This window comes from Prunus avium, chromosome 8, assembly GCF_965620075.1.
Source record: "Prunus avium chromosome 8, drPruAviu1.hap1.1, whole genome shotgun sequence".
NCBI lineage: Eukaryota > Viridiplantae > Streptophyta > Magnoliopsida > Rosales > Rosaceae > Prunus > Prunus avium.
In genome coordinates, this window is record NC_142291.1 from 8,247,657 (window position 1) to 8,319,745 (window position 72,089).

Here is a 72,089-nt window from a genome sequence, read left to right on the forward strand (position 1 = left end):
ACATTCTGAACTTCAATTTCGAGTGCTTAAAGTCCTAATTTGATTAAGAGAAGCCCAAGTTGTAAGCCCTTGAAGTTGCTGGTCATGCTGACCTCAGCATGTGCTGGTTGGATGCTTGGTCATGGTGAGCTAGGTATGAGCTATCATTTCTGGTTGGAAGCTTGGTCATGGTGACATGAAGATGAGCTAGGGCTGCTGGTGGGATCTATTGGTGAAGTGCATCAACCAATTCAAGATTTTCTAATACAAGTGCATCACCCAAATTAGATTTTCTAATACAAGTGCATCAACCATTTCAGATTTTATAAAACAAGTGTTGTATGCATTAGCCATATTGAATTCAGATTTTCACTTCCCCTAGGCCTATAAATAGGGAAGTTCTCTAAGCTTGTAAACACACCCCAAGGGGGGGAGCTCTCAAACACTTCTCTAGAGCTCCCTTCCCTTCTCTCCCTCAAATTCTCTTAGTTTTGCTTTCTAGTTCTCAATTCTAGCTTTCTTTAATGTTTTCTTAGTTGTAATTTATTTTTCTTTGTTATGTAAATTCTTTTCTTAAGTTTTCAAGTTGAATTAGTTTCCAAGTTTCAATTATGGTTTTTGTTCTTATTCATTATGCTTATAAGTTAATATGCTAGTTTGAATGATTGATCACCATTTAGGCTTGCATGTTAGCTATCTTGGTTTGAATTAAGAGTATACACCATGCTTTAATTCGAATTGAACTATGAATAGGAAGAGTATGTATGGACATTCGACAACAGGGATTAGATACATACTTGGTTGTTTAAAATGTTCTTCTATGCTTAATGGGTTCCTAATGCTTAATTTTAGGTTAGACAACAAATGATCAAATTAGGGAATTAGGAACACAAGGTTATGACCACACACCATGGCTTAATCATACTTTAGCTAGAATCAATCCATTAATCTAATTGAACTTGGGAACTTATCTACTTGAGTTAGTTATTTTCTTTCTTCCTTGTTTTATTTATTTCCTTTCTTTTTCATTTCTGTTTTGTGTAGGAGAAATGAATTGGATCATTCAATCACCAATCCTCGTGGGATCGACCTCGCACTTACATACGCTATACTACCGAACGGCTCGTGCACTTGCGAGTATCACAAGTTGAGGATGCAACTGAATCCATTTTGGTACAGCTGTATCTACGCAACAAGTTTTTGGCGCCGTTGCCGGGGATCGGTAACATTGTTTGATTCTATTTGGCTTTCCTACTTTTTTTTTTTTTCTTAACTAGACAATTTCAAGTTTTAAAGTTAATGACGTTAATGGACATGTTGTGTTTGTAGTCCAACAGAAAAGGACAATTGCCCAACAAGCAAGAGAACTGGGTTTAAGTCCCAGCTTACACAACCCATTGGTGCTTGTTGCTTTGAAGCATGGAATTGGACTTGTGTTGATTTTTCCTTTTCATTTTTAGTTTTTTTTTTAAATATTTTGTAATCCTTTAATTCCGTTTCAAGTTTTTGTGTGTGTTTGTTTTAGCAATGTAAATAGCTCAATAAAAATGGAGAGAGATGGCAACTTCAAAGATAGGAAGTGTGGAGTAATGGGAGAAGTCGCGACCTCCAAATGCATCACGCTCGACCTAATTGCTTCAAGGGGGAGCATTTCAATCCTTTCTCTTTATTTGTTATTATTTTAAATTTCTATTTCTTTTTTTAAAAAAAAAATTTTAAAAATTTAAAATTTAAAAATTTAAAAAGATTTTTCATATAAGCTGACTTATGGTAACTCCAGTGAGCACTTCCGTCAATACAGTGTCTAGGAGTTCTTTAGGCGACACCTTCGGTGTCTAAGAAGTTTGGGTTTTAAGCGGGACCATTGTGACCCCTCCAACCTTCCCGGATCCCCTGGCTGTGTTTTCTGAGGCCCTTAACTGGTCATCCGTGAGTTGCTTATATATTCTTTTTTTTTTTTCTTTCTAAACCTTCTTCTTAACTTTTCCCCTTATCATTTACATGTTCTCAATCATCTTTACTTTGCTTTAACATTGAGGACAATGCTTCATTTAAGTTTGGGGGTGCTGGAAAGTTTTTTAGTTTGTGTGTTTGTGTTTGAAAACGTAGGCTTCTTCATTGCTACAAATTTTTTTCTGCTACTGTTTTGAAAGTTTGGTCCGCGCTGTGTTCTTCATTTTTTCATGCTGAATCCAACGACATAAAGAACGTTAAATTTGACCAAGTGGTTTGAAAGTTACATGTCAAAACAGATTATATGTTGAAATTGAGCAAAACAGCAATTTGAAACCTCACGTTTTTCTTTTCTGTTTCTTTTCTTTGAGTCATTTTCAGTTTTCCTTCCCACACCAATGATAAATCATGAGTCTAACTTCTAATATGGCTCTTAGGAATTTGATAAGCATTGTGTTAGGTCTGAATCTTATTCTTTTGCTAGCTAAGTCTCACATAATTATGCTTGAGCTTTCTATGCACTTTAGCCATGATTATACAACTCTTGCATGTCTTACCCAATTGTATGCATTTTTGCTTGTGTGATTCACTGGAATGTTAAGTTATAACTAAGATATGATTTAGGCCATCTTTGTTAAGCCTATTTCTTTTTCCTCCATCAACCCATACAATACATATTCCATTGTAAACCCTTTTGTGCCCAAACACTTAGCCATTTCTTTCTATCACCTTATCATCCATTAAACATCCTACCATCTAGGGGACATGTAGAGTATGATTGTATTTCAGATTGTAATGTATTCAAGGCAATAAATGAGCTATCATTTCTGGTTGGAAGCTTGGTCATGGTGACATGAAGATGAGCTAGGGCTGCTGGTGGGATCTATTGGTGAAGTGCATCAACCAATTCATCTTTTATAATGCAAGTGTTGTATGCATTAGCCATATTGAATTCAGATTTGTCACTCCCCTCTCCCTATAAATACCACATCCATTCCACATTCAAGACACAACAAATCCTGAGATTCACAACCCCCACAATTCACTCCAACCATCCTCAAACACTCTCAAAATCCCAAACACTCCAACAATCACCAAAACAACTCCAGCAAACCTCTCTTCCATTTCCCTACGAATTTCATCTTCCTTAGCCATCACCACTCACTCAAACTCATCCCAAATCACCTCCATATCCTTCATACATCTTTCTAGAAGTGGGGAAGCTCTTGGAGAAGCATTAGAAGTGGAGAAGCACTTGGAGAAGCCTTGGACACCACAAGAACTTCAGAAAAAGGGTTTTTCTACTCTTATTGTATTCATTATGTTTTCTCATTTCTGTTCAAGTCTCTTTTCCATTATGAGTAGCTAAATCCATAACTAGGGCTTCGATGTAACCTAACATGAATATTCTGGGTTTATAAGTTTGGAGTTTCAAGTTTGATTCATGATTCATGTTCTTATTCATTATGCTTATAAGTTAACATGCTTGTTTGAATGATTGATCACCATTAGAACTTGTTTGTTAACTATCTTGGTTTGAATTAAGAGTATACACCATGCTTTAATTCGAATTGAACTATGAATAGGAAGAGTATGTATGGACATTCGACAACAGGGATTAGATACATACTTGGTTGTTTAAAATGTTCTTCTATGCTTAATGGGTTCCTAATGCTTAATTTTAGGTTAGACAACAAATGATCAAATTAGGGAATTAGGAACACAAGGTTAGGACCAAACACCATGGCCTAATCATACTTTAGCTAGAATCAATCTTTGAATCTGAATTAGACTTGTTACTTGAATCTTTATAACCCAGAATTGAATTGTTATGGTGATTCGAATGCCCTAGTCTCAAAATCTGTTTTCCAACTCTTAAAACCACTCTTTGTTACATTTGTTTACTTGTTTTTGTTTGCAATTTCATTTTGCTTCTTTTGTTCAACAATCACAACCACTCTTGTTTTAAATTCTGTTTTAGACATAACCTCCTACTTTCTTGAATTTGGTAATCTAAGTACATAACTAGTTTTAACTTCTCAGTCTTCGTGGGTACGACCTCGTACTTGTCTTGCTATACTACTAATTGCCCCGCACAATTGCGAGTTAACATAATATTAACAACAAATTTTGGCGCCGTTGCCGGGGATGATGAAGAAAATGATGATGATGTTGTTTTTTTTTTTTTTTTATTATTATTTTTTATTATTTTATTTTCTTTGTTTTCTTTTCTGTTGAGTCTTTGTTTTTGTTTTGTTTCTGTTTTTTTTGTTATGTTAGTTTATTTATTTATTTACGTGGTATGGTTAGTTAGTTTATTTCTGAGTGTTAAAACACATTTTTATTTCAAACATTGCATAAAAACAAAAAAAAAAAAAACAAAAAAACAAAACAAAAAAAAAAAAAAAAAAAAATATAAAAAAAAAAAAAAAAAAAAAAAACAACATCATCATCATTTTCTTCATCTTCTTCTTCATCTTCTTCATCTCCATCATCATCATGGCTTGCCTCTATTTTCTCGCACTTGTAGAATCTGCAGCAGCTCCACATGGTCCTCATTTTTTCTCTGCAGTGCTTCCACGTGCTGATTGGCACAGTAGAGCCGCTTCTGCAAGTCCGCCACCATAGCCTTCAAGGAAGCTATTTCCTCGCTCATCGCGGCACACTCCCTTGTCCTCGCCAGTAATCGCATGCCCAAATTGGTAGCGGAGACCGCGTGGAGCACAGTTAAATTGTGGGACTCCTCTACCGCTGCCTTATCAGACCTCTGTGCCACATGCAGATGATCTGTCGGAGTGAGCTTGCTGCTAATCATGCCTCCTAGCAGCACTGCTCTATTCGACAGTGCCTCAGAAAAGTTCGGTATTGCCTCAGCAAAGTTTGAGGCCGTGCCGTGATGATATGTGGAGTTTGGGAAGACAGGAGTTGGAGGAGCCCTTGTCTGGGCATTCGGTGGTGCAAGTGAGAGCTCAAGGTTGAGATCATCAAGGTGAGTGCATGAGGATGCCATTTTTTTTTCTGTTTCTGGATTTTTTGATGTTTTTCCTTGAGTTCCAGGAAGAAATGCTGGGTATCATCCGCTTGCAGAGGTGTGGTTTAAATAGACATATGCTGATGAGAGAGAGCCAACACCATTTCGGATTTCCCGGGCATGCTCGACCTAATCGCTTCAAGGGGGAGCACCTTTACTTTTACTTTACTTTTCTTTTTTCCGTGTTTTCTGGTGTTTAATGTTTTTGCCCGTTACTTTCATTTTCTAGAGCTTTGTGTTTTTGCTTTTCCCTTTCGGCTATCATCTTTATCTTATTTTAGTTAGGGAAATGTGTTTTCTTTTCCGTTTGTCGTCTTTGTTTTCTTTTTCTTTTTCTTTTTCTTTCTGCAACCTTACTCTTTTATTTCCGAAATAAAATAACGAAAATACAAAAACAACAAAATAAAATAAAAACAACAATAATGCAGTAGGAAATCATTTCTTCTCGGTGCTTGGTGTCTCGACCATTGGAGCTTTGAGTTTGGCCCTCTGGCTGTCCTCTTCCGGGGCTTCACGCACAGCTTCTTGGGGCTCATCACTTGAGCTCCCAAAGATCGCAATCTTAGCTTGAGCGTAACTACTCTCGCGATCTGCTTGTTTGCGTTTACCCGGTCGGTCTAGGTCTTCCAGCTGTTTTCGCATGTCGCGAGAGTACAACTCTACCATCTTTGATAGGTTTCTATTCTCGTCCCGCAATACTTCTAGCTGGTGTCGATTCACCTCCACTATCCTTGACCTCTCCCTTTTCAAGCTTTTTATAGCAGTCTGACACTCCTCAACCATACTTCGTTCCGCCGCCAACTGACCTTTCAGCACCTCTACCTCATGGGACTTCGCAAGTAGGCGATGACCCAAACTTGCGACTGTTGCCGTACTCTGCACGCTCAGTGCTAGGGCATCGCTCACGACCCGGTTGTCATCCCTTGTCCCCAGAACACGTATATCTTTAGGGGTCACTAAATTTCTAGCCACTCCAATGGCAACATCGTTGTCCAGGAGTATTGAGTCAGTTACTGTCACAGGCCCCCGTGCGGAAGCAAAGTAGGGCATCCATACTGGTGCCGCTGCTTGGCCTCGTGTCTGAGTCGGTGGAGCTAGGTTGAGATCCAACGAAAATGGGTAGTTAGAGGCCATTTGATTTCTCACTCTCTTTTCTTCTTTCTTTCTTTTCTCTTTTGTGTGTTTCTGAGTTTGTGTTTTTTTTACCCTTTCTTTTTACCTTTTATAGACTTAGTTTGCTAAACCCTAGCCGTTGCGGTTCTGAGTTCTGTGCGGCCCTTACGGCTTATCTCTATATGTCGCCGCACCCGTTTCCCAACCCCCCTTAATTGCATTTTCACCTTTCACCACCTTCTAGTGAAAAAGTCGTCCCGCTTCACCCAAGAAGCCAATAATTCTGGCTTGGGGGATGTGACAGCTGCTTCTGCGCGGCGACACGTCCCTCACCCCTTTCACCCGTGACTTCCCAGGAACCAAGGCATCAGGGACCACACACTTTCTTTTCAGAAATCCCGCCTTTGCGCTCCCAATTCAAGTTTCATTTTATTTTAAAAAAATAATAATAATAATAATAACAAACGTGTGGGCTTCAGATTTCATTGTGGGTCGGGTTTTTACCATTGTTTTGGTTTCAAAGTGGGTTAAATTCACCGTGGTTTGTGTTTCGAAATTGTGGGCTTTGGGCTTCAAAATTTTTTTGGGTTTCGGAATTGTGTGATTAGGGTTTACTGTTTCATTTTTTTGTTTGTTTGTTTGTTTGTGTTGTAATTTTTATTTTATAATTATTTTGTTTTTGTTTTCTTTTGTGATTTTGTGATTTTTTTTTATTTGCTTTAATACCTTTCATTTGTTGTTATGACATTGTTTGTGGCTAATTTTTAAACATTGAGGACAATGTTCATTTCTAGGTTTGGGGGTATTGGAGTTTAGCATGTAAAATTGGTTTTTCCTTAATTTAATTAAATTTTTTTTTTATTTGCTTGTTTTTATTTTTTTATTTTGTTAAGTCTTGCTTTTATTTTGATTTTGATTTTGATTTTATTCACTTTCCGAACACATTTGATGAGATTGTGATAAATGTTTGCATGACTTAAATGAAAATTGAATTTTATTTAATTTTTTTTTTTCTTCCTTGTAAATTTTTATTGTAAAAAAAAAAATTAATTAATTGATTAATTTGGCATCGTTCTAACATGATATGTTCGAAACCTTCTTTGCACTTGCCATTTGTTTCATAATTCTCCAATTAAAGGATTTGTATGACCCAAAGAATTGTATCAAGCATAAATTAGACTTATATAACCATAAATGTGAGCTTTTGAGCCTTGTGCTTCATTTCATGAGTGTTATACACATACTCTTATTTTCTTGTCATCAAAGTTGTTGTTTGATCTCATTATTCATTGATTTGGTTGAATACTTAAAAGTCATTCATTCTTTTGCAATTCGATTTCATGACATTTAAGAAATGATATTAAGGCCCTCTTTGGATCGTTTGTGCCTTTCAAGCTAACCTTATGCATGCTTAAGCATGATTTTCCATTGTTAACCATTTTGAGCCTACATGTAAACCTTTTCTTTCATTTACCAATTTTATTTCCTCGCCTTAGCCCGAAAAACAAATATTTACCTTTCTAAGGAACTCATAGGGAATGGGTGTTACATTTCGAAAAAGAAAAAAAAAAAAAAATCACACAATTGGTGAAAGAAAAGAGAAAAGTTGTAATTAAGTGGTGGTTGAATGAAATTTCATTTTTGGGTTTCATTTTTGGGCCTTCAAAATAAATTGGTGGTTGTTCAGGAAAGGAGTGAATCAATGTAAATGAAGGTATAAGGAGTTTTGATCATGTAAAAGAAAAATAAATTCTCATTGTGATGATTCGAAGTCTTGTAAACAATTGTTTTATGCTCTTATATTTTGAGTTCCTTGGACTTTGTTTTATCCATACCTTTCATTTCTTACTCACCTTACACCCTTGGCCCCATTACAACCTATGTTAAAGACCTAAATTGATCTTAAATGTCATGTGGTTGAATTGCATTCATTTTTCTACTTTTAAGTGTTTGGCATCCTTCTTGAGATCATATTAATGCAAGTTCTTCATCTTTCTATTTCGAGTTAAGTCTTTATGGTTTAACTCTAATCTTATGTTTATAACTGAGTGTTGCATTATAGCCCTCTTCCGAGTGATTCATTTGTGAGAGGACAACTTTGGTGAGATTTGAAGTTGAACTTGTGCTTTGTATGATTTTTGAAATTGTGTGAAAACTAAGATTGGGGAATTTGTTGCATTTGGCTATCACACTACCACACTTTGAGCATATTATGTTTTGAACTTTGCCGCTTTGTGAATAATGTTTAAAATTGAGCTTTTATTGTTAAAACTTTTGAGTCATGTGCATGAGTCATTTCTCTTCAGAAAATGTTCGGAAAGATTGTTTTGAGTTCTTTTTATTTTTGTAATTTTTTTGTTTTGTTTTGTTTTTGTTAATGTAATTATTATTATTATTTTTTTGTTTTTTTTGTTTTTCTTAAGAACTAACAAATCTTTTAAGTTTTCTAATTACTTTGTTTTACAGAGTCAGTAAAACGTTTGTGGGTATCGTATCTGTTAAACCCTCAGGAGACACAACTCCTCCTACTAGGGATGCCTAGAGGTTTAAAGGCTTGTTGCATACGCTCAATGCAATCGAGTTACCTACGAAAGTGGTCTAGTTAACTTCTTATTTTGTTTTATTTTTCTTCGTTTTCCTTTTGTTTTGCTTGAGGACTAGCAAAATCTAGGTTTGGGGGTATTTGATCGGTTCATAATTGTATATCATTTTGTACCCTTCTAGCTTATGATTTGGTTATGTTTTTGAGTTAAACTTGTGCTTTTAATCCTTTTTGTGTTTATCTTTCAGTTCATTGAGCTTTAGGTAATAATGATGGCTTTAGAGAGCATAATTCATGCAATTCAAGCATGTTAAGGCCTAATTTGGATGAATGGATGAAGAGCTTAAAGACAAACTCATTTTGGCTACAGCCCCCTGCCAGTCCAGTTCCGTAGGTCATATTGCAAGCTTTGTTTCAACAACCTACATAGCTCGAATGAGGCCACATTCTTCATGAAAGTTGTTCCAATTGGTGTGTACTATAACATATCCAAAATTCAGCCCTATTGGATAAATCTGGAGTCCGTTACCTAGCAAACACAGAACCATGCTCAGGATGGATCTTATCAGCGCGGAAAATGAGTTAGCAATTTGTTTTGGCCTTAACTTCCTCCTCCGACCTTGGATTGGCCCAAATAACATATGGCTGGAAAGAAGACATTCTGAACTTCAATTTCGAGTGCTTAAAGTCCTAATTTGATTAAGAGAAGCCCAAGTTGTAAGCCCTTGAAGTTGCTGGTCATGCTGACCTCAGCATGTGCTGGTTGGATGCTTGGTCATGGTGAGCTAGGTATGAGCTATCATTTCTGGTTGGAAGCTTGGTCATGGTGACATGAAGATGAGCTAGGGCTGCTGGTGGGATCTATTGGTGAAGTGCATCAACCAATTCAAGATTTTCTAATACAAGTGCATCACCCAATTTAGATTTTCTAATACAAGTGCATCAACCATTTCAGATTTTATAAAACAAGTGTTGTATGCATTAGCCATATTGAATTCAGATTTTCACTTCCCCTAGGCCTATAAATAGGGAAGTTCTCTAAGCTTGTAAACACACCCCAAGGGGGGGAGCTCTCAAACACTTCTCTAGAGCTCCCTTCCCTTCTCTCCCTCAAATTCTCTTAGTTTTGCTTTCTAGTTCTCAATTCTAGCTTTCTTTAATGTTTTCTTAGTTGTAATTTATTTTTCTTTGTTATGTAAATTCTTTTCTTAAGTTTTCAAGTTGAATTAGTTTCCAAGTTTCAATTATGGTTTTTGTTCTTATTCATTATGCTTATAAGTTAATATGCTAGTTTGAATGATTGATCACCATTTAGGCTTGCATGTTAGCTATCTTGGTTTGAATTAAGAGTATACACCATGCTTTAATTCGAATTGAACTATGAATAGGAAGAGTATGTATGGACATTCGACAACAGGGATTAGATACATACTTGGTTGTTTAAAATGTTCTTCTATGCTTAATGGGTTCCTAATGCTTAATTTTAGGTTAGACAACAAATGATCAAATTAGGGAATTAGGAACACAAGGTTATGACCACACACCATGGCTTAATCATACTTTAGCTAGAATCAATCCATTAATCTAATTGAACTTGGGAACTTATCTACTTGAGTTAGTTATTTTCTTTCTTCCTTGTTTTATTTATTTCCTTTCTTTTTCATTTCTGTTTTGTGTAGGAGAAATGAATTGGATCATTCAATCACCAATCCTCGTGGGATCGACCTCGCACTTACATACGCTATACTACCGAACGGCTCGTGCACTTGCGAGTATCACAAGTTGAGGATGCAACTGAATCCATTTTGGTACAGCTGTATCTACGCAACACCCCACAGTCAACGAAGACTTTGGACACGGGTATCCCCTCCACATGAGCCGAGATGTACAATGGCTTCAGGTGTCGGTATTTATTCGGCTCATCTCTGGGTATTACTTCGTTAAAGGCCACGGCCAACAGTTCCTCCTTTGTCTTCGGTCTTTGATTGAGCTGCCCTTCAACCACGTCATCGTCTAGGCCGTTGCTCTGTTCGCCTGGGGCCGAAAACTCAGACGGTAACACCAAGACCATGCTCATGCTTACCTCTTTCGGCCCGTGCTGGTTTCCTTTGTCAGCCCCCTCTTTGGCCGCGTAGTCGTCCTCGGCGAGGGCTCTCTCCTCAACCATCCCGAGGATCCCCTCGTATTCCTCATCGGAGATCCCTAACGTTGGGTCGTCTTCGACCTCATGCCCAAAGAAAGGATCATCGGGGTCGTCTTCGGCCTCATGCCCAAAGAAAGGATCAATGAGACAAGTAAAAGAGGTATAATAAATAGGTAAAATATCAATATATCAAATACCCCCAAACCTACTCGTGTCATGGTGGAATCCAACTCTCTAATCGCCATCCAGATGGTGAACAGAGAAAGACTAGTGGATGCGGAGGTCGACGGTTTGATTTTCAACATCCAGGCTATGACTAGAGAACTCCAAGAAGTGATTTTTATTCATGCCCATCACAACTATAATAAAGCTGCTCATGAGGTTGCATCTTTTGTACGTAAGAACGATGGTATCCACCACTGGGATTTTGTTCCTCCTGAATGGCTGTTTAATACCTTGGTTGTTGATGCCAAGGTCAGCGTTCAGTTATAATAATATTAGCTCTTTTCCTGGAAAAAAAAAAAAAAAAAAAAAAAAAAACCTCCAAACTTATCTTTTGCTAGTCCTCTAGAAAAATGGAAAATAAAAAAGAATAAAAACAAACAAACTAAAGTAAACCACTTTCGCAGGTAATAGCCTTTAAACCTCTAGGTATCTCTTGTAGGAGGATTTATGTCTCCTGAGGGTTACTAGTTACGATACCCACAAACATTTGACTATAAAACAAAGGTGTTAAATGCATCACTTTAAACAAACTAATAGAAACCAATGTATGCCATTCATGCATTCTAAACTAAAGCTCTACCAATACAAGTAAATGCATCAGAGTGTTAAGTGTTGATGCCAATACTGAAGTGCATAATTACACTTCATTTTGTACTATCCAAGCTTATATTTTGCTATTGGTTTTGGATAAAACTTGTGCTTTTAACCCTCTTTTATTTGGTTTCAGTGTATTAAGTTTTAGAACTGATTTAATGCATGTTGGAGTCAAGATAGCTCAAAACTGTGTTTGCAGATCAGTCAACTTCACGGATCGGACTGTATGTGCTTAGAAAGAACCAGCTAATGAGCCACACACGATTGGAAATTTGTGGAATTCTAGTTTCTGGATTGTTTTACGGTTCATGATTCTGAATCTTCTAGAGGAAGTTATGGAAGTTTTGGCAACATATGGCATCTTAAGGTGAAATTCATAAGCATCTGCGTTACTGTTCCAAAAATGATGTCTGAAGGCCTTTTCGCTTTTTTTCTTAGCAAGGCTATATATGTTTGGAAATTTAAGACAAAGATCTTCAAGATCCATATTTTTTTAGAATTGTATTAAAGGAGAAACGAGCCCAAAATGTGCCTACAAGCAGACTGCAGGGTATTCACTGTCAAACTAGGCCAGCAGCTGTGCAGTCAATGAGTATCAACCTTTTCAATGGCTTACATGAAGAATTGGCACTAGAGCCTTAGTCCATTGAAAAGCTCATTTTCTAGGCTTCAATTTAGTGTGGTCAAAGTCTTCATTTGGAATTAAGAAGCCCAAGTTGTGATGCTCACAAGGTTGCTAGGTCATGCATGACCTAAGTATGCATTGTTGTTGTTAATGGAAAAGTTAGGATGCCTGCATTGTTATCATGATATGGCATTTGCAACCTTATCATTTGAAGATAAGAACAAGTGGATGAAAAAGAAGATATAAACAATCCAAAGAATATGAAAGTGCCATACCACCAAAGCAAAAAGAGAAGAGAAAAACATATAAAATGGAATTGTGGGGTAGGTAAAGGAATCAAGTGATGATTGTGTGTATATTCAATCAAATTTGTTCCTTCACTTATGCCTATAAATAGTGAGGTTCTCCAAGATTTAAAACATACCCCGCGCAGGGGGGGGTGGGTGAGGTAGAGCTCTCAAACATCTCTCTAAAGCTCCTCTCCCTTCTCTCCCTCAAATTCTCTTAGTTTTCCTTTTAAGTTCTCAATTGTTGTAATAAAACTCTTTTGCTAGATTTTCCTTTATGTTTTTCTTAGTTGTACTTTATTTTTCATTGTCATGTAATTTATTATTCTTAAGTTTTCAAGTTTGATTTGTTTCCATAACAGGACCCGCCCTGAATTCCTCGGAACCCGAGACGAATCCTGTGGAATTTTCGATGATGTCGGGCCCACTTACTTAAAATCGAGACTGTCTGCCGAAATCCCTTGAAAATATGACTTTTTCTCAAATTTTTCAACCTGTTAAAGACTCATTTTTAAAACACCAACTGGCAGCATGCACAAGATAAATTCATGCAGTTTACAAAGATGGCCTCTGGCCTTCAAATAATTCATCCAAAGATTAAAATAACTTTAGTTCATGGCTGCACCTAGGTAAAACCCCAGGCTACCTACATACCCCATTGCAAGGGATCAAGCCACACGTAGTTCTTAACTCAACAATTCATGATTTCAGATGATATGCGATTATTTAAAGCAGAACCAACAATACATTTCAGACTCATCTACAACTTCAAATCCGACAAAACACATTGAACACATTATCAATTTCTTCCCTTATATCAGTTCAACCCCGCAACCATACCCTATCCAAGGCGTATACTGCCGAATAACACTTTCCAATCCACGACTTAAACATTCATACATGTACAGGGTACTTACAAAGCACAATCTCACGAATCTCAACCCAGAATCGAATCCACAGATATAGGTATGTCTATAAATGAATAAATATATATAAATACACCCACCTTTCACCATCATCATGTACTAGGGGACAACAATCCAATCTGGGGATTGTTTAACTAGACCACATGGAGGAATCCTCAACACCAATGTGGCCCGGTAACGAGCCGTCCAACCGGGGGACTAACTCTCAGCTAGCACTTATAGCCGAATCCTCAAGACTCGTATGCCTGTGACCAGTCCTACGCGCGCAGACTACCCAATCAAGGGTCTACAACGACACCCCGTTAAGGATGCCCCGGGTTCTGTCATATCCACGTATCCATATCCACTGATTCCAAGTATCAGTATCCAAAGGGGAGGTACATATGATGAGACACATCATGTACTGGGGAAAACAATCCAACTGGGGATTGTTTGACCATGTGGCTAGGGAACGTGCCGTCTAACCAAGGGACTAACTCTCAGCCAGCACATACGGATGCATCCTCAAGAACCGTACGCCTGTGACCAGTCCTACGCGCGCAGACTACCAAATCAAGGGTCTACAACGACACCCCGTTAAGGATGCCCCGGGTTCCGACATTTCCAAATATCTCAAGTTCCCATATCCAAACCACATCCACAATTTCTCAGTATCCATCAATTCCCGAATCCGTAACCAAGGAAGCCCACACGCCGGAAAATCCAATACCACGTGTGGGTATAATGACCAGGGAAGGTACATATGATGGTGGAGTTCGTGACCCTTATATAAATATTATATTATCTTCCTAATTCAATTTTCCCAAATTCCTTTTCATAGTATAGACAATAAACTCTCAAGCATATGTTCCATATCCGGGGAGGTACATAAGGTAGTGCTAATAGCACTTCAAACTGACATTCTAATCTCACATCTTTCCACATCACAACAACATCCCAAGTTCCCCACACATAATCAATAAAGCTAGCACTTTCTCAAATATTATATATATACAGCTCAAGATACTCGAACATGTCAAAACCCAAATATTCACCTCACCATCACAAGGCATCTTAACTCATATAAATCTTTTGCCCAAATATTTCATCAAAGAATGAATATCAATTTCTAAACATATATAATCAGTATTCCGAATAATTTTAATCTCAAATATCAAAATAATAGAAATTCTCACAATTTAGCGACCTACTTATATATATATATTCATTCCATGATCATATAGATCCATAGTAGATTTCATGGAAATTTAATCAATGAGAATAATATTATTTTAAACCAACGATTATTCACATGATCATAAATTTCATAAAAATCCTAAAACAATTTAAATAAAAAAATTAAACACTTGTTTTCACATAAATTCCTTATTAAAAGAACTAAACACTCTTAAAGGCAAACGTCCACTTAAATACTAATACTCAAAGCCGAGACCCTAGACTCGCTTTCAAAACCCATTGATCAGGTAACTTGAAATCATATATTCCAAAGTTTCAAATATTGCACAAACTTCAAATGACAAATGACATCCAATGACCTCACAATTTAAAACCATAAAAATAATCTCATAGCCCCACATAATCAACATAAATCAAATAACGGTCAAGACTCGTCAAAACGGGTCGTTCTAGTACTCCTCGAAGAGTGAAACTACCTCAGAAGACTCGCGGTCAACCGAGGGTCAACTGCCCAAATTTGGTGAACCGGGCCCGCGGGGCCCACGACCTTCGTTCTACGATCCAAACGTTCCTATGGGTTCCACAAGGTTTAGGAAATACGTCCTTCAAGTTTGGTTCAGATCAAACGGTCGGATCGCTCGCGATCGCACGATCGGACGGTTATCGTAAAACGCAAACTTTAAGTTATTGAATCGGAACATCCGGGGCTCCGATTCACGATCCGTGAAATCCTAGGAATGTCTAGATCAACATATAATAAATTGGAGTCGATCCAATGATTCTAATGTATCGAACTGGGATAACGCACAATATGCGATATCCGATCGATGATCAAACGACATCCAAATTGAACTCCGAGCACACCTACACGCTCGTGAGAACTAGGAGAACATTTTAGGATAGAAAGTGGCCCCACCACACTGCCCACACGCCTCCACATGCGCTGGCAGCGCGTGGGTGGCTTGATAAATTTCTGACGGCCGGAAAAAACTCCAAACTGCCGGCCAAGCTTCCTACCCTAGGTAAAACACCTAATTTGGAACCACCTTTATTCTTCGACCTATCCCAAAAAGTGGCTGGAAGTGGCCGGAATTTCAATTGGAAAACCGGCAAAATTTAAATTCAAAAATTGATTGCCTACGCTAGAAATTGATGCAATCCTACCCAACCATCAGCTAGAACACGTCGAGAGGATGAGAAAGCATACTTGGATTGCAAAATTTGGCCATTGGAAATACCTGAACGAGCTTTCGAAAAATCTATCCAAAACTGTCCAAAACAGCCCGTGTTTCTTCAATTTCCGGAAAGAACCGGTGGTTCCAGCGGCTGAGGTGGGTCGGGATGGGAATAGGGAAGTGGCCCGGTCATTTTGGGACCAGTCCCGGCGTGAGTGGCGGTCAGTGGCGGCGGCGGCGGCGAAGGAGAGAAGTCGCTGTCGTTGCAAAGGGGGGGGTTTCTGTTTCGCAGAGAGAGAGGGAGAGATCGTGAGTAGGGAGAGATCGTGAGTGAGGAGAGAGAGAAGAAAAATCAGATTTTATCAAACCAACTTTGAGAAAATTACGGTTATGCCACCGAGGGTATTTTGATCGTAACTTTTTCGTTACAACTCTTAGGCCCCGTTTGGGATTGCTTTTTTTGGCCAAAAACCTGCTTCACTTTAAAGTTAAGCAGTTTAAGGTGTTTGGTAAAAATAAAATATCCCGATTATTTTAAAAGTAGTGGCCTTTTGACGGCAGCTTTTAAAAGCAAACTCTGGGTTGCTTTTCAAAGCTGCTTTCAAAAGAAGCAAAGATGAACCTTTAATGAATTTTTTTAATTCCCAAAATACCATCGTTCATTTTAAAAAATGGCACCACCTCCACTTCCACATTCCACTCCACCACTTGCACCACCACATTCACTACCTCCACAACCATCGCCACTGCCACCACCACAACCACCACCTCCTCCACCTCCACCTCCACCACCACCACCACCACCACCACAACCACCTCCTCCTCCAAAACCTCCACATCCACCACCACCACCACCACCATGCTGCCACTACTACCACCACCACCACCTCCACAACTGCCATCCCCACCACCACCACTACTATAACCACCAACTCCACCTTCATAACCACCACAACCTCCACTCCATCACTACCACTACCACCACATGATTAGTACATAACACTTTTAACATCATGTTTATTTTAGTCATTATTAATAGTTACAACAATTTTACATTAAAATTTACCAAACGGTTTTGACATTACTTTTTGTACTAACAGCATTTTAAAAATGTTGTTTACCAAACATGGAGCTGCTTTACTTTACAGCTAATTATTTTCAAAGCACAGCAGAAGCAACTTTTTAAAAAAGTGACAGTAATCCCAAACTAGGCCTTATTCTAGCCCACTACATGTCTACGGACTCATCTCGGTACGATCTACGTTAAAATACCACTCGCTGTCTCCAAAATCTTTCTGGATTAAAAATGACCAAATTACCCCTACTCCCGAGGGCAAAATTGGAAATTCAAATGTTATGAAATTAATTAAATTTAAGAATATCTACATTTTTGGGTCGGGATGTTACATTCCAATTTTCAATTACGGTTCATATTCTTATTCATTATGCTTATAAGTTAATATGCTATGAATGATTGATTACCATTAAAACTTGTATGTTAGCAATCTTGGTTGGAATTAAGAGTAGACACCGTATGCCTTAATTCGAATTGAACTATGAATAGGAAGACTATGTATGGATATTCGACAATAGGGATTAGATACATGCTTGGTCGCTTAAAACATTCTTCTATGCTTAATGGATTTCTAATGCTTAATTTAGGTTCGACAACAAAGGATCTAACTAGGGAATTAGGAATACAATGTTAGGACTAAACACTATGGCTTAATCATACTTTAGCTAGAATCAATTTGTGAATCTGAATTGAACTTGTTAACTTAATTACTTGAGTCTTAGAATTGGATTGTTCCCCAGTGTCCTAAAATTGTTTTTAACCCCAAAACCAGTTCTAGTGTCTTTTTTCATTGTTTGTTTAAACTTTATGTCTTCAATTCTTGTACTCTTCGCAATCAATCTTGTTTCCATTTTTGTTTTATGGAGGGAATCAAATTGAATCAATCTATCATCAATCCTTGTGGGATCGACCTCGTACTTACATATGCTATACTACCGAACGGCTTGTGCACTTGCGAGTATTGCAAGTTGAGGATGTAGCTGAATCGATTTTGATGCAGCTGAATCTACCCAACAAATACCCATAATATCAAAGCTTAAAAGAAACTATACTCAAACGTCATCGAATCGAATACTAAGAACGTCAGTACTTACCTCCACCTCCAAGCAAGATTTCCCAAAAGATTAGTTAGGTCTTTTACTTTGGTTGTAATGGAAGACTAGGCTCGGGTTAAGAAAGAAAGGAAAAAGCCTTAAGTGAACAACATCATTGGTAGCTCCATTGCACTTAAATGTCTCACATATCTCCAAGAAGGTAGATATATGGCTATTAGGATCTTCTTGAGGTAAACCACAAAAGATGGATGATTGTTGAATCATTGAAATTACAGCTGGTATGATTTCAAAATTATTGGCATCAATGGTTGGACGACGAATGCTCGATGGTGATGCTTCCACAGATGGGACAACATAGTCCCTCAATGGTTTCAGTTCCTCAGCCACAGGTGATGGCTTTTCCAAAATTTCGTCATTCCTCTTCACCCGGTTGAATATGTTAAGCTTGTGAACACTACTACAAAAATAGAAATAGACGACGGTAATCCACTGTCGTGTATTCGGTTTTTCAACCGTCGTGAAATCGACCGACATCTTTTGATGCATAAAACCACGACGGTAAATCCCCGTCGTCTATTATTTGTAAAGACGACGCTTTTACTCAAAACCGTCGTCTATTATATGTAAATAGACGACGGTTTTTTTAAGAACTTTCGTCTATTTGATGTAAAAACGACGATTTTTGTTAAAGAACTATGTTTTATTATATCCAAAGACGTCGGTTTTGTTAAAAAGCCATCATCTATTAAATGTGAAGATGATGATTTCTTGAAATATTGTCGTCTATTAACTCTAAGACAACGATTTTTTAGTAAAACTGTCGTTGATTGTATATAAAAAAGACGTTATGGTGTTAAAAGAGGTCATTGATAATATATACAAATGACGGTTTTTCCAATAAAACCATCGTTTTATTATATTTAGTTTTTTGAAGAGTCAATAGTTATTACATAGTCAACCAATCTTTATTCTATTACATACATACTTCCTACCTATAATTAGAAATAACGGAGCTCACAAATTCTACTAATTTGATTTTAACTTCATCAATTTGTTCTTGGGTTGACTTAGCTCTGCCTTCTTGCACATTTTCCAAGTTGTTGGTGTCGAAAAAGGAAAGACCTGCATGAAAGAGACCCCAATACTCTTAAACATAAACTTGTTTAGCAGTAACCTAACCTTAGCAAAAAGATCTATGCAGCTCTAGAATGACAGCAGAACACAATTGGCATAATTGGCAAAGTACCTGTTCTTGTGGTGGCACCATAATAAACGAAAAATCAGAGATTCAGAAAATTAAGATTTCAAGGAGGGAGAGATAAGATTTTCATAGAAGGGGGAAAACTCTGAAAATTTGTCGAGCGCAAATTCAATTAAGTAGCCTTTTTTTAGCGTGTTTTAAAAGACGACACTTGTTAATGAGAGATAAGGTTTTCAAAGACGGGTGAAAATTTGAAAATTTGTCGAGCGCGAATTCACTTAAGCGGCCATTTTTTAGCGTGTTTTAAAAGACGACGCTTTTAAAAAAAACCGTCATCTTAACATATAATAGACGACCATTTTTATAAAAAAACCATCGTCTTTACATATAATAGACGACTCTTTTTATATGAAAAGGGTTGTCTTTACTTCATAATAGACGACCCTTTTTTTATTTATACTTTCGTTAAATACAACATAAGATTTTGTGATATCCACTAGTGTAAATATTTTAAATTGAAGATCAAATTGAGTCATTGTATTCATATAGGGTCAAGGAGTGTAGCTGTAAAAAATCATCAAAATCGGAGTTAAAATAACCGTTAAATCTTGATTTTCGTTTATAACCGTCGAAATGTTTTGTCCCGTTACTTGATCTCTGTTTTTTTTTTCCAATTTTTGGCGTATATGATCTCGATGTGTAAACAAACAAGTTTGATGGTTGGATCGTTGAAACTAGTTTCGTAGAATGCGTATGCCATCAAAACAATATATTCACTAACAATTAAGAGTTTATTTATACTTTTATTAAATATAACATAAGATTTTGTGGTATCCACTAGTGTAAATATTTTAAATTGACGATCGAATTGGTTCATTGTATTCATATAGGGTCAAGGAGTGTAGCTGTAAAAAATCATCAAAATCATAGTTGAAATAACCGTTAAATCGTGATTTTTCGTTTATAACCGTCGAAAAGTTTTGTCCTATTACTTAATCTCTGAATGTTTATTTTTTCCGATTTTTGGCGTATATGATCTCGAAGTGTAAACAAACAAATTTGACGGTTGGATCGTTGAAACTAGTTTCGTAGAATGCGTATTCCATCAAAACAATATATTCACTAACAATTAAGAGTTTATTTATACTTTTATTAAATATAACATAAGATTTTGTGGTATCCACTAGTGTAAATATTTTAAATTGACGATCGAATGCAGTCATTGTATTCATATAGGGTCAAGGAGTGTAGCTGTAAAAAATCATCAAAATCAGAGTTGAAACAACCGTTAAATCGTGATTTTTCGTTTATAACTGTCGAAAAGTTTTGACCTATTACTTAATCTCTGAATGTTTATTTTTTCCGATTTTTGGCGTATATGATCTCGAAGTGTAAACAAACAAATTTGACGGTTGGATCGTTGAAACTAGTTTCGTAGAATGCATATGCCATCAAAACAATATATTCACTAACAATTAAGAGTTTATTTATACTTTTATTAAATATAACATAAGATTTTGTGGTATCCACTAGTGTAAATATTTTAAATTGACGATAGGATGCAGTCATTGTATTCATATAGGGTCAAGGAGTGTAGCTGTAAAAAATCATCAAAATCAGAGTTGAAATAACCATTAAATCTTGATTTTTCGTTTATAACCGTCGAAATGTTTTGTCCCGTTACTTGATCTCTGATTTTTTTTTTTCCGATTTTTGGCGTATATGATCTCGATGTGTAAACAAACAAATTTGACGGTTGGATCGTTGAAACTAGTTTCGTAGAATACGTATGCCATCAAAACAATATATTCACTAACAATTAAGAGTTTATTTATACTTTCATTAAATATAACATAAGATTTTGTGGGCTAGTGTAAATATTTTAAATTGACGATCGAATGCAATCATTGTATTCATATAGGGTCAAGAAGTGTAGCTGTAAAAAATCATCAAAATCAGAGTAGAAATAACCGTTAAATCTTGTTTTTAAAAAACCGTCATCTTTACTTCACAATAGACGATCCTTTTTAAAAACAAACCATCATCTTTACTTCATAATAGACGACCATTTAAAAAACAAAACCGTCATCTTTACTTCATAATAGACAACTCTTTTATAAAAAAAAAACTGTCATCTTTACTTCATAATAGACGACCCTTTTAAAAAAAAACCATCATCTTTACATATAATAGACGACCATTTTCTAAAAAAACCGTCATCTATACTTCATAATAGACGACCCTTTTAAAAAAACCGTCATCTTTACTTCATAATAGATGACCCTTTTTAAAAAAAACCGTCATCTTTACTTCATAATAGACGTCCCTTTTTTAAAAAAAAAATCCTCATCTTTACTTCATAATACACGACCCTTTTCATATAAAAAGGGTCGTCTTTACTTAATAATAGACGACCCTTTTCATATAAAAAGGGTCTTCTTTCCTTCATAATAGACGACCCTTTTTTATAAAAAAAAACCGTCGTCTTTACTTAATAATAGACGACCCTTTTTATAAAAAAAACCGTCATCTTTACATATAATAGACGACAGTTCTTTCAAAACAACCATGTCTTTACCAAAAAAAGGACACTTGATTTTTAAGAGACGACGCTTGTCATACCTGCTGTCGTTGTTTTTTGGTCAGATTTTAACTCAGAAGAAAAGCTTTTTAATAAGACGATGCTTTTTTATTTGTGTGCGTCGTTATAAAAAAATTCTCAACAGTATCTCCATTTTTTAGTTGTTTAAGTCACTTATCCACGACGGTTTTTTGTTACCGTCGTCTTTTTAAAAACAACGACGGTTTTTTGTTCTGCCATCGTCTTTTTCTGGTCGTCTTTTCCACTTTTTGTAGTAGTGGAAGCGTTTGTTCGATCTCTGGATCTAGTGGTATAAGCTCAAGACTGTGAACGTCTCCCAAAACTCATGCACTAGGTGAAGTACCTGAAAACCAAATTTTTTTTTTATAAAAAAAATAAAATGAAATTCAAATTAAAATCCGAATCAATCTATATCGATATTAATAAAAAATTAAAACACTCCTTGGCAACATCTCTAAAACTCGTTGGGCAATTTTGCTAGCGTACGAATCACACAAGTAGTTTAGAGCTTTCCCACAAAGAGTGATTTAATTCAGGGCTAACATCATTTTACCCTCAGAAGTTTTGAGGTCATTCTTGAAATGGGCTACGGGTTTTAATTTTGTCAATTTACGCCCTAACGTTTTAAAATTGACCAATTTACACGTTCCGTCAGTTTGACCATTTGGTCTTCTGTTAAGTGATGATGTGGTAAACATAAGGTCCACTTTTTTAGCTTAGGTGTAATTATGATCTAGGAGGATCTTAAAATAAATATAATATAATATAATTGATATAAATCAATTATATTATTTAATCCACGAATAATTTGTGGCTTAAAAGAGAATTGATTTTAAGCCACCACCTTTTCATGGCTTAAGTACGTAAGAGCCTTCAAACCACATAGCTTTTATGTTTTAATTTCATTTGCTATTTTAGTTCAGTTATTTTTAGAAACCAAAACTTGTATAAATACGTAAGTTATTGAACGTAATAGATAAGCAGAACTCAAAGCAGTTCCTTAGCTTCTTCCTTTTGTTTCTCTAATTGTCTTAAAATTCCTCTCATTCCTTTATTCCTATAAACTAGGAATTCATAGTTCTATCAACTAGAAGTTTTGGATCAAGTGGTATCAGAGCACCAGATCCGAGAGGGTGACGGTGGTTTATGGTCTCAACTCGCGACCAATGCAAAGCTTCTGGAGAAGAACTTTTAGGTCCTTTGCTTGTACACCGAAAGCCAAGGTCCAAGAGAGACATTATGACTGGAGACAACACACAAGCTAATCCAGAGAAAAAGGAAGCTGAATCAGGTGCCAACAAAAGTTCTATTGATACTTTAAAAATTGATTTTAAGGTTGATATCCCTATATATAAGGGAGATGTTGATCCTGAAAAGCTAGATAACTGGATAGATACATTAGAAACTTATTTCACAGTTTATAAGTATTCTCAGGTGCAAAAGATTAAATTTGCAAGTTTGAAACTTTCAAGCCATGCCTTTACATGGTGGAAGTCCTATCGGAGACGGTATGATGTCTCATAATTGACTTGGAAGAACTTCAAGATGCTTTTAAGAAAACAATTCTATCCAGTTGGCTATGAAGATGAAAGATGGTATAAGTGGCAACACTTCAGACAAAGATTTGGGCAGCCTGTACAAGAGTATACAACAGAGTTCCATAACCAAGCTATGGTTTTGGACATTGACGTCAACGACTATGACGTTTTCATGAAGTATACCGGAGGTCTTGCCGACTACGTACGGAAAGAACTAAAATTGTTCACTGTAGATACTATTGAAGAAGATACTGTGAAGGCCATCGCTATTGAGGCGAAAAATAAAAAAACTGACAAGAAGGATGACAGATCAAAACCCGTCAACAAAACTGACTGGCGGAAAAAAGGGAAGCAAAGCAAGGAAGGTCAGACACAGAAGGTCTACTGTGATCACTTTCAAGCCAGCAGACATGCCAAAGACAAGTGCTGGATACTCCATCCTGAGTTGCGACCAAAGGGCGAGAAAAACAACCAGGGGAGAAATGACAGAAAAGCCACCTTAACTGCACAACAGGCAGAAGAGCTTCCAGAGTTGAAGCAACCTGATGTTACACTTACCCTTATGACAAGACCAGCAGATATTGAAGACACGTACAATCGTGACGAGTTGTTTCATGTGAATATTCAGGTGAAGCAAAGTGTTGTACAAGCTATCATTGACCTTGGAAGTCAGAAAAACCTGATTTCAGAGGCTTTAGTAAGAAAAGTGGGTTTAGACACCACACCACATCCTAAGCCGTACCCGGTAGGATGGATTCAGAAGGACGTTGACTTACAGATTACGAAGCAATGTACCTTCAAATTTGCTATCACCAATCGATATATCGATGAGGTGGCATGTGAGGTGGTTCCTTTGGATGTTTGCCAAGTCATATTAGGCAGTCCATATTTATGGGACCGAGATGCCATCCACTATCGGAGGCTTCGCAAGTATCGACTTGTGAAGGATGGGAAGGAGTTCCACATCAACGCTTGCAAGCCTCAAGCTACGAATAATTTGCTTACAGATAATTTGCTGACACCTAACCAAGCCAAAAGGTTAGTCAATTCATGTGGGCGATTCGTTTTGTTGATGATTCGACTGCAAGATCAGAGTTCTGGAGCTGTGACATTGTCTACATTGTCTTTATCTCCTACACAATGCTAAGACATAGGGAAATTACAGGAGAAGTTCAAGGACTTATTTCATGATGTGCAGGGTTTGCCACCACGGAGAGCTGTGGAACATGAGATCCAGTTGGTAGGAGATTCACCTCTACCAAACTGGGGTTTGTATCATACTTCTTTGATAGAATCTGACGAGATCAAGAAGCAAATTCAGGGACTTCTTGAACAAGGAGTCATTAAACCTAGCTGCTCACCATGTGGTTCACCAATGTTACTTGTGCCTAAGAAAGACGGAGGCTGGCGTATGTGTGTTGATTATAGGGCACTCAACAAAATAACCATCAAGAATCGGTATCCATTGCCGAGGATTGATGACCTGCTAGATCAACTACATGGTGCACGCTACTTCACTAAGCTTGATCTCAAATCTGACTATCATCAAGTCCGCATCCATGAAGAAGATACTTGGAAGACTGCATTCAAAACAAAGCAGGGACTATTTGAGTGGTTAGTCATGCCATTCGGATTATGCAATGCTCCAGCTACCTTCATGCGATTGATGAATGAGGTACTCCGCCCTTTCATTGACGACTTCGTCATTGTATACTTAGATGACATTCTCATATTTAGTGTCACATGGGAGGACCATCTTCATCATATTGCTCAAGTTTTGGAGGTTCTACGAACAAATCAGTTACAGTTAAATGGTAAGAAGTGTGAATTTGGGAAACAACACCTTGTATACCTGGGATTCATTGTTGGTGCAGGAGAACTGAAAATGGACCTAGAGAAAGTACAAGTGATTTCTCAATGGCCTACGCCCCGTTCAGTAACTGAAGTTCGAAGCTTTATAGGTGCATGTCAATATTTGCGAAAGTTTATTCGGCACTTTTCACAAATTGCAGCACCATTACATTCTCTTACAAAGGCCAATCAAAAGTTTGAATGGTCGATAAACCATGAAGAATCTTTCCAATTGTTGAAACGAAAGATTACAGAGGCCCCAGTACTAGCATTACCGAATCTACAGAAACCATTTGAAGTAGAAGCAGATGCATCGAACTATGCCATGGGAGCCGTAGTATTTCTGGATGGGAAACCAGTTGCATACCATTCTGAGATGTTTAGTGGACTGGTATTGAATTATCCGACTTATGACAAGGAGCTGTATGCAATGCATCAAGCAGTGAAGCATTGGAGAGCTTACTTGTTGGGAAAAGAAGTTGTAGTTCACTCAGATCATAAACCTCTTCAGTTTTTAACAACACAGTCTAAGTTGCAGCAAGCTCGCCATATGAAATGGATGTCTTGCCTACAACAATTCAATATTGTGATAAAGTACAAGAAAGGAGCAACTAACAAGTTGGCAGATATGTTATCTAGACCACCTACACCAGTTACTTCCGCATTGCTGGTGACTATGCAAATCCAACCCATTGTTCCTTCTGAATATGCCAAAGGGTATGACACAGATACTGATTTCCACTCAGCCTATGCCAAGCTACAACAAGGAAAGACTAGTGAGTTCCAATTGAAGGATGGACTAATGTACAAGGGAACACAATTGTGTATTCCAGAAGATGGTGACAGATTGCAGTGGATTCGTGAGGCTCATACTTCCAAAGTAGCAGGACATTTTGGAGTTGAGAAGACTTTATTCAATCTTCGTCGCTATGTGTATTGGCCAAAGATGCATCTGGATGTTTCACGATACATTCGAGGTTGTGTTCTATGCAACACATCGAAGCCTTCCAATAGAAAGTTAGGACTGTATCTTCCATTACCAGTACCTAGCCGACCTTGGGAGAGTATCTCAATGGATTTCTTAGTTGGATTGCCTAAAACCAAGTCTGGAAATGACTACTTGTTTGTGGTGGTAGAACGTTTCAGTAAGATGGTGATTCTCATTTCGTGCAAGAAGACCGTTACTGGAGAAGGAGCTGCTACGTTATTTTTCCAACATGTTTGGAAGCATTTTGGCTTACCTACATCGATTATTTCTGACAGAGAAAGTTGATTCTTAGGCCATTTTTGGAAGTCGTTATGGGGAATGATGGATACCAGATTGAAAAGAAGCACTGCATTTCATCCACAGAAAGATGGGCAAACGGAGGTCGTAAACCAGACTATGGTACACTTGTTGAGGGGTTACAATTCCAAGCATCCGAAGACTTGGGATGAAAGTCTCCCTTACTTACAGTTTGCTTTTAACCGAGCAATTCATGGCTCCACACTCAAATCTCCATTTGAGGTTTGTTTGGGTTATTTACCCCAGAGTCCTTTTGATTTAGCATTCACTATGAGTGCCCAGCCATTAAGTGGGAAAGAAAAAGAACAACAAATTCGAGCACATAAATTTCTTGAACGAGTCAGAAAGATTCATACTGAAGTGGAGGCACAATTGAAATGTTCTCAGCAACGATATAAAGCTCGCCATGACAAGCATCGTGTGCCATGTAACTTCAAAGAAGGTGACCTAGTATGGTTACACCTTGGAAAGGAGCGGCTAACCGGTGAAGGCAAGAAACTGAAGCCTATTCGTTATGGACCATTTAAGATCATCAAACAAATTGGTGATAATGCCTTTCAACTTGAATTACCACCATACATGCATATGTACTCGGTCATCAATGCCGAGAATCTTAAGCTTTTTGAGCCATCTCTACTTGATGATGATCTTGATGAAGACACACGTCTTCCATCAGTTGATGACTTAAAGATTGAACGAGAAGATCCTTTGTAGGAGGATTGTATCTTAGAACAAAAGGTTCATGAGACTCGACATGGAAAGTATGATTATTTCCTTATTGGCAGAAAAGGTCAACTTCCTAGCAAGTCGAAGTGGTATATTCGAGAAAAGGCAATAACAGAGTTTCCTCATCTCACAATTTAGCTTGACTAGGAGCTCAAGCATCTTAAATGGGAGAGCCATGATCCAGGAGGATCTTAAAATAAATCTAATATAATATAATTGATATAAATCAATTATATTATTTAATCCACGAATAATTTATGGCTTAAAAGAGAATTGATTTTAAGCCATCACTTTTCATGGCTTAAGTACGTAAGAGCCTTCAAACCACATAGCTTTTATGGTTTAATTTCATTTGCTATTTTAGTTCAGTTATTTTTAGAAACCAAAACTTGTATAAATACGTAAGTTATTGAATGTAATAGATAAGCAGAACTCAAAGCAGTTCCTTAGCTTCTTCCTTTTGTTTCTCTAATTGTCTTAAAATTCCTCTCATTCCTTTATTCCTATAAACTAGGAATTCATAGTTCTATCAACTAGAAGTTTTGGATCAAATTAAACATTAAGAAATAATATTTAAAAATTAAAATTTTGATAGATATTAAAATAAAAATAAAACCTATATCTCATTTCTCTCTCTCTCCTGCCTCATTTCGTCGGAATCTGGTACCTCTCTCTCTCTCTCTCTCTCTCTCTCTCTAGGTAGTCCCATCCTTTGTATCCACCCTCACACCATCTTGCCCAACACAACACATAAAACCCAGCCGCCACACCCCATTCTCAGCCTTCAAAATCATCCTCGCCCCTTCTCGCAATCACCTCCTTTACAGTTCGGTTGATTGTGCCAAAGTAGAGGAGGCTCGAGGGTGGGATTCTCAAGTCCAATTGTTTACATATCTCTGGAACTGGGTCCTTCGCCATTGACGAGTTTCTCAGACCCACACAGGTGCCTGATTCAGTGGCGGTAGAGGAAGAAGGCGAAGTTAGGGAGCATGTCGAGAATGACAATTCCGAAGTAAGCTGTGATGCTTGTGGGGTCAAAATAGTGGCGTTTGACAGTGGCAGAGGGGATTGGGACAGATCTGGGGTAGACCCAAATGACAATTCATGGAAGAAGGGCTAGTGGGTTGGAACACTTGAGATGATCAGCGATGAGGGAGGTGGAATCGACGGTGACTCGGTCTCAATTTCATGGTGAAGAAGAGGGTTGACTGATGGTAATGATGTGATGATGAGGAGCTCTCAATTTCATGGTCAATTTTAATGCGCGAGTGTTGGTTTTTTCTTTTGCTTTTGTTTCATAAAAGCCCATTCATCTTCTTCTTCTTCTTTTACTGCTAGGTTTTGTTGTTGGGTTTGAGAATTTGTTTTTGTTTTGTGTTGGTTGGATTGGAAAGACAAAAATTGGAAGAGGAGATAGGAGAAAGGGTGGCTGGGCTTGGGGTTAATGGTGTAGAGAGAGAGAAAATGGTGGGTGTGTTGAGAAGTTTTTGGTGGGAGAGGTGGCTAGGCAAGATGATGTAAGGGTGGGTATGGAGGATGGGACTACCGAGGGAAAGGGAGAAAAAAAAAAAGGAACTAATGGGGAGGAGGAAAGGGCTGCCAAATTCCCATGAAGTAAGGGAGGAGAGACAGAGAATTAAGTAATTTTTAAATAATATGTCTTAATATTTAGGGATAGCACCTAAGCTAAAAAAGTGGACCCCACATTTGGCACATCATCACTTAACAGAAGATCAAACGGTCAAACCGACGGAATGTGTAAATTGGTCGAATGTTAAAACGTTAGGGCGTAAATTGACAAAGATGAAACTGTTGTGTTCGCATTTAGCTGCACCAAAATTGATTCAGCTGCATCCTCAACTTGTGATACTCGCAAGTGCACGAGCCATTGGGTTGTATAGCATGTGTAAGTGCGAGGTCAATCCCACGAGGATTGATGATAGATTGATTCAATTTGATTCCCTGCACAAAACAGAAATATAAACAAGATTTAAAGGTGATTGAGAAGAGTACATGAAATGAAAAGAGAAAGTTACAAACAAAGAAGAAAGACACTAAAATTGGTTTTGGGTTCAAAAACAGTTTTAGAACACTAGGGAACAATCCAATTCTAAGCCTCAAGCAATCAAATTAACAAGTTGAATTCAAGTGAAAAGATTAATTCTCTCTAATGTATAATTTAGCCATAGTGTCTGGTCTAAGCCTCGTATTCCTAATTCCCTAATCAGATCCTTTGTTGTCGAACCTAAATCAAGCATTAGAAATCCATTAAGAATAGGAGAACATTTTAAACAACCAAGCATGTATCTAATCATGTTGTCGAATGTCCATACATACTCTTCCTATTCATAGTTCAATTCAAAGTAAGGCATATGATGTCTACTCTTAATCCCAACCAAGATAGCTAACATACAAGTTCAAATGGTGATCAAGCATTCAAAGAAGCATATCAATTGATAAGCATAATGAATAAGAACAAGAACCGAAATTGAAACTTGGAAACCAATCAAACTTCAAAAACCTAAAATCATCATGTTCAAAACAATAACAGAAAATTACAAGGTCTTTATTAAATAGAAAGACAAAGTAAAGCTAAGGAAATACAAGAAGAAAATAAAAGGCAAATGAGGGAGAAGAAGATAGGGACATCATGCCAAAGATGGCAAAGCTTCATCTCCATGGCTGCTAGGAGGCCAGTCTCCAGCTGCTGCCTTCTCTCTTCTCTCCCTTTGTGACTCTCAACTCTCCCTCTCTTTGTGTATAATGTGATGGAATATGATTGAATGATGAATCCTCCCAGCTCCTTGAAGACTCTCTATTTATAGGGTTAAGGGGAGTAGGAATTCTAATTGGGATACTGAGTTCACCAACCACACCCACTTCACCTACCATACAATTGCATTGGAAAACAAGTTATCTTCTCCTTAGGCTTAGTGCTGTAGTTCAACTTTATCTTCTTTTATTTCTTTTGGTTGCGGCAAAACCCGACTTGAATAAGCTCACCAAACTTCCCCACCATCAGAAATCACCTCATGCTTAGGTCAGAATGACCAAGCAACACTTAGCTCATGCTTTTGTCCGCATGACCAGCAACTTCATGGGCTCACAGATTGGGTTTCCCTTAAGCAAATGATGACTTTGAGGCTTCCATCTTAAGGTTCCGAATGCCATCTTTCTAACCATATGTCATTTGGGCCAATCCAAGGTCGGAGGAAGAAGTTAAGGCCGAAACAAATTGCTGACTCATTTGGCAGCGCAGACAAAATTCCTCCTGAGCATGGTTTAGTATTTGATGGGCTAAGGACTCCATCTAATTTCAATTAGGCTCCATTTTAGATATGTTGTAATAGAGACCCATTGGACCAACTTTACTCAAGAATGTCTCCTCATTTGAGTTGTGTAGATCGCTAAAATGAGGCATGCAATGTGACCTACAAAATTGGACTGACAAGGGAGTGTAGCCCAAATTGGGTTTTTCTTTAAGCTCTTCTTCCATTGATCCAAATCAAGCCTTAACATGTTTGAATTGCATGAATTATGCTCTCTTGATCTATTGACCTACAAAACACACAAAGAGAGGTAAATAACTCATAATTCTAAGAAACTAAGGAAAATGACTAAGTAAATAGGACATGTGTATGTATGAAATTATGAGCTTAACAGAAACCTCATTGCCCATTTCAAGAATGAATCCAAACCTTTAGGGTGTAAAATGATGTTGGCCCTTTAATTTACTAAGTATCGATTGTGATTAACCCTAGACTTTATTTGAACGATCAAATGATGAGATTTGATTGATTATGTAATAACCTCAAAATTGGGATTTTGTTGTTATTACTATTCCGAAAAATTATAAAAGGTTATTTAAAATGTGTGAGCATTTTATGAAGTTGGTTTGATGTGGAAATAATGGATTTAAGAATGTTTAAACTCAATTTGTACTAAAATGCCCTTACGTTTAATTTAATGACTTTTCAATGGACGTATAAGGAATTGAAGTGAGAAAATTATGATTCCTAGATGGAAGAATAGTTTAAGTTGGTACAAGCATGTGGTAATTTTGGGAGATTTTTTCGGAACTCGGAGGAATTTTTAAGGAATTATTGAAGTTGGACCAATGAGGAGGTGACATGTGACAGGACGAAAAATAAAATAAAAAGTTACTGTGCTATACTGTTCACACGTGGGTTGCTTTTCTCCTTTTCTTCCTCTTCTTCCGCTCCGCGCGTCTTCATCGTCTTCCTCTCTCATTTCTGTTTATGCAACGAAGAACAAAAAAAGAAATTGAAGTTTTTGTTAAAAAAAATTTGGAAATTCATTTCTTTCGTTTTAGAGTTCAGATTGTTGAACCGTTTTCGCCGACGTGATCGTGAGAACGAGCTCTACAATCTAAGGTAAATTTCGATGCCTCTCTTGCAAATTTCGAAATTGCTCAAATAGTAGATTTTTTATGGTTTAAATTGTAATTTCATATTCTGAGGTTAGGTTAATGTCCTCGACGTCCTGAGCACGGTTGTGTGCTCGAAATTGCGAGATTTTGTCGTTGGACCGACTATCGAGCTTTGCAAATTCTGGACCGTTGGATCGTGTCCGATTTTGTATATGTTGTAGCTGGTATTGTTGTGGGTTAGGTTCAGACTAATCATAGATCGTATATCACTATATGAAGTTATTGTGTTTTGAAGTTAAGGTGAGCTATCGCAGTTTGATCGTGTGTGATCGTGCAATTAAGAATGATCCGACCATTGAATTAGGCCCAAATTGATGCAGGGTGATGTCAGAACTATTTAGATTCTATTGGTGCGATCGGATTGGAAATCTGAGGTCATGGGTTGAGGAGGCTTTTAGGAGTGTCGGCTTTTTGGTTCGAAATTTCCTCAGCGTATATCTTCACGTCCAATCCAAGATTATAGAGGATTCCTCCTCCAACCCTTAAATCAACATGAATATGCAAGAGCACAGGCCACAAAAATCATTTGTTTTCTTCCACTGGAGACCAAGTCAATAGAGAATTTATCAAAAATAGCCAAAACTTGATCCTTAATTTCAAAAATGACATTTTTTGTAAAATATTTCAAATATAGCAAAAAACTTACCTAAATAGACACAAATGCCCTCAAATTTAAAACATGTATAAACCTAAAAAATAAACCTTATTAAATAAAAATTTGGAATATTTTTAACCCACGTTTGTATAGAAGAACATAAGTTGAAATATATCATCCTATTTATTGATATTAGTCAATTTAAACTTAGTCCCAATCCAAGCATCACCAAACATCGGATGAGTGTTATTCAACTTCAGCCAATTCAAGCCAAGACAATTTCTGAGCATAGTTCATGCCAAGACAATCTTCCGAAACAAACGAGGTTGAAGGGACCAACTTGGCAAATGACTGAAAGACTCGTTGCCAGATCAATTGCGCAAGTCTGTCCGAATGACACCATTATTTTGTCTTCTCTGATGGACCAATCCGCCGAGTGTTCCCCATACATATAAATGCTGCACTGGCTTCTCAAAGAAGCTAAGAGCATCTCCAACCGATGTGTCAAAGCTGATGTGGAATGAAGGCTGGAGGTTGAGATGTTATTTTTGACATCCCAAAAGCAAGATGTCAAATGAATATTTTATTATTTTTTCTTTTCTTTTTTTTTTAATTAAAAATAAATCAACACTAAAATGTAATAAAATAATAATTTAATTTGACATATCGGGTAAATTTAAATTTGATGTTTGGTATTTGACATCTTCCTTGGAGATGCTCTAATAAGTTTCAAAATTGGCAGCCCATCCCACACGTCACGTTGCCTTTTAAAAGCCACACAAACATATTTGTTCAATTTGAGTGACAAAGTCAAAAGAATTTTCCACATAAAAAAATTGATTTGTCTTTTATGTGGAAAATTCTTTTGACTTTGTCACTCAAATTGAACAAATATGTTTGTGTGGCTTTTAAAAGGCAACGTGACGTGTGGGATGGGCTGCCAATTTTGAAACTTATTAGCTTCTTTGAGAAGCCAGTGCAGCGTTTATACGTGTGGGGAACACTCGGCGGATTGGTCCATCAGAGAAGACAAAATAATGGTGTCATTCGGACAGACTTGCGCAATTGATCCAGCAACGAGTCTTTTAGTCATTTGCCAAGTTGGTCCCTTCAGCCTCGTTTGTTTCGGAAGATTGTCTTGGCATGAACTATGTTCAAAAATTGTCTTGGCTTGAATTGGCTTAAGTTGAATAACACTTATCCGGTGTTTGGTGATGCTTGGATTGGGACTAAGTTTAAATTGACTAATATCAATAAAAAGGATGATATATTTCAACTTCTGTTCTTCTATACAAACGTGGGTTAAAAATATTCCAAATTTTTATTTAATAAGGTTTATTTTTTAGGTTTATACGGGTTTTAAATTTGAGGGCATTTGTGTCTATTTAGGTTAGTTTTTTGTTATATTTGAAATATTTTACAAAAAATGACATTTTTGAAATTAAGGATCAAGTTTTGGCTATTTTTGATAAATTCTCAAGTCAATACTTGTTTTTTTTTTTTTTTTCCCGAAATGGACCAAGTCAATACTCACCACAAAATCCAAGTCGGAAACCAACATGTAGAGTGTAGCCAAGCCCACTTGACAGATAGGGCAAGACTTCAAAGTCAACAACTCAATACATAAGGCACGGCAATGAAATCATGGTTACAACAACCGAGTTGGCAACAGATACAACTCTGTAAAATATTATGACAAGCATTAGAATACAGATTGTTAGCACTCACTACTACAATTTTCCCCTGTCCTGGCAACCCTCTATGGTCAGTAGAAACCCTATTACTGAGGGAATTTCGTCACTATTGGCTTCCTGACAAGTGCAGTGGCGAAAATCAGGATTGTCAGTAAAACTCTTGTCAGTACTACTATTACTGACCAACTTTTGCAACTTATTCGCCAGAAAAAGTCTCTCTCTGACACAAGTCATAAAAGACTCCAAATGATTACTGACAACTCCAAATTATTATTGACAAAACAAGTTGCCAGTATTAAACAAGCTTTTGTTAAGATTATTGTCAATGCGCCATTAAATATGTTTTTCTTTCAAATGCCTTTTGTTTTGTAATATTATCTATACATTTTTCTTTCTATAAAAATTTAATTGATATACTAAAATTGTAATAATAATTATAAGTACACTATTATAAATAGTCAAAGATTGAAACATACAACAACCATCCTTATAAATAGGATATAAAGTCGATAGAGTTCAAAAACTTTAGTTGCCTAACCTATACAAAACTATGAAATATTCTACTAGTACTACAAAAGACCCATTGCCTTCGTCTGAATCCAAGGCACCTGATGGGGTTTCACCCCAAGTCCACCACGAACTCTATTATTTGTCTCAAGACCCATTGACTCGACATAAGCCCTTCTTCGTATCTCTAAATTATCAGGACATTCATCTTCAATCAATCCCTTCAACTTTTCCTGCATTTCAGCCTAACAAAAAAAAATTATATATATTCAGTTTATCTTTCTCCATCCAATTATGGTCATCATAGAATAAGCAGCCCAATAAACTCTACAATGATGAATTGCATTATGTATTAAAAACATAGGAAAATAATCTTCTGGATCTCTACATTTCTATTTTTCATATACTTGAACAAATAAAAGAACATAAAGAATAATGAGCAAGAAAACATAAATGAATAAAACTACCTTTAAAAAACTTTCTGGATGCTTAAACAAATAACAAGGCAACCAAAACAAATTAACAGAACAACTCAAACATATATAAAAGCCCAATACTCTCAATACTATGAACAATTTTATTCAACAATAATCAAAGAACAACCATATAATAGAAAAGGGTAAAAGGGAAACAGACTTGGATTTTAAGTTTCCAAAAAACATTCAACAATCCTGCAATAGATAAACACATACCCACAAATTAGACTCATCAAACAAACAAAAGAAATAGGAACACAAGTCTCACCTGAACATGGGCCTTCTTTCAAGAAGAAGGACCAAATCACCCACAACTGAAAAGAGCAAAGAAAACCCCCAAATTTAATCCCCCTATCAATTTGAACCAGCATATACTTAAATCACTACCACACCATTCCTCCAACTCCAATAGCTCGAAGGAAGAAAATGATTTCTTCAATGGAAAAACAAAAGAGAGGAAGGAAGGAGGGGAGACTGAGTGACACAGAGAGCAAAACCCAAAAAACAAAAGAAAAAAACAGAGAGAAGATATGGTTCGTTTGGAGTAGAGAGAGTTTTTAGAGTTACTTTTTTGTAATCAAAAAGTTAAAAAAATTATATTTAAGTCCAGTAGTGGCAAAGCAACTTGTCAGTGATAAAATTTGGCTTCCCGCTATCTAAAAATTTGGGCGCCTGATGTTTTCGCTTCCCACCCTTGAAGCTGCTGGCACTGTGGCTCGCTAGCAAAATTAGTAATGACGAAAGACTTCGCCAGTATCATTTAGTAGTGGCAAATCACTTTACTTAGTCAGTAATGGGTTCTAGTACTGGCTGAAATGCTCCTTCGCCAGTATTAGGTTGTCAGTACAAGCTAAAATTGTAGTAGTGACTGGCTCTCAATGACGTGGAGTTTAGTATAAATCTATAGGTGAAATTACTTCCATATTAAAAAGCATAGTTAGTAAAATAGGGGACATAAAAAATACGAATAAAATGTTTACACATATTATCTAACTAAAAAAAAAGGAATATAGAGTATTTCAATATTAATTAGGGAAATAGCGGTATATACCCCCAAGTTTATAATCTTAACTAAAAATATCACCCCCCCCCCCCCCCCAGTATTTGTACAACTATCACCTATAAATATAAAATTATTGTCCACTTATTGCTGAATTTTCACAACTTCAGAAATTTTGTTCTCTCTTAGGTCACTCAGCTCTCTCTCTCTCTCTGGCACAACTCTCTTTCTGTTTGGTTTCTGTCTAAAGCAGCTCGCTGTGTCTCTCTTGGCTCTCTCTGTGTCTAGCGCAACTCTGTGTCTCTCTCTTTGCTCTCTTTCTCATAGCGCAGCTCTTTCTCTCTCTAGGTTCGTTATGTATCTTTCTCCCTCTATTCGGTCTCTTGCTCTCTGTTTGGAATCGCGAACCCCTCCCTTTAGGTATGTCTTCTGAATAGCTGCTTGCAACCTTGAAGCTTTAGTGGATTGCCGACCTCGAAAAGGTAGTGTTGATGGTTATTTTCTTAAAATTAGTGGGATTATGTGAAATGGGTTATATTTTGATTGTTTGTGTTTGTGATAAATTCGTTTTGGCTTTAATTGCTTTGGGTTAGGTTTTGTTGAATATTCATGCTCAGTCATCTGGGTTTGTACCAATTGCACTTAGATTGGTCTGGATATGTGAATCTTAAAACTTGGGATTTTCCATTTGATGTAGTATATCTGTATAGTGTGATAGCTGATGTGTTACCGTTGTACTGCTGTTGCATTCCTCTTATTTCACTGTCGTATTGCTGTTATGTTGATGTTATATTGCTATTATATTGCTTTTATATTGATGTTATATTGCTATTGTATTGTATGGTTATTGTGGTTATATTGTGTTAATGAAATGTTGTTTTGTCATGGTCAGAAATGAAGACAATTGTTATTCTCGTGTGCTACAATGGAAAATGGGTCACCTCGAAGAAGATGTGCAAATACGAAGGGGGTGAGTCAAAAGGCTTAATAGTTCCACGGACCATCAAATTTGCTGAACTGTTGGACCGTGTGCATCAGATTCGTAATACAAACGGCAGGGAAGACAAGGTTAGCTTAAAATTCTCAGTTTTGGTGGCCTCAAATGAGTGGAAGCACATAAAGATTGAGGACGATGATGATGTCAAATTTTTTATGAAGTACAATTGTGAGGTAACACCTTCAAAACTAGCTCCCTTATTCGTGAGTATAGAAGATAAAGGACTGAGAAATGATGTAGTTGATAGTATGCATATGACGACAGATAGTAGTCGGATGGGTCGTTCTTCAGTTGGCATTGTTGAAAGCAATCAAGTAACTTGGAATAATACAAATGGCACTGATGTGGGAGGTGAAATAGGGACAGATTTTATGGATATGATTGATTTTAGCGAGGTGGATCAGATGCATGGTGGTGATAATGGTACTGAAAGAAATGAAGTGTCAGTGTACTCTGCCCCTCCTATTTCGGGCTGCTTGAACACATCTGCCCAACTGCCACTAATGCGTTTAGGAGGAGAATCTGAACCCATTCGTGAACATTATTCGAATGAAATAGGTGAACAGAACCGGTACAATGAAGCCGGTGTAAATGATGGAGAGGCATATTTGGATGGGGGGTGTTGTGCCTCAAAAGAGGTTTCTTTTAAAAGTTATAAACTCGCAAGCGCACGAATCGAATATAGCATAAGTGTGTAAGAGCGAGATCGTACCCAAGGGATTGCGGGTAAAGATAGAAAACCAATTATACCCAAGTTAATTTCATTGCCAACCTAGTTGATTTAAATGGTGATTTGTTTGTTCATAAAGAAAATTAAATAAAGCATAAAACAAATATGGAAATGACAATAAACTAAAATTAAGATTTACATTTATGAGAAAAATAACTAAGGTATTAGAATCAACACCATCATTCCATAAGATCCTAATTATTTATCTTTCAATTCCCATGGAGTAGCAATCTAGAAATCAATCTACTGCTTTCTCAAGATTTATCAATTAAGCTTGTAATTTATATCATAAGTAAATTTTCCTTCCCTTCATAAGTACAAATTCTAAGCATAAAATGTAAACAAAATTATTTAACTACAAAGGATCAAAGTTTCCTAAGCATCCTATGTGAAAAAGTTCATTTGAATAACAAAATATCAAAGAAATTTGTAAATTAGAAATAAAAACCAAGGGTGAATTAATAGATTAATCCAAACTCTTAACTACCACAAATACATGTTATATGTCACAATACATGATAGAAGTGGTGAAAAGAAGATTAATCTATTAATCATGTGAAGTGAAAATTATAATCATTGAACACCACAATATTTGAGAATTGAAAATAAAAACTAGAATTCTATTTAATAATGGTGTTTCATCCAACCTTAGTTAAGTAATTTAAATAGACATAATTAATATTTAAAACAAAACAAAGAAACTAAAATACATAATTGACATGAGAACTAGGAAAGGAAGAACAAGTTTAAAAGAGTTATTAGCTCTTGGTTCTTTCCTTTCCATCATTGTTCTCTTTCTTCCTCACTCTTTCTCTCTTTCTCTTGCCGTGTGTTTCTCCTCAATTCCTTCACACCACTCTCTGAGAACAATCTGAAAATATAAATAGCCTACAAGTGCCAACAAGTGCTGGCTGCCACCTCCATTTGTTTCCAAAGTGGTAACTCAATTCCAACTTGAATTGGTTTCCACCTTCCAACTCCATCACGTGAGTCCAACTAAGTTTGGCAGCCAACTTTTAATTCTTTAATGAGTTCTATCTTTATGAAAGATTGGGGTGGCAAAGTATCTACAAATATCTCACAACCTGAAGATATCTTGACAGTTGTTCCAGCAACTCCTTTGCTGCAACTATTTTTCTCACTTCACATTGCATCATTGGTGAGCTGTTGTAACATGCAGATCAGTTGGATAGGCTACACTTGTTCAATGGAGCTCAAATTTGGATATGTTCTAGTCAACATCCATTGGAACAAGTTTCATGAAGGATAATTATTCATTTGAGCATGGGAGAATTCGTTTTTCAGGCCTGCAAATGGACTGTACAGCATGAGCTGTAAAAGGCAAAGTCATCAAATCCAAATTGAGTTCTTCCTCTCTTTGTTTCTTTAATGATGGAAGCTTGCATGCATGTCCTAGAGCATATTAATGCAATTGATTGCTTCTTCTTTGGTTTTGGCTTTGAACCACACGTTGTCTTGAGCATATTTCTTTGACTATGGCTGCATACATTTTCATCTTTCTTCTACCTTCTCATGCCATTGGTGGAAGACACTTAATATCTACAAATAACCACTCATTAAATATAAAAACAAGATTTGGAATGAAACAATAAAAATACTCTAATAGATTTACATAAAACAAAAGAAAATACTAACAAATATAAATTTAAGGGTAAAACTTGTATTAATTTTGTGCTCATCAAATACCCCCAAACCTATATTTTGCTAGTCCTCGAGCAAAAGAAAATAAAAACTAAGTAGAAAAGAAAACTAAGCCACTTTCGCAGGGATCTCGATTGCATTTAGCATATGCAACAAGCCTTTAAACCTCTAGGCATCCCTAGTAGGAGGAGTTGTGTCTCCTGAGGGTTTAACAGATACGATACCCACAAACGTTTTACTGACTCTGTAAAACAAAGTAATTAGAAAACTTAAAAGAAAGAAAAAAAAATTAAAAAATAAAAACAAAAACAAAAACAAATTCAAAATAAAAACAAAAATAAAAACTCAAAACAATCTTTCCGCACATTTTCTGAAGAGAAATGACTCATGCACATGACTTAAACGTTTTAACAATGAAAGCTCAGTTTTAGACATTATTTACAAGGTGGCAAAGTTCAAAACGTAATATGCTTAAAGTGTAGTAGTGTGATGGCCAAATTCAACTCATTCTCCAATTTCAATTTTTTTACAAAACTTCAAAAATCATATCAAGCACAAATGTAACTTCAAATCTCACCAAAGTTGTCCTCTCACAAATGAATCACTCATAAGAGGGCTACAATGCATCACTCAATTATAAATATGAGAATAGAGTTAAACCATAAGGGACTTAACTCACAATAGAAGGATGAAAAACATGCATAACTATGATCTCAAGAAGGATGCCAAACACTTAAAAGTTTAAAAAATGTGTGCAGTTCAACCACATGACATTTAGGATCAATTTAGGTCTTTTACCATGGGTTTTAATGGGGCTAAGGGTGTAAGGTGAGTGAGAAATGAAAGATATGGATACAACAAAGTTCAAGGAACTCACAATGTAAGAGCATATAACAGTTGATTACAAGACTTTGAATCCTTACGCTTTAGATTTTATTTTTTTACTTGATCAACTAGACCACAAAGCTTTATGCCTCCATTTATTTTGATTCACACTCCTTTCTTCTATTTGAACAACCATCAATTTATTTTTTGAAGCCAATAAAGAAACTTGGACTCGAAATCTGAATCCAATGTCACTTAACCACAACTTTTCTCTTTTCTTTCACTCTTTGAGTGAAGTTCTTTTTTTTTTTTTTTTTTAATTATTTATTTTTATTTATTTTAAATGTAATATCTCTTCCCAAACTTAGCATAAAAAACACATCCAAACTAAAGCTCATGAGTTCCTTAGAAAGGTAAATTCTTGTTTTTCAGGCTAAGGCTAAGACTAATAATTGGTTAAATGAAAGAAAAGGCTTACATGTAGGCTCAAAGTGGTTACAATGGAAAATCATGCTTAAGCATGCATACGGTTAGTTTGAAAGGCAAAAACGGTTCAAAGAGAGCCTTAATATCATTTCTCAAATGTCACGTAATCAAATTGCACAAGAATGAATTGTTTTTTTTTTTTAAGTGCTCAACCAAGTCAATGAATAATGAGATCAAACAACAACTTGGATGACAAGAAAATAAGAATATGTGTATAACACTTATGAAATGAAGCACAAGGCTCAAAGCTCACATTATATGGTTATACAAGTCTAATTCATGCTTGATACAATTCTTTGGATCATGCAAGTCCCTTAACTGGAGAATTATGAAACAAATGGCAAGTGCATAGAGTGGTTCAAACATATCATGCTAGAACGATGCCATTAAGTAAATATATATATTTTTTTTTATATAGACATTTTCAATCAAGTCATGTAAACATTTATCATAATCTCATCTTATGTGTCCGGAAAGTGACTTGAAAACAAAATGACTCAAAACTGAAAAGAAAACAAACTAAAAGAAAGCAAGAAATTAAGTGAAACGAAAATAAGACTTGCTATCCCTTCCCAAACTTAGAAATAAACATTGTCCTCAATGTTGAAAAATTTAGGCATCAGCAAAGTTATAACAAGAAATGAAAGGGATTTAAAGTAATTAAATAAAAGAACAAACAAGAATTAAAACTACAATTTAGTTGCAAAAACAAAATCAAACAAAACAAAACCAAACCAAATACAACAGTAAGCCCTAACAACAGTTCTACGCATGCAAAAATCCAACCCATGAGAACGTTCAAATCAATTGAAAACCCAACCCAAACGAAAGCCCAAACACTTCTTTTATTATTATTATTATTAATTATTGTTTTTATTATTATTAAAAATTAAAGAAAACAAAGAAGCGTTGTCAAAAGCGCAAGGAACGAGATTTCTGAAAAGAGAGAAGAGGGGCCGGATGTCTCGTTTACTGATAGGTCACGAGCCAAAAGAGGTGAGGGGCGTGTCAGCGTGCAGAGGCCGCTTTTACATCCCCCAAGCCAGAATTATTGGCTTCGTAGGAAGGCGCGACGACTATTTGTTTCTTGAAAGCGCTGAAAGGCAGAAATACATTTAAGAGGGTTGGGGGACGGGTGCAGCAGAAGGAGATAAGCTGTAGGGGCGTGCGAAACCCAGAAGCGCAGCGGCTAGGGTTTAGAAAAAATTAAGTCTATAAAAGGCAGAGAAAAAAAAAAATGAAAAACACAAACTCCTAAACACACAAAAGAGAAAAGAAAGAAGAAAAGAGAGTGAAAAATCAAAATGGCCTCTTCCTATCCATTTTCGTTGGATCTTAACTTAGCTCCACCGACTCAGACTTGGGGCCAAGCAGTGGCACCAGTATGGGTGCCCTACTTTGCCTCCGCACAGGGGCCTGTAACAGTAAATGACTCAATACTCCTGGACAACGATGTTGCCATTGGAGTTGCGAGAAATCTAGTGACTCCTAAAGATATACGTGTGCTGGGCACAAGGGATGACAATCGGGTCGTGAGCGACTCCCTGGCACTGAGCGTGCAGAGTACAACATGTGTCGCAAGTTTGGGTCATCGCCTACTTGCGAAGTCCCATGAGGGAGGTGCTGAAAGGTCAGTTGGCGGCGGAGCGAAGTATGGTTGAAGATTGTCAGAGTGTTATAAAAAGCTTGAAAAGGGAGATGTCAAGGATAGTGGAGGTGAATCGACACCAGCTAGAAGTATTGCGGGACGAGAATAAAAACCTATCAAAGATGGTAGAGTTGTACTCTCGAGACATGCGAAAGCAGCTGGAGGACCTAGACCGACCAGGGAAACGCAAGCAATCAGATCGCGAGAGAAGTTTTGCTGAAGCGAAGATTGCGATCTTTGGGAGCTCAAGTGATGAGCCCCAAGAGGCTGTGCGTGAAGACCCTGGAGAGGACATCCAGAGGGCCAAACTCAAAGCTCCTATGGTCGAGACACCGAGCACTATGAAAAAATAATTTCTAATGTATTATTGGTGTGCCTGTTTGTTTCGCCCTTTCCCTGTATTTTTCATTTTCATTTTGTTTCACTCTTTTTTTTTCTTTTTTTTCTTTTTTTTTCTTTTTTTTTTTCGGAAATGAAAGAAATTAAGTTGCAAAAGAAAGAGTAAGCACACTTCCCAAACAAAACAAAGATGACAGCCGAAAGGGAAAACACACTTCCCAAACTTAAAATAAAACAAAGCAAAACACAAAGCACCAAAAAAAATAAAAATGAAAGTAACGGGCAAAAACATAAAACACCAGAAAACACGGAGGTAAAAAGAAAAGTAAAGTGAAAGTAGAAATGCTCCCTTCTAAATGCATGTGACCGCAAAATCCTCGTGAAGCGTAGGGATCCGAGAAAAAAGGGCAACGGCTAGATAGCAATCTGGAGATCCGAAGTGGATGTCGGCTCCCTCATCAGTAGATGTCTATTTAAACCGTGCATTGGTTAAGTGTTGGAGTACCCTTCATTTCTTCCTGCTAACTCAAGAAAAACCATCAAAAAAAATCCAGAAACAAAACAATGGCATCCTCATGCGCTCACCTCGATGATCTCAACCTTGAATTGTCCCTTGCACCTCCGAATGCCCAGATAAGGGCTCCTCCAAACCCTGTCTTCCCAAACTCTACATATCATCACGGCACGGCCTCAAACTTTGCTGAGGCAATACCGAACTTTGCTAAGGCAAGGCCGAACAGAGCAGTGCTGCTGGGAGGCATGATTGGCAGCAAGCTCACACCTGCAGATCATTGGCATATAGCACACAGGTTTGACAATGTGGCAGTGGATGAGTCCCACACTTTTACCGCGCTCCAAGCGGTCTCGGCCACAAATCTGGGCTTGCGCCTACTGGCGAGGACGCGGGAGTGTTCAGCACTGAGTGAGGAGGTGGCCTCCTTGAAAGCTCTGGTGGCGGATTTGCAGAAACGGCTCTACTGTGCCAACCAGAATGTAGAAGCACTGCAGAAGAGAAATAATGATCATGTCGAACTTTTGCAGGTTCTACAAGTAAGAGCAAATAGAGGCAATTAGCATGATGCCTCAGGTGGCTCAGAATCTGGAAACAAACATGTGATTGAGAAATTTATGTATGCATTTTCACATTTGTGTATGTAATCACATGTTTATGAAATGAATAAGTTTTTGAGCCAAATTTCTAAGTGTGCAATCATGAAGCAATCTACTTCCCAAACTTAACAACAAATTAAATACATAAACAAGTAAAAAGAAAGAAAGAATTACAGTAATAAAAACAAAGAGAGACAAGAAATTCGGAATTACTTTAAAAATAAATAAATAAATAAAAATAAAACAAAACTTCTAAACCTTACCCCTGAACCTAAATCAAACATTGTCCTTAATGTTTCAAAATAAAAGCATAGCAAATGTATGAAATAAGAGGGTAAATGATATAGAAAGATAATACCTGGAAAATATGCGTGCCAATCCCTTGGTATTTATCCATTGCAGAATAAAAGACAAAAATAATAAATAAAAAAAAATAAAAAAAATTCCAAGCAAAAATAAATAAAGACCCAAAAAGAAAACTAAAATCTATACAAACATGAAAAGAAAAAAAAAAATCACTCATGAAGAAAAAAAATAATAAAAAAATAAAAATAAAAATAACCACACAAATAAATAAGCAAAAATTATATTGTTTTTTTTTTTAACACTCAGTAAAAAAAAACTAATACTACGTAAAAAAAAAATTTAACTTATTTTAAAAACACACAAATATACAAGCAACTCACGGATGACCAGTTAAGGACCTCAGAAAACACAGCCAGGGGATCCGGGAAGGTTGGAGGGGTCACAATGGTCCCGCTTAAAACCCAAACTTCTTAAACACCGAAGGTGTCGCCTAAAGAACTCCTAGACACTGTATTGACGAAGACGCTCAATTGAGTTACCAAAAGTCAGCTCATATGAAAAATCTTTTTTTTTTTTTTAAATTTGTGTTTTTTTTAAAAATAAAAAATAAAATAAAAAATAATAATAACAATAACAAAACAAGAAAAGAGAAAGGATTGGAATGCTCCCCTTGAAGCGATTAGGTCGAGCATGGATGCATTTGGAGGTCGCGACTTCTCCTACTACTCCATACTTCTCCTCCTTATGATTAGAGTTGTCTTCTTTTCCTTTTTTATTGATACCTGTACAAACAAGCACATAAAGTTCAAGCAATAAGCACACAAATTGACATAAAGAAAAAGAAATGAACTTTCTTAAAATAAAATAAAATAAAATATAAAACTTCTTCCAAGTCCAAAGTTGCACCAAAAGAAGCTTTAATGATATAACTGAAACAAATAAATGAAAAATTAATACACAATTATATTACAATATGAACAAGAGAATTAACAAAATCATTTTTTTTTTTTTTTTTTTTTTTTGTAATTTTTTTTTATTTATAAAAGGTTAATACATATTACAATAGAAACAAGATAATTGACAAAATCTAAATTTTTTTTTATTTTTTTATTTTTATTTTTATATTTTCTAATTTCGTTTTTTTTTCTTTTTTAAAAGTTTTATATATATATTACAAAACTAAATTATAACTAGTGGAAGAATTTAATTAACCAAAATATGATTAGTTTTCCGTTGCAATCCCCAGCAACGGCGCCAAAAACTTGTTGTGCCTCAAAAGAGGTTTCTTTTAAAAGTTATAAACTCGCAAGCGCACGAATCGAATATAGCATAAGCGTGTAAGAGCGAGATCGTACCCAAGGGATTGCGTGTAAAGATAGAAAACCAATTATACCCAAGTTAATTTCATTGCCAACCTAGTTGATTTAAATGGTGATTTGTTTGTTCATAAATAAAATTAAATAAAGCATAAAACAAATATGGAAATGACAATAAACTAAAATTAAGATTTACATTTATGAGAAAAATAACTAAGGTATTAGAATCCACACCATCATTCCATAAGATCCTAATTATTTATCTTTCAATTCCCATGGAGTAGCAATCTAGAAATCAATCTACTGCTTTCTCAAGATTTATCAATTAAGCTTGTAATTTATATCATAAGTAAATTTTCCTTCCCTTCATAAGTACAAATTCTAAGCATAAAATGTAAACAAAATTATTTAACTACAAAGGATCAAAGTTTCCTAAGCATCCTATGTGAAAAAGTTCATTTGAATAACAAAATATCAAAGAAATTTGTAAATTAGAAATAAAAACCAAGGGTGAATTAATAGATTAATCCAAACTCTTAACTACCACAAATACATGTTATATGTCACAATACATGATAGAAGTGGTGAAAAGAAGATTAATCTATTAATCATGTGAAGTGAAAATTATAATCATTGAACACCACAATATTTGAGAATTGAAAATAAAAACTAGAATTCTATTTAATAATGGTGTTTCATCCAACCTTAGTTAAGTAATTTAAATAGACATAATTAATATTTAAAACAAAACAAAGAAACTAAAATACATAATTGACATGAGAACTAGGAAAGGAAGAACAAGTTTAAAAGAGTTATTAGCTCTTGGTTCTTTCCTTTCCATCATTGTTCTCTTTCTTCCTCACTCTTTCTCTCTTTCTTTTGCCGTGTGTTTCTCCTCAATTCCTTCACACCACTCTCTGAGAACAATCTGAAAATATAAATAGCCTACAAGTGCCAACAAGTGCTGGCTGCCACCTCCATTTGTTTCCAAAGTGGTAACTCAATTCCAACTTGAATTGGTTTCCACCTTCCAACTCCATCACGTGAGTCCAACTAAGTTTGGCAGCCAACTTTTAATTCTTTAATGAGTTCTATCTTTATGAAAGATTGGGGTGGCAAAGTATCTACAAATATTTCACAACCTGAAGATATCTTGACAGTTGTTCCAGCAACTCCTTTGCTGCAACTATTTTTCTCACTTCACATTGCATCATTGGTGAGCTGTTGTAACATGCAGATCAGTTGGATAGGCTACACTTGTTCAATGGAGCTCAAATTTGGATATGTTCTAGTCAACATCCATTGGAACAGGTTTCATGAAGGATAATTATTCATTTGAGCATGGGAGAATTCGTTTTTCAGGCCTGCAAATGGACTGTACAGCATGAGCTGTAAAAGGCAAAGTCATCAAATCCAAATTGAGTTCTTCCTCTCTTTGTTTCTTTAATGATGGAAGCTTGCATGCATGTCCTAGAGCATATTAATGCAATTGATTGCTTCTTCTTTGGTTTTGGCTTTGAACCACATGTTGTCTTGAGCATATTTCTTTGACTATGGCTGCATACATTTTCATCTTTCTTCTACCTTCTCATGCCATTGGTGGAAGACACTTAATATCTACAAATAACCACTCATTAAATATAAAAACAAGATTTGGAATGAAACAATAAAAATACTCTAATAGATTTACATAAAACAAAAGAAAATACTAACAAATATAAATTTAAGGGTAAAACTTGTATTAATTTTGTGCTCATCAGGGGGTTTTCGCGAAGTCATTGGAATCCGAAAATTACAGTTGGGCAAATTTTCTCTACTAAGAAAGCATTGTTGACGGAGTTACAGTTGATGGCATTAAGAGGCCACTTTGAATTTAAGGTGCAATCGTCTTGCACTAAGAGGTTGGTTGTGGTTTGTTGTCAACGTCCATGCCCATGGCGAGTCCGAGCATCAAGATTTGGAGATAATAGCTTCATGATTGTGAGGTGTACAACTATCCATAAATGTGATTTGAGGGTTGTAAGTGACAACCATCGTCAAGCAACTGCAGCACTTGTAGCCACTTCATTTAAAAGGAAGTTTAAGGATTCTCGGACAATATACACACCAAGTGACATTATGAGAGATGTGAAACACAACTTTGGTTTCAGCATCCATTATTCGAAAGCTTGGAAAGCAAGGGAGTTAGCTCTATTGTCCATTAGAGGATCAGCGGAGGAGGCATATTATATCCTTCCAGCTTATTGCTATGAATTGGAGCGTATGAATCCCGGCACAAAAACACACATCCAAACTGATGAGAACAATCACTTTGTGTATTTATTTATGGCGGTTGGCGCATGTATTAGAGGGTTTCGTTCTTCCATGCGCCCAGTGATAGCCGTGGATGCCACTCATTTAAAATCCAAGTACAAGGGTGTTATGTTTGTAGCAAATGCATTTGATGGTAATTGAAATATATATCCTCTTGCTTTTGGGATTGGGGATTTGGAGACGGATGCATCATGGCATTGGTTTTTCACTAAACTTCATGAAGCCATTAGTGAGTGTCCCAATCTTGTTATTATTTCTGATCGCAATGTTAGCATAGAGAATGTGTGGAACAAAGTTTTTCCAACGGCGCAACATGGCATATGCTTTTATCATATGAAGGGGAACATGAAACGCACTTGCAAGTTGAAAAAGCATGATCGCATACTTATGAACTTTGAGAAGGCTGCGAAATCTTATTCCATTGCTGAATTTGATTGTCATTTTCGCAAGATCAAGCGAAAGGAACATGTTGCTCAATATCTTGAAGACGCAGGGTTACATAAGTGGTCTAGAGCTCACATGGATGGACGCCGCTACAATGTAATGACAACAAATATTGCGGAGTCAATCAACTCAGTCCTTAGGTTTGCAAGGATGATGCCAGTGGTTCATTTGATAGGGGAAATTATGAATCTCCTTGTGAAATGGTTCACCGAACGTCATGACTTGGCTTTGAATTGCACAACAACATTGTGCCCCAATTTTGGAGAGAAGAAGTTGAGGAACAGGTTGGAGGATGCTGCAAGGATGAATGTGGTTAAAGTAAATAATGCACAGTATAATGTTTTGGACGGTTATATGAACGGCCTCGTAGATTTGACGAACAACAGTTGTAGTTGTAGAAAGTTTCAGCTTGAGCATCTACCTTGCAAGCATGTAGTTGCAGTTTGCCGCTTCTTGCAAGTAAATGTATACTCAAAGGCTTCTCGGTATTACACTCGGAAAACTTGGATGGATGCTTATTCGGATAGCATCTACCCGGTACAGCCTCACGGAAGGTGGGATATTCCTGAAGATGTTCGAAGTCAAGTTGTTCTGCCTCCCATGGCAAGGGTCATGCCAGGCAAACGAAAGAAGTTAAGAATTCCCTCGCACGGAGAGGGCACCATTACAAGAAAGTGCTCAAGGTGTGGTTCCAGAGGCCAAAATAAAAGCACCTGTAAAAACAATATTCCATTGCTCAATGTATCTTAGACAATATGATTTGTGTTGCTTTGGTAGGTCATGTAAACTTTACTTTTATTTGTGGTGGGTTTCGTGTTATGTTGAATGGGAATTGTTTTACATTTGCATAATTTGGGTTGCATTGCTACAGCATGCTGTATTGCTTCCAGATTACTATTTTATTGTACTTTTATTGCACTGGTATTGCTTCCAGATTGCTATTATAATTTGAGTACGAAATTAAAGGGCCTGGAATGTAATTCCAAAAGGATCCAAAACATTAAAGTTCTTAGAATTCCTTTATTACACAGTTACCCTGATACTTCGACTAAACCTTCTTTTCTGATTACAAATTCGGCGGATGCATAGGCCAGATGTGGGGCAAATACAAGGTGAAATGTCCTATGTGTTTGACTACATATAGTTGTTGAAGGAGCATTACGAATGTTAACCCCAATAGATTGCTCATGTCTTGCCAAGAACACTCTTGAATTTATGCAATGTGCCCAAGCCAGTCCCAAAGCTGGACTCACCCGTCTGCCTGATGTGTCCAGGGACTCCAAGTTTCCCAACCTCACCCCATTCACTCCATCATGTGGCCCAATAAAATCCACCACTTGGTTGGTGACAACCACCACCAACCCAAACTTATTTGCTAAACCCTTCAATGTCCCAGATATGTTGAAGAACAATTCAGACCGCCGTTTCAAATCTGCCAGTGTTGTCTGATACTGTGATCGGAACAATGCACCAATGGAATCAATGACAATGAGTTTGACAGATAGGCGGGTGTGATCAATGGCAATAAATGCTTCTATGTCTCCAAGGACATGGATGAGTTCTTGAGCATCATGAACACCACGAACATATATGTCTTCCAATGGCTCCAACCTTATTAAGTTGGGGTATGATGCATGATAAAGGTTGCCTAGTTGTTGCAATCGACGAAATGAGAAGCTAAATTCTGTGAATATGTAGACGGAGGAGCCCCCTAGTCCGCCATGTGAGGGTGGGAGCTGAGCTCGTACCATAAGTTGGAGACAAAGCTGCGTCTTCCTGGAACCACTCTCCCCTACCAATTCTGTTATGGAGTTGCAGGGTATCCCACCCCCCAAGCAGTGATCTAGTATTGGGCATCCAATGGATAATTTAGGGGTTGAAAGAGGAAGGAGCATGAGGTTTTGGGGTGTCATGTTTCTGTAATTTAGGGGGGGATGTGATGGTGCCACAAGGCATGCATTATATATATAGAGTTCATTTTGAAGGTCTGTAATGTAGGCCATATGTCTTTTAAGGGATGTATACTTCATCCTTTTTCCAGGTTGTAATTACTTTTTTTTTTGTTTTTCACCAAATTGTTGAGGACCAAATAATTTGAAAAACATTCTGATGCAGTACGTACTATAATAGGATCATATTGTAACTCTATCATCTCTCTATTGTACTCTTATTGACATAATATTGCCATTATACGCTTGTTTATTGTACAGTTATTGCTGCTATATCGCCACTCAACTGGACACTGATAAACTGTATACGCACAAATACAAAAAGAGGCATGATCATTCCATAAAATCCTATTTCCAAACTTACATAATACAACAACAGGCCACCCCATGGTTACATAATACAAAAATACGCCACCTCATAGTTCCATTTCCCTGCTGTTGACAAATTCGAAGTTTGCATACTGTTCAAGTGCGGCGACCACGACCCATGAAATTCATGACCCCGCCCACAGTGATGTTGGCCCAGTTTCCTGCCGGATCCACTATTTTTGCAAACTTACGAAATAGTTCAAATCCCCTTTCCACTTGTTCTTACTTCAACTTGGCCATTTCTTCTGATTCCTTGAAGACCATAATTGCAGTGGTAGGGGCAATTTCAATTTTTCCTTTGATTGCCTTTATATGTACGAGATGCATGCGGGCATGATAACGAGAGCGAATTGTGCGCTTTTTTATGACATCCCATCTAGCTTGGCCCTCCACAATTTTTGATACTATGTCTGCATGGAGATTTTTCCAAAACATGGTATTGCCTCGACACTGCTGCATGCCATGGACCAAGTCTGCAGTGAGTGAATTGGGTGACTTGGCTTCTGTTTCAGTCTCCCCTCCTTCAGTAATTGAAAGCGTTGGGTTTGGTGTGACGTTATGGTCCATGGTCTTCGATATTTATTGTAGGCTGGTGTATGACTTAATTGGAAAAAAGGGGGACTAAATGTGATGGGAGTGAAATCAGTGGGGAAGGTAATGGCTGCAAGCAGGAGTTAATGTGATGGAAGCTTTGATTTCAAACAGCTGGGTTTATTAATATAGGCAGGTTTTAATGACCTGGAGTAACAGAGACAGTTAGTGGCGGGAGGGATTAGGGGGAGTCATTGGCGGGAGGGATTGGCGGGAGTCTTAGGCGGGATAGTATTGGGCGGGAGTTATTACCTAGTTGACTGTATGCCTTTTTGTAATATATTTCTATTTTGGATGTTCCGAAGTTGGTAATTTTCCCATTATGTAATTCAAATAAGGGATTTGCCTATTTGCCTAATTGATCAACTCATTCAAATTTACCAATATGGTTATTGTCTTATTTCTCATTTCAGCAATCTCAATTCGTTTCCATTTTTCCATTATTCATATTTTCCTATTTTCCATGTGTCATCCAATTATGCAATTATCAAATTATCCCTTTTTTCATTATTTGTGCCTATGTTTTCCTATTTTGCAATTTCCCAAGTTTCCTTTTGTTCTATTTCCAGTTTTCCAATTTTTCAATGTTCCTATTTTCCCATTATGTAATTCAAAAAAGTTGCCTACTTTGCCTAATTGAGAAAGTAATTAAAATTGTCCAATATGGTAATTGTAATTCGTTTCCAATTTTTCTTTTTTCCATGTGTCCCTGTTTCCTATTTCCATTTATCCAATTTTCAGTTTTTGTCCAATTATCCAATTGTTCTATTAACCAATTTTCTTTTTCCAATTGCCCTATTTTCTAAATTTTCTATTTTTCCTATTTCCAATTTTCCAATTTTCCAATTTGCTAACTTTCCTTTTGTTCTATTTCCTATTTTGCTATTTTCCAAGTTGCCTTATTTGCTATTTTTCAATTATCCAGGTATCCAATAGTCCAATTTTCCAATTTTCCAATTTGCGAATTTGCCTATTTTCCAAGTGTCCTTTTTTCCTATTTCCTATTTCCTATTTCCAATTTTCCAATTTTCCTTTTTTCCAATTTTCATGTTTTCAGAGTTTCCTTTTTTTCCTTTTTCCTATTTTCCAAGTTTCCTTTTCTTCAATTTCGAATTTCGTATTTTCCAATTTTCCAAGTTGCTTTATTTTCCAATTACCCAATTTTCCAATTTCCTATTTTCCAACTGTCCTTTTTTCCTTTTTCCAATTTTCCAATTTTCCAAGTGTCCTTTTATCCTATTTCCTAGTTTCCTCTTTCCAATTTTCCAATTTTCCAATTTTCAAAGTTTCCATTTTTTCGTATTTCCGATTTTCCAATTTTCCCATTTTCCTTTTCTTCTATTTTCAATTTTCCAATTTTCCAATCTTCCAAGTTTCCTTATTTCCCAATTTCCAAGTTTGCACTTTTGCACTATTGCTATTTTGCTATTTCCCATTAAGGTTTGCTTTTTTTCGTTTGTAAGCCAATTTTATTGTTGTTAATGTAATGCTGTACTGCTGTAAATTACAGCCAAGGAGTTAATGGTGTAGTTTGCAATCCCATCAATTTAATGCACCAACAAAATACCCAATATATGAACCTTCGTATATATAACTGCAACATAGGCAGCTTAATTAACAGGAAAGGTAAACATTCATATCAGTCTGACTCAAAGGCAAAGGCAAACATTCATATCAGTACTTCATATCAGTCTTACTCAAAGGCAAGCATTCTCCACATTCATATCAGTACTTCATATCAGTCTTACTCAAACGCAAACATTCTCCACTAAAGCTAACCATATTGTCGTTTACAACTTCAGAAAGAATCTACGTTTATTTGTTTTGTTGCAGTCGGCAGTTGTGAATTGTAGTACTTCAATACTTCAATACTTGAAGATGTCGGATGTACGGCCTCCAAACGACCAAGTGAGTTACCCGGGGGACATGCCGTGGCATGTGCCATTCCCATCTCCACCGCTGACTCCCAATGATGATCCCACTTCATCTGGAAGTGAGGCCGACAGCACTGATCCCCTTGACAAAATCTGTGCCGTCAAGTAGGAGCTCCAATATTTCTCTAAGGCAACACATTGGTGGGAGACCAAATGTGATCTTGATGGCCAAGTGATGGGAAACTTGGCCACCAAGTTGAACAAAGCATTTGCTGGAGAAGTGAAGCAAACTCTAAAAGCAAAAAGTTGGAGCAAAAAGTTAGAGTCGTTGAAGTTGAAATTGGAACAGCGAAAGAAAGATGCCGTCGAAAAATTCACAAAATCTGAAGAATATAACCATGAAATGGTTGAATGTTTCAACAACGGCTTTGAAATGTTCAGAGATTATGCTTCGGTCATCTCACCAAACTACAATTGGAGTGAAATTGATGTAGCTGGTGTGTGGGATGTGCTGAATATGGGTGCTGAGGGAATGCCTCATCATAGTCTCGTGCGTGCAGCGAGGACAAAGAACAAAGACATGGATCTTTTGATGGACCTGTAGTAAGGGTGAGTGCTGCTTCAGTTCATCTGACCCGAGTACATGGATCTTTTGTTGCCTTCGTTTTCCCTTCGCGGGATAGTATTGTTAAGGTTCGGGGGCGATTTGTTTTGCATCTGTGAAATGTACTGTAATGGATGTGTGTGTATTGTATGTACATTTACTTAATATTGCTGTTATATTGCGTGTATATTGCTTAATATTGACTTTGTATTGCATATATAGTGTATGAATATTGCCACTTATTGGATGTATAGTGTTAAACTATTGCTACCGTATCATCCATATATTGCTCCCGTATTGGCTCTATAGTGGATGTATATTGGTCTGATATTGCTATTATATCGTATGTCAATGGCATTTGGTCTAATAACACTCCACTTCGTTCAAAGTAATCCTGATTTCAAATATCACGGACACGACAATTGTTATCCATCCTTATATTTCCCAAGTTTCCTTTTGTTCTATTTCCAGTTTTCCAATTTTTCAATGTTCCTATTTTCCCATTATGTAATGAAAAAAAATTGCCTGCTTTGGCTAATTGAGAAAGTAATTAATATTGTCCAATATGGTAATTGTCTTATTTCCCATTTCCACAATTTCAATTCGTTTCCAATTTTCCTTTTTTCCATGTGTCCCTGTTTCCTATTTCCATTTATCCAATTTTCAGTTTTTGTCCAATTATCCAATTGTTCTATTAACCAATTTTCTTTTTTCCAATTGCCCTATTTTCTAAGTTTCCTATTTTTCCTATTTCCAATTTTCCAATTTTCCAATTTGCTAACTTTCCTTTTGTTCTATTTCCTATTTCCTATTTCCTTTTTCCAATTTTCCAATTTTCCTTTTTTCCAATTTTCATGTTTTCAGAGTTTCCTTTTTTTCCTTTTTCCAATTATCCAAGTTGCCTTTTGTTCAATTTCCAATTTCCAATTTTCCAATTACCCAATTTTCCAATTTCCTATTTTCCTATTTTCCAAGTGTCCCCTTTTTTCCTATTTCCTACTTTCCTCTTTCCAATTTTCCAATTTTCCAAGTTTCCATTTTTTGGTTTTTCCGATTTTCCAATTTTCCAATTTTCATTTTCTTCTATATTTCCAATTTTTGAATTTTCCACGTTTCCTTATTTCCCATTTTCCAAGTTTGCAGTTTTGCTATTTTGCTATTTTGCTATTTTCCAATTTTATTTTCTGAAATTCACAATAAATGCTTAGTTACATAGTCCTATTTTGGGTTGAAATCCACAAATTCCAATTTCCCATTAAGGTTTGGTTTTTTCGTTTGTAAGCCAAATTTATTGTTGTTAATGTAATGCTCTACTGCTGTAAATTACAGCCAAGGAATTAATGGTGTAGTTTGCAATCCCATCAATTTAATGCACCAACTAAATACCGAAGTACATGGATCTTTTGTTGCCTTCGTTTTCCCTTCGCGGGATAGTATTGTTAAAGCTTCGGTGGCGATTTGTTTTGCATGTGTAAAATGTAGTCTGTAATGGATGTGTATGTATCGTATGTAGAATCACTTCATATTGCTGTTATATTGCATGTATATTGCTTAATATTGCCTTTGTATTGTATTTCTAGTGTATGCATATTGCCACCCTATTAGATGTATATTGTCATACTATTGCTAGCGTATTATCCTTATATTGCTCTAATATTGTGTCTATAGTGTATGTATATTGGCCTCATATTGCTTTTATATCGTATGTCAATGGCATTTGCTCAAATAAGTCTCCACTTCGTTCAAAACCAGGATGATTTTTGGCATGCTTGGGCCAAATACAACAGAAAAAAAAATCCATTCAAGCTTCTACAATGGAACGCACAATAACCGTTTTACATGTCCTTCCAAGACCAGTGTGAAGTATCCTCGGATGGTACCGTAGAACTCTAGGTCCATCCGGAATTTGATAGAAGAAAACTTATTCAGAATCTTTCATATTTGTAACCACTTTGCTTGTTCTCGGAGGAAGAAACAAAAATAATCATAATAATAAACGGTGTGATTTCAATTATTGTTGTGTAGATTCAGCTGCACCAAAATGGATTAAGCTGCATCCTCAACTTGTGATACTTGCAAGTGCACGAGCCGTTCGGTAGTATAGCATATGTAAGTGCGAGGTCGATCCCACGAGGATTGGTGATTGAATGATCCAATTCAGTTTTCCTACACAAAACAGAAACAAAAACAAAGAACATGAAAGAAGGAAGAAAATAAGAAAGTAACTCAAGCAAATAAGTTCCCAAGTTCAATTTAGATTAATGGATTGATTCTAGCTAAAGTATGATTAAGCCATGGTGTGTGGTCATAACCTTGTGTTCCTAATTCCCTAATTTGATCATTTGTTGTCTAACCTAAAATTAAGCATTAGGAACCCATTAAGCATAGAAGAACAATTTAAACAACCAAGTATGTATCTAATCCCTGTTGTCGAATGTCCATACATACTCTTCCTATTCATAGTTCAATTCGAATTAAAGCATGGTGTATACTCTTAATTCAAACCAAGATAGCTAACATGCAAGCCTAAATGGTGATCAATCATTCAAACTAGCATATTAACTTATAAGCATAATGAATAAGAACAAAAACCATAATTGAAACTTGGAAACTAATTCAACTTGAAAACTTAAGAAAAGAATTTACATTACAAAGAAAAATAATATTACAACTAAGAAGCAAAAGGAAAGCTAGAATTGAGAACTAGAAAGCAAAATTAAGAGAATTTGAGGGAGAGAAGGGAAGGGAGCTCTAGAGAAGTGTTTGAGAGCTCCCCCCCTTGGGGTGTGTTTACAAGCTTAGAGAACATCCCTATTTATAGGCCTAGGGGAAGTGAAAATCTGAATTTGATATGGCTAATGCATACAACACTTGTATTAGAAAATATGAATTGGTTGATGCACTTGTATTAGAAAATCTGAATTGGTTGATGCACTTCACCAATAAATCCCACCAGCAGCCCTAGCTCATCTTCATGTCACCATGACCAAGCTTCCAACCAGCTACAATAGCTCATGCCTAGCTCACCATGACCAAGCTTCCAACCAGAAACAATAGCTCATCCTGAGGTCAGCATGACCAGCAACTTCAAGGGCTTACGAATTGGACTTCCCTTAAGCAAATTAAGACTTTAAGCACTCAAACTTGAAGTTCAGAATGTCTTCTTTCCAGCCATATATCATTTGGGCCAATCCAAGGTCGGAGGAGGAAGTTAAGGCCAAAACAAATTGCTAACTCATTTTGCGCGCTGATAAAATCCATCCTGAGCATGTCTCTGTGTTTGCTAGGTAACAGACTCCATATTTATCCAATGGGGCCGAATTTTGGATATGTTATAGAACACACCCATTGGAACAACTTTCATGAAGAATTCTGCCTCAGCCGAGCTGTGTAGGTTGCTGAAACAAAGCTTGCAATATGACCTACGGAACTGGACTGGCAGGGGGCTGTAGCCAAAATGAGTTTGTCTTTTAAGCTCTTCATCCATTCATCCAAATTAGGCCTTAACATGCTTGAATTGCATGAATTATGCTCTCTTGCTCTATTTGCCTACAAAACACACAAAGGGAGGCAAATAACTTAGAAATCTAAGAAACTAAGCAAAAGAAGTAAGTAAATAGGGCATGTATATGTATGAAATTATGAGCTTAACAATTATTTCAAAAGATTGATGTCAATACGGTTTGTTTGACATTATAAGGGCATGTCTCACACAATTAAGCCCACAAAATAAAGTAAACATGCTATAAGCTCCACAGTAATATTTACTTCATCTCTATAATCAGAATAATGGGGGAAAAAAAGCACGGAGAAATACATGAAATGAAAAACAACTCGGCAGTGACTGTGAGATTGTGTACATAAAATTGGAACAACGTAACCAATTAAAGGTAAGGCATCTCATACGTATGCCTACAGAAAATAATAGTGTATGGTCATCTTCTTTAGAATATTGCAATCAACACTTGGTTGAGACCGACCTGCAAAAACAACTGGGTTAAGTACAGAGATAGAGTTTATGAATGGCAGTTCCAGAATTAAGACCTATGTTGATTTGTAACTCCCACCGAGTCAGTTCATAGTGCCAAATGCAGCTATTTGGCACACAGATATGACAAGCCAAATGATCCCAAGAAAAAAAGCAAACTAAACAAGAAAAAAGAGGCATGCCATCAATGGGAACCTGAGCAGAAAGCATCACATAAGCATAGAAGCAGATTGGCTCCATTACAATGTTCAAGAATGATGTAAATACTAGATAAAAGAGTTCTTATTCAAACCTCAGTAGGTTTCTCGGTTTCATTCCCGGACCTTCAATATCGTCTTGCACAATAGCATCATTTGACTTTGTCAAACTTCCAGACAAAGACTCCGCAATTTCTTTTAGACCCTGCAACAAAGTGGCATGACTTAAATACAGAAGGAAACTAATCCAATATGCAAGATGAAAGACGAGTGATTGGTACCTGCTCCAGCTAAGATCAGCAAACACAGTATGAGGTTCCAAATTCCAATAACAACATAATGCTAAGCAGAAAAGTAGAATTGCTGCCGACATTATTTAAAACGAACTAAGTCAAAACTAAATTGAGAAATCTTAAGAAAGCTGTATGCTTCAGTAAGTCCACTAACAGATTCCCAGTGCAGGAAATGAAATTTACCTATATCACATACATTGCAAAGAAAACCACAGACACAAAATGTGAACAATGGCTACAAAAGCATCCATAAAGAGCAACAATATTTATATATGGAGGTGTACAAAATAGGTAACCTTCAAAATTGAAACAGTGTGTGTGCCATGTAAGGCAATTAGCCACTGCTTCTAGACTGTACAATATTACACCTCACAATATACACCAGGGCCAAAGACCCGGGTTGCTACACATAATAACTAAACCTAGTAGCTTGATCAGTGCATATTTACATATCATTTTGTACCCTTCTAACTTATGATTTGGTTATGTTTTTGAGTTAAACTTGTGCTTTTAATAAGTTTTGTGTTTGTTTCAGTGTTATAAGCTTGAGACTCACTAATTGCATTTTGGAGACAAGTTAGCTCAAAACGGTGTCTGCAGATCAGTCAACTTCACGGATTGGACTGTACTTGCTCAAGAAGAACCAGATGATGAGCCATACATCATTGGAAAGATACGGGAGTCTAGTTTCTGTATAATTTTACTGTTTATGATTCCGAGTCTTCTAGAGAAAGTTATACATGTTTTGGCAACTTAAGGTCAAATTCGGCAGCATCTGCGTTACTGGGCCAAAAATCACATTTGAAGGCCTTCCCGATTTTTCCTTGAGTTGGGCTGCATATGCTTGGAAATATAATTCAAAGAGCTTCAAGATCCATATTTTTCCATATTTTTCAGAATGAAGCCACAAGCCCAAAACAAGCCCACAAGCTGGCTGCAATGCATTGTCATGCATGACATATGTATGATGAAGTGTTGTTGATTGTGGGAAAGTTTGGTGAAGCATATTCAATACCAATTTTGAGTGGAATTTTGCAGCAGCCAAAAGATGATGAAGTGGGGGTGCAACACTAAGCCTAAAGACAAGAGGAATTGTTTTCAAATGCAATTGTGTGTTAGGTTAAGTTGGTGAATTAAGTGTAGTGTGTTAGGTGAAGTTAGTGTGTTTAGATAATTCAATTGTATAATTCAGATTTTCAACTTCCTTAGGCCTATAAATAGTGAGGTTTCCTAAGCTTGTAAACACACCCCAAGGGGGGGAGCTCTCAAACACTTCTCTAGAGCTCCCCTCCCTTCTCTCCCTCAAATTCTCTTAGTTTTGCTTTCTAGTTCTCAATTCTAGCTTTCTTTAATGTTTTCTTAGTTGTAATTTATTTTTCTTGTTATGTAAATTCTTTTCTTAAGTTTTCAAGTTTCAATTATGGTTTTTGTTCTTATTCATTATGCTTATAAGTTAATATGCTAGTTTGAATGATTGATCACCATTTAGGCTTGCATGTTAGTGATCGGTGCATATTTACATATCATTTTGTACCATTCTAGCTTATGATTTGGTTATGTTTTTGAGTTAAACTTGTGCTTTTAATCCTTTTTGTGTTTATCTTTCAGTTCATTGAGCTTTAGGTAATAATGAGGGCTTTGGATAGTAAATGATGCAATCCATGCATGTTAGGGCCTAATTTGGATGAATGGATGAAGAGCTTAAAGACAAACTCAATTTTGGCTACAGTCCCCTGCCAGCCCAGTTTCGTAGGTCATATTGCAAGCTTTGTTTCAGCAACCTACATAGCTCGGATGAGGCCACATTCTTCATGAACGTTGTTCCAATGGGTGTGTAATATAACATATCCAAAATTCAGCCCCATTGGATAAATATGGAGTCTTTTACCTAGCAAACACAGAGCCATGCTCAGGATGGATTTTATCAGCGCGCAAAATGAGTTAGCAATTTGTTTTGGCCTTAACTTCCTCCTCCGACCTTGGATTGGCCCAAATGATATATGGCTGGAAAGAAGACATTCTGAACTTCAAGTTTGAGTGCTTAAAGTCTTAATTTGCTTAAGGGAAGCCCAATTCGTAAGCCCTTGAAGTTGCTGGTCATGCTGACCTCAGGATGAGCTATTATTTCTGGTTGGAAGCTTGGTCATGGTGACATGAAGATGAGCTAGGGCTGCTGGTGGGATTTATTAGTGAAGTGCATCAACCATTTCAGATTTTATAATGGAAGTGTTGTATGCATTAGTGAAGTGCATCAACCATTTCAGATTTTATAAAACAAGTGTTGTATGCATTAGCCATACTTAATTCAGATTTTCAGCTTCCTTAGGCCTATATATAGTGAGGTTTCCCAAGCTTGTAAACACATCCCAAGGGGGGGAGCTCTCAAACACTTCTCTAGAGCTCCCTTCCCTTCTCTCCCTCAAATTCTCTTAATTTCATTTTCTAGTTTTCAATTGTTGTAATGAAATATTTGTGCTGAAATTCTGCTTAAGTATTTCTTAGTTCTACTTTACTTTTCCTTATGTACATTCTTTCTTTAGTTTCAAGTTGAATTAGTTTCCAAGTTTCAATTATGGTTTTTGTTCTTATTCATTATGCTTATAAGTTAATATGCTTGTTTGAATGATTGATCACCATTTAGGCTTGCATGTTAGCTATCTTGGTTTGAATTAAGAGTATACACCATGCTTTAATTCGAATTGAACTATGAATAGGAAGAGTATGTATGGACATTCGACAACAGGGATTAGATACATGCTTGGTTGTTTAAATTGTTCTTCTATGCTTAATGGGTTCCTAATGCTTAATTTTAGGTTAGACAACAAATGATCAAATTAGGGAATTAGGAACACAAGGTTATGACCAAACACCATGGCTTAATCATACATTAGCTAGAATCAATCCGTTAATCTAATTGAACTTGGGAACTTATTTGCTTGAGTTAGTTATTTTCTTTCTTCCTTGTTTTATTTATTTCCCTTCTTTTTCATTTCTGTTTTGTGTAGGGAAAATGAATTGAATCATTCAATCACCAATCCTCGTGGGATCGACCTCGCACTTACATATGCTATACTATTAAACGGCTCGTGCACTTGCGAGTATCACAAGTTGAGGATGCAACTGAATCCATTTTGGTGAAGCTGTATCTACGCAACAAGTTTTTGGCGCCGTTGCCGGGGATTGGCAACATAGTTTGGTTCTATTTCTTTTCCCTACTTGTTTTATTTTTACTTTTCATTTTCATGTTTTTCTAGACAATTTCTTGTTTTAAAGTTAATGACGTTAATGGACAAGTTGTGTTTGTAGTCCAACAGAAAAGGACAATTGCCCAACAAGCAAGAGAACTGGGTTTAAGTCCCAGCTTACACAACCCATTGGTGCTTGTTGCTTTGAAGCATGGAATTGGATGTGTGTTGATTTTCCTTTTCATTTTGGTTTTTATTTCCTAATCCTTTTAATTCCATTTCAAGTTTGTGTGTTTGTTTTAGCAATTTATGACAGCTCAATAAAAATGGAGAGAGATGGCAACTTCAAAGATAGGAAGTGTGGAGTAGTGGGAGAAGTCGCGACCTCCAAGTGCATCCATGCTCGACCTAATCGCTTCAAAGGGGAGCATTTCAATCCTTTCTCTTCTTTGAATTCTGTTTATTTTCGTAGTTGTTTTTGCCTTTTGGTCCGCCCTGAGTTCTTTGTTTTTCTATGCTGAATCCAACTATATAAAGAACGTAAAATTTGGACTTACGGTTGGAAAGTTATAGCCTAAAAACTGAACAGAGGTCGAAGCTGAAAAACATAGAAACGAATCTGTCCAAATGGTGATAAACGGGTGATAGAAAGTGCTGTTTGTTTTTTTTTTCTTTGGTTTCTTGGTTTGTTTATTTTAGTACAACAATTTATGTTGTTTGTTTACAGTACTTAGTTCATTTTTGTTTATGGTTTATTGTTTCATTTTATCTTAATTTGTTTTTATTTCTTATCTTAAAAATTTTAAAATTAAAAAAAAAAAAAAAGATTTTTCATATGAGCCGACTTATGGTAACCCCAGTGAGCACTTCCGTTAATACAGTGTCTAGGAGTTCTTTAGGCGACACCTTCGGTGTCTAAGAAGTTTGGGTTTTAAGCGGGACCATTGTGACCCCTCCAACCTTCCCGGATCCCCTGGCTGTGTTTTCTGAGGCCCTTAACTGGTCATCCGTGAGTTGCTTGTATATTTGTGTGTTTTAAAAACAATAATAATAAATATAAAAAAAAAAATTTGAAATTTGAAATTTGGGATTTTATTTTTCCTTGTAAATTGCAATTTGGAACTTCTTTGTTGTTTTTTTTCTTTGTGTGGTCAGTTAGTTGTAAATAATAATAAAAAACAAAAAAAAAAAAAAAGACAAAAATTTAAAAAAAATTCAATTTGGAACTTCTTGGTTTTCTTTTATGTTTTTTTTGTTTTATTAGGTTAGTTTATTTATTTACGTGGTGTGGTTAGTTAGTTTATTTCTGAGTGTTAAAAACACATTTTTATTCAAACATTGCATTCAAAAAGATAAAAAGTTTAAAACAAAAAAACAAAAAAACATTCAAGTAAATTAAAAATAAAAACAACTTCTTCATCTTCATCTTCATCTTCATGGCATGCCTCTGTTTTCTCTTACTTGCAGAATCTGCAGCAGCTCCACATGGTCCTCATTTTTTCTCTGCAGTGCTTCCACGTGCTGATTGGCACAATAGAGCCGCTTCTGCAAGTCCGCCACAATAGCCTTCAAGGAAGCTATTTCCTCGCTCATTGCGGCACACTCCCGTGTTCTCGCCAGCAATCGCATGCCCAAATTGGTAGCCGAGACCGCGTGGAGTACAGTTAAATTGTGGGACTCCTCCACCGCTGCCTTGTCAGACCTCTGTGCCACATGCAGATGATCTGTCGGTGTGAGCTTGTTACCAATCATGCCTCCCAGCAGCGCTGCTCTGTTCGGCATTGCCTCAGAAAAGTTCGGTATTATCTCAGCAAAGTTTGAGGCCGTACCGTGATGATATGTGGAGTTTGGGAAGACATGGTTTGGAGGAACCCTTATCTGCGCATTCGGTGGCGCAATGGACAATTCAAGGTTAAGATCATCAAGGTGAGTGCATGAGGATGCCATTGTTTTGTTTTTGGATTTTTTGATGTTTTTCTTTGAATTTGCAGGAAGAAATGCGGGGTGCTCTTCTACTTCACCGAGATGAGTTTAAATAGACTTATACAGACGAGGGAGCCGAAAGCACTTCGGATCTCGAGGGTGCTATCCTGTGCTCTTTTCTCTCGGATCCCTTCATTTCAGGCGCAAATTGCGAGCACGTTTTTTTTGTAAAAGGGAGCATGCTTACACTTTCACTTACTTTTGCCTCCCTGTTTTCTGATGTTTGTGTTTTTGCTTTTTTCAGTTGTTATTTTATTTTATTTTTTTTCAATTGTTTTCTTCTTGTTTGTCAGGTTTCTCAAGAATTTAGTTGGAAGAAGAGACAAAATTAAAGATGCGTCTTGAACACCTGGTGCAAGAATCCCATCTCTTCTTTTAAATTCTTGTTTGAATTGCGTGTTTATTTCAGTTTTTATTTATTTATTTATTTATTTTATTTTTATTAGGTTTTATAATTTAAAACTCATAGGATATTCTTTGAAGGAGCTAAATTTTTGGTAACTCCAGTGAGCAACCGCAGTCTATACAGTGTCTAGGAGTTCTTTAGGCGGCACCTTCGGTGTCTAAGAAGTTCGGGTTTTAAGCGGGACCATTGTGACCCCTCCAACCTTCCCGGAACCCCTGGCTGTGTTTTCTGAGGCCCTTAACTGGTCATCCTTAAGTTTTTCTCTTAAAAGAAGAAGCAGCTATTTGTGTGTTTACTTAACTAATAAAAATTTCATGTTTGGGTTTTCGTGTTTTTGTTTGATTGTCATTCTTTAAATTTAGGGTCAATCGTCTCTTTGAGATAGCATAACATTTTTATATATAAAAAAAAAAAAAACTTTAAAAATAAATAAATAAATAAAAACTGAAATCATTTCTTCTTGGCGCTCGGTGTCTCGACCATAGGAGCTTTTAGTTTGGCCGTCTGGATGTCCACTTCTGGGTCTTCACGCACAGCCTCTTGGGGCTCATCACTTGAGCTTCCAAAGATCGCAATCTTAGCTTGAGCGTAACTACTCTCGTGATCTGCTTTCTTGCGTTTACTCGGTCGGTCTAGGTCCTCCAGCTGCTTTCGCATGTCGCGAGAATACAACTCTACCATCTTTGATAGGTTTTTATTCTCGTCCCGCAATACTTCTAGCTGGTGTCGATTCACCTCCACTATCCTTGACCTTTCCCTTTTCAAGCTTTTTATAGCACTCTGACAATCTTCAACCATACTTCGCTCCGCCGCCAACTGAGCTTTGAGCACCTCCACCTCATGGGACTTCGCAAGTAGGCGATGACCCAAACTTGCGACACATGCTGTACTCTGCACGCTCAGTGCCAGGGCATCACTCGTGACCCGGTTGTCATCCCTTGTCCCGAACACACGTATATCTTTGGGAGTCACTAAATTTCTGCCAACTCCAATAGCAACATCGTTGTCTAGGAGTATTGAGTCATTGACAGACACAGGCCCCCGGGAGGAGCCAAAGTAGGGCATCCATACTGGTGCCGCTGCTTGGCCCAATGTCTGAGTCGGTGGAGCTAGGTTGAGATCCAACGAAAATGGGTAGGATGAGGCCATTTGATTTCTAATTTTTTTTTCTTCTTTTCTCTTTTGTGTTTCTGAGTTTGTGGTTTTGTTTTTATCCCCATCTTTTTCCTTCTTATATACATAGTCTTTGACAAACCCTAGCCATTGCAGCGTCTAAGCATTTCTGAATCTCCAGCATTCCTCGAGTCCCACAACCTTCTCGCTTTCCAACCATACCCAACTCATTTATCACGACATGTCTTTTCTGAACGGACGCGTTCAGTAAAGCCTTCGCGCCTTTCCATGAGCCCGTAATTTCTGCTTGTGAAATCTGCGGCGCTTCTATCTGTCAACACGTGTCTCGCTCAGTCTGCCCATGACTATCCATGAGACGACATCAGGGACCACATTCCCTCTTTTTAGAAATCCCGCTTTGCGCTCATAATTCACGTTTTATCTTTTTAAGAAAAAATTAAAATTAAAACGTGTGGGCTTTGGATTTCATTGTGGGTCGGGTTTTCACCATTGTTTTGGTTTCAAAGTGAGTTAACTTTCTTTGGGGTTGGGCTTTCAAACGTTTGGGTTTTAGTTTGCGTAAGACTGTCTGTTTAGGGCTTACTGTTTTGAGTGTTTTACTGTTTCGTTATTTATTTATTTGTTTGTTTGTTTATTTTGTAATTTTTATTTTTATTTATTTTATTTTATTTTATTTGTGTATTTTAATTCAAGTGTGTTTTGTGATTTATATTTACTTTAGTACCTTTCATTTCTTGTTATGACATTGTTTGTGGCTAATTTTTAAACATTGAGGACAATGCTCATTTCTAGGTTTGGGGGTATTGGAGTTTAGCAAGTAAACTTGGTTTTTCTTAAAATAAAAATTAAAAAAAAAATTTAAATTTCTTTCTTGTTTTGAATTTTGTTTTGTTTAGTCACTTTCCGAACACATTTGATGAGATTGTGATAAATGTTTGCATGACTTAAATGAAAATTGGATTTCATATAAATAAATAATAAATAAATAAAAAATTGGCATTGTTCTAGCATGATATGCTTGAAACCTTCTTTACACTTGCCATTTGTTTCATAATTTTCCAATTAAAGGATTTGCATGATCTAAAGAATTGTATGAAGCATAAATTAGACTTATATAACCAACCATATAAAGTGAGCTTTTGAGCCTTGCACTTCAATTCATGAGTGTTATACACATACTCTTAATTTCTTGTCATCTAAGTTGTTGTTTGATCTCATTATTCATTGATTTGGTTGAACACTTAAAAGTCATTTATTCTTATGCAATTTGACTTCACGACATTTAAGAAGTGATATTAAGGCCCTCTTTGGATCGTTTGTGCCTTTCAAGCTAACCTTATGCATGCTTAAGCATGATTTTCCATTGTTAACCATTTTGAGCCTACATGTAAACCTTTTCTTTCATTTACCAATTATATTTCCTCGCCTTAGCCCGAAAAACAAATATTTACCTTTCTAAGGAACTCATAGGGAATGGGTGTTACATTTCGAAAGAAAAAAAAATATATATATATATATCACACAATTGGTGAAAGAAAAGAGAAAAGTTGTGATTAAGTGGTGGTTGAATGAAATTTCATTTTTGGGTTTCATTTTTGGGCCTTCAAAATAAATTGGTGGTTGTTCAGGAAAGGAGTGAATCAATGTAAATGAAGGTATAAGGAGTTTTGATCATGTAAAAGAAAAATAAATTCTCATTGTGATGATTCGAAGTCTTGTAAACAATTGTTTTATGCTCTTATATTTTGAGTTCCTTGGACTTTGTTTTATCCATACCTTTCATTTCTTACTCACCTTACACCCTTGGCCCCATTACAACCTATGTTAAAGACCTAAATTGATCTTAAATGTCATGTGGTTAAATTGCATTCATTTTTCTACTTTTAAGTGTTTGGCATCCTTCTTGAGATCATATTAATGCAAGTTCTTCATCTTTCTATTTCGAGTTAAGTCTTTATGGTTTAACTCTAATCTCATGTTTATAACTGAGTGTTGCATTATAGCCCTCTTCCGAGTGATTCATTTGTGAGAGGACAACTTTGGTGAGATTTGAAGTTGAACTTGTGCTTTGTATGATTTTTGAAATTGTGTGAAAACTAAGATTGGGGAATTTGTTGCATTTGGCTATCACACTACCACACTTTGAGCATATTATGTTTTGAACTTTGCCGCTTTGTGAATAATGTTTAAAATTGAGCTTTTATTGTTAAAACTTTTGAGTCATGTGCATGAGTCATTTCTCTTCAGAAAATGTTCGGAAAGATTGTTTTGAGTTCTTTTTATTTTTGTAATTTTTTTTGTTTTGTTTTGTTTTGTTTTGTTTTTTTGTTTTGTTTTTGTTAATGTAATTATTTTTTTTGTTTTTGTTTTTTATTTTGCTTAAGGACTAACAATCTTTTAAGTTTTCTAATTACCTTGTTTTACAGAGTCAGTAAAACGTTTGTGGGTATCGTATCTGTTAAACCCTCAGGAGACACAACTCCTCCTACTAGGGATGCCTAGAGGTTTAAAGGCTTGTTGTATATGCTCAATGCAATCGAGTTACCTACGAAAGTGGTCTAGTTAACTTCTTGTTTGTTTTTATCTTTGTTTTCCTTTTGTTTTGCTCGAGGACTAGCAAAATCTAGGTTTGGGGGTATTTGATCGGTGCATATTTACATATCATTTTGTACCATTCTAGCTTATGATTTGGTTATGTTTTTGAGTTAAACTTGTGCTTTTAATCCTTTTTGTGTTTATCTTTCAGTTCATTGAGCTTTAGGTAATAATGAGGGCTTTGGATAGTAAATGATGCAATCCATGCATGTTAGGGCCTAATTTGGATGAATGGATGAAGAGCTTAAAGACAAACTCAATTTTGGCTACAGTCCCCTGCCAGCCCAGTTTCGTAGGTCATATTGCAAGCTTTGTTTCAGCAACCTACATAGCTCGGATGAGGCCACATTCTTCATGAACGTTGTTCCAATGGGTGTGTAATATAACATATCCAAAATTCAGCCCCATTGGATAAATATGGAGTCTTTTACCTAGCAAACACAGAGCCATGCTCAGGATGGATTTTATCAGCGCGCAAAATGAGTTAGCAATTTGTTTTGGCCTTAACTTCCTCCTCCGACCTTGGATTGGCCCAAATGATATATGGCTGGAAAGAAGACATTCGGAACTTCAAGTGTGAGTGCTTAAAGTCTTAATTTGCTTAAGGGAAGCCCAATTCGTAAGCCCTTGAAGTTGCTGGTCATGCTGACCTCAGGATGAGCTATTATTTCTGGTTGGAAGCTTGGTCATGGTGACATGAAGATGAGCTAGGGCTGCTGGTGGGATTTATTAGTGAAGTGCATCAACCATTTCAGATTTTATAATGGAAGTGTTGTATGCATTAGTGAAGTGCATCAACCATTTCAGATTTTATAAAACAAGTGTTGTATGCATTAGCCATACTTAATTCAGATTTTCAGCTTCCTTAGGCCTATATATAGTGAGGTTTCCCAAGCTTGTAAACACACCCCAAGGGGGGGAGCTCTCAAACACTTCTCTAGAGCTCCCTTCCCTTCTCTCCCTCAAATTCTCTTAGTTTCATTTTCTAGTTTTCAATTGTTGTAATGAAATATTTGTGCTGAAATTCTGCTTAAGTATTTCTTAGTTCTACTTTACTTTTCCTTATGTACATTCTTTCTTTAGTTTCAAGTTGAATTAGTTTCCAAGTTTCAATTATGGTTTTTGTTCTTATTCATTATGCTTATAAGTTAATATGCTTGTTTGAATGATTGATCACCATTTAGGCTTGCATGTTAGCTATCTTGGTTTGAATTAAGAGTATACACCATGCTTTAATTCGAATTGAACTATGAATAGGAAGAGTATGTATGGACATTCGACAACAGGGATTAGATACATGCTTGGTTGTTTAAATTGTTCTTCTATGCTTAATGGGTTCCTAATGCTTAATTTTAGGTTAGACAACAAATGATCAAATTAGGGAATTAGGAACACAAGGTTATGACCAAACACCATGGCTTAATCATACATTAGCTAGAATCAATCCGTTAATCTAATTGAACTTGGGAACTTATTTGCTTGAGTTAGTTATTTTCTTTCTTCCTTGTTTTATTTATTTCCCTTCTTTTTCATTTCTGTTTTGTGTAGGGAAAATGAATTGAATCATTCAATCACCAATCCTCGTGGGATCGACCTCGCACTTACATACGCTATACTATTAAACGGCTCGTGCACTTGCGAGTATCACAAGTTGAGGATGCAACTGAATCCATTTTGGTGAAGCTGTATCTACGCAACAGTTAGCTATCTTGGTTTGAATTAAGAGTATACACCATGCTTTAATTCGAATTGAACTATGAATAGGAAGAGTATGTATGGACATTCGACAACAGGGATTAGATACATGCTTGGTTGTTTAAATTGTTCTTCTATGCTTAATGGGTTCCTAATGCTTAATTTTAGGTTAGACAACAAATGATCAAATTAGGGAATTAGGAACACAAGGTTATGACCACACACCATGGCTTAATCATACTTTAGCTAGAATCAATCCATTAATCTAATTGAACTTGGGAACTTATCTGCTTGAGTTAGTTATTTCTTTCTTCCTTGTTTTATTTATTTCCTTTCTTTTTCATTTCTGTTTTGTGTAGGGAAACTAAATTGGATCATTCAATCACCAATCCCTGTGGAATCGACCTCGCACTTACATACGCTAAACTACCAACGGTTCGTGCACTTGCGAGTATCACAAGTTGAGGATGCAGCTTAATCCATTTTGGTGCAGCTGTATCTAGACAACAAGTTTTTGGCGCCGTTGCCGGGGATCGGTAACATTGTTTGATTCTATTTGGCTTTCCTACTTTATTTATTTTTTTTTCTTAACTAGACAATTTCAAGTTTTAAAGTTAATGACGTTAATGGACAAGTTGTGTTTGTAGTCCAACAGAAAAGGACAATTGCCCAACAAGCAAGAGAACTGGGTTTAAGTCCCAGCTTACACAACCCATTGGTGCTTGTTGCTTTGAAGCATGGAATTGGACTTGTGTTGATTTTTCCCTTTCATTTTTAGTTTTTTTTTAAATATTTCGTAATCCTTTAATTCCGTTTCAAGTTTTTGTATGTGTTTGTTTTAGCAATGTAAATAGCTCAATAAAAATGGAGAGAGATGGCAACTTCAAAGATAGGAAGTGTGGAGTAGTGGGAGAAGTCGAGACCTCCAAGTGCATCCATGCTCGACCTAATCGCTTCAAGGGGGAGCATTTCAATCCTTTCTCTTCTTTGAATTCTGTTTATTTCCGTAGTTGTTTTTGCCTTTTGGTCCGCGTGGAGTTCTTTGTTTTTCTATGCTGAATCCAACCATATAAAGAACGTAAAAGTTGGACTTACGGTTGGAAAGTTATAGCCTAAAAACTGAACAGAGGTCGAAGCTGAAAAACATAGAAACGAATCTGTCCAAATGGTGATAAACGGGTGATAGAAAGTGCTGTTTGTTTTTTTTTTTCTTTGGTTTCTTGGTTTGTTTCCTTTAGTACAACAATTTATGTTGTTTGTTTGAATTTGTTTACAGTACTTAGTTCATTTTTGTTTGTGGTTTGTTGTTTCATTTTATCTTAATGTGTTTTTGTTTCTTATCTTAAAAAAAATTTTTAAAAAAAGATTTTTCATATGAGCCGACTTATGGTAACCCCAGTGAGCACTTCCGTTAATACAGTGTCTAGGAGTTCTTTAGGCGACACCTTCGGTGTCTAAGAAGTTTGGGTTTTAAGCGGGACCATTGTGACCCCTCCAACCTTCCCGGATCCCCTGGCTGTGTTTTCTGAGGCCCTTAACTGGTCATCCGTGAGTTGCTTGTATATTCGTGTGTTTTTAAATTAAGTTTTCTTTATTTTCTTTGTTTTCTATTTTGTTGAGTCTTTGTTTTTGTTTTGTTATGTTAGTTTATTTATTTACGTGGTATGGTTAGTTAGTTTATTTCTGAGTGTTAAAACACTTTTTTATTTTATTTCAAACATTGCATAAAAAAAAAAAAAAAACAAAAAAAAAAAAAAAACAAAACAAAAATAAAAACAATAAAAATAAAAAAACAACATCATCATCTTCTTCTTCATCATCTTCTTCATCTTCTTCATCTCCATCATGGGTTGCCTCTATTTTCTCGCACTTGTAGAATCTGCAGCAGCTCCACATGGTCCTCATTTTTTCTCTGCAGTGCTTCCACGTGCTGATTGGCACAGTAGAGCCGCTTCTGCAAGTCCGCCACCATAGCCTTCAAGGAAGCTATTTCCTCGCTCATCGCGGCACACTCCCTTGTCCTCGCCAGTAATCGCATGCCCAAATTGGTAGCGGAGACCGCGTGGAGCACAGTTAAATTGTGGGACTCCTCTACAGCTGCCTTATCAGACCTCTGTGCCACATGCAGATGATCTGTCGGAGTGAGCTTGCTGCTAATCATGCCTCCTAGCAGCACTGCTCTGTTCGACAGTGCCTCAGAAAAGTTCGGTATTGCCTCAGCAAAGTTTGAGGCCGTGCCGTGATGATATGAAGAGTTTGGAAAGACAGTGTTTGGAGGAGCCCTTGTCTGGGCATTCGGTGGTGCAAGTGAGAGCTCAAGGTTGAGATCATCAAGGTGAGTGCATGAGGATGCCATTTTTTTTTTTTCTGTTTCTGGATTTTTTGATGTTTTTCCTTGAGTTGCAGGAAGAAATGCTGGGTATCATCCGCTTGCAGAGGTGTGGTTTAAATAGACATATGCTGATGAGAGAGAGCCAACACCATTTCGGATTTCCCGGGCATGCTCGACCTAATCGCTTCAAGGGGGTGCACATTAACTTTCACTTTACTTTTCTTTTCTCCGTGTTTTCTGGTGTTTTATGTTTTTGCCCGTTACTTTCATTTTCTAGTGTTTTGTGTTTTTGCCTTTCCCTTTCGGCTATCATCTTTGTCTTATTTTAGTTAGGGAAATGTGTTTTCTTTTCCGTTTGTCGTCTTTGTTTTATTTTAGTTGGGAAGTGTGTTTTCTTTTTCTTTTTCTTTTTCTTTCTGCAACCTTACTCTTTTATTTCCGAAACAAAATAACGAAAATACAAAAACAACAAAATAAAATAAAAACAACAATAATGCAGTAGGAAATCATTTCTTCTTGGTGCTTGGTGTCTCGACCATTGGAGCTTTGAGTTTGGCCCTCTGGCTGTCCTCTTCCGGGGCTTCACGCACAGCTTCTTGGGGCTCATCACTTGAGCTCCCAAAGATCGCAATCTTAGCTTGAGCGTAACTACTCTCGTGATCTGCTTGTTTGCGTTTACCCGGTCAGTCTAGGTCCTCCAGCTGTTTTCGCATGTCGCGAGAGTACAACTCTACCATTTTTGATAGGTTTTTATTCTCGTCCCGCAATACTTCTAGCTGGTGTCGATTCACCTCCACTATCCTTGACCTCTCCCTTTTCAAGCTTTTTATAGCAGTCTGACACTCTTCAACCATACTTCGCTCCGCCGCCAACTGACCCTTTAGCACCTCTACC

General features: G+C 36.7%; 1 protein-coding gene, 1 long non-coding RNA gene and 1 pseudogene across 2 annotated transcripts; 1 reads left to right on the forward strand and 2 right to left on the reverse strand.

The window, feature by feature from the left end:
* Window positions 1-34,272: 34,272 nt before the first annotated feature.
* On the reverse strand, window positions 34,273-35,757 carry LOC148291275 (uncharacterized). The gene is made up of 2 exons (XR_015826605.1): window positions 35,093-35,757; window positions 34,273-34,593 (listed from the first exon to the last, which is right to left on the reverse strand). It is a non-coding gene; the product is annotated as an uncharacterized LOC148291275 (long non-coding RNA).
* Window positions 35,758-47,091: 11,334 nt separating this feature from the next.
* Window positions 47,092-48,750, forward strand: LOC148291276 (uncharacterized). Its single transcript, XM_088245744.1, has 2 exons — window positions 47,092-47,689; window positions 47,780-48,750. Exons 1-2 carry the CDS (start codon window positions 47,092-47,094, stop codon window positions 48,748-48,750), a joined length of 1,569 nt encoding a protein of 522 aa, XP_088101870.1.
* A 281-nt stretch (window positions 48,751-49,031) lies between these two features.
* LOC148291277 (DNA repair protein XRCC3 homolog pseudogene) lies at window positions 49,032-49,913 on the reverse strand (annotated as a pseudogene).
* Window positions 49,914-72,089: the final 22,176 nt, after the last annotated feature.

Coding starts and splice junctions, on each gene's coding strand:
- LOC148291276 (XM_088245744.1), top strand. CDS start 47,092: ATGGCATTAAGAGGCCACTTTGAATTTAAGGTGCAATCGTCTTGCACT. Junction 47,690..47,779: donor TGTAGCAAATGCATTTGATG/GTAATTGAAATA, acceptor AACTTCATGAAG/CCATTAGTGAGTGTCCCAAT.